A 71084-nucleotide genomic window follows, 5' to 3' on the forward strand; every position below is an offset into this window, starting at 1 on the left:
ATGATCCCAGGTAGAGTCTTTAACAGTGCAGACTTGTGTGCGGTCCTGGATTCACATGCCAGACGAGGCTGCGTCGCTTAACTTGATTTGGGCAAAAATGCCCCATTAATTTTCTCAAAAAGCACCTTCGTGAAACGAGGTTGGGCTGCCACGAATACGAATGAGGCAGAAAACAGGGAAGTGAAATGGTTGGAGATCGCGTTGAACAGGTTGACGTGAGTGGTGCGGTGTTTGCGGAATGTCAGCAATAAAGGTAAATTGAAATATTGGGCCAGCTCTCCTCGGAGAACCGAAGTTTTCCAAGTCAGTAGAGGCCGAGAAACAGGAAATAATGCTGTGACAATGCTCCCATGCCTGAAATGATCTATAGTGATTCGGCAGAGATTTAAAGTCACGAGGACGAGCGAATGCAGTAGACGAGGTAGCAGCAAATGTGCAGGTAAAGAGCTGCTTCACCTGGAAGGATATCCAGGAGGGAGCAGGTAAATTGTGCTTCTGAGTGAAATCACGGTTCGTAAAAACAGAATGTGGCAATTTAGACAGAGTTAATATTTGTTCGTCGCCGATATGTCTGCCGGTGCGCGATGGGAGCATAACCCAGAAGGGAAACCATCTTCCCTATTCACTCAATGTCGAGTTTAGCAGCTTTCCCGTATAACGGCGCACTGTTGTGCACCTCGCCTTCTCATCTGCTTCCCAAAAAACTTCGATGTAAATATTGATACACAGGCCCAGTATGCAGAGTTGAGATGCCACACCCGTGGAGGTCTGCGGGGTCTTCTCCTGTTCTCTGTACCCGATGTTGAGGAGGGCAATACTTGTCACTGGTCACTCCGGTGTCAGAGAAAAGTTTAGACAGAAAACGGGTTAATCTTCTGGCAGTAGAGAGGGCCCGGTTCCTGGGGACGGGCAAACGGCAGCAGAGAGACGGAATGAGAAGCAGCTGTTCATAGAGTCATAGAGATGTACAGCATGGAAACAGACCCTTCGGTCCAACCCGTCCATGCCGACCAGATATCCCAACCCAATCTAGTCCCACCTGCCAGCACCCGGCCCATATACCTCCAAACCCTTCCTATTCATATATCCATCCAAACGCTTCTGAAATGTTGCAATTGTACCAGTCTCCGCCACTTTCTCTGGCAGCTCATTCCATACACGCACCACCCTCTGCGTGAAAAGGTTGCCCCTTAGATATCTTTTATATCTTTCTCCTCTCACCCTAAACCTATGCCCTCTAGTTCTTGACTCCCCGACCCCAGGGAAAAGGCTTTGCCTATTTATCCTATCCATGCCCCTCATAATTTTATAAACCTCCATAAAGTCACCCTTCAACCTCCGACGTTCCAGAGAAAACAGCCCCAGCCTGTTCAATGTCAACTGGACTTTCCTCTGAGCAAGACTCAACTGGTTCAAGAGGTAGGGTGGGGGCAGGGGCACCAGCGCGCTAGCCGTGTGGCTCGTTGGTGTCGGGGTGTGATTTTTGCTTTGGGTATTCATTGACGCAGGCGTTCGAGAGATCCCGGGTTCAAATCCCGGACGAGCCCGCGTTTCATGACTTGTGCGAAAGTGCTGTTTAATTTCCTCAAAAAGCACCTTCGTAAAACGAGGTTGGGCTCCCTGGAGAACCAATGGGACAGAAAGCAGCGAAGTGAAATGATTGGAGATAGCGTTGAAGAGGTTGACGTGAGTGGTGCAGTGTTTGAGGGATGTCAGCGATGAGGGTCGATTGGAAATTTGGGAGAGCTCTCTTCGGAGTACAGAAGTTTGAAATCTGGCCCGATTGAAGCTTTTCAAGTCATGCAAAGTCTAGACAGAGAAAGTAATGTCGTCAAAATGTTCCCACGTCTGAAAGGATCGACAACGATTCGGCAGAGTTTAAAAGTCATGAGGAAAAGAAACAAAAGTGACATTAGGAAGAACGCTTTTGTAAAGGGACTGGTTGGGGTCAGTAAATCCCAAACTGACAAAGAGGCAGATTCATTATACGCAAACGGCAAGACTTGGCCAAATGATACACTGAGTCAACGGACTCCTTTCGTGATTTGAAACGTAAGGAGTCGACGTTATGGAGCCATTTGAGATTCAAACATGCAACTTTCGGATCACGAGTCAGACGCGCTACCGTTGCGCCACAAGCTCACACATGCCCTGACGCTGAAGCTGTGCGCTTTTAATGGGGTCAGGAAAATGTTCCCCAAACGGAAATCTTCTCCACAAAGGGGTTTCTGAATTGAATGAATGTCTCACGTAATGGACTGCGTCTGCTGAGAAGCCGAGACCAAAAGAGAAACTCGGTAGGTTTGACAGTACCTGTCAGAGAAAACAAAATTCTGAAATGTTGTCGCTGATTCTCTTTCCACAGACGTTGCCTGACCTTCTCAGTTTCTCCTGCAATTTCTAGTTTTGTTTTTTACTGAAAGTTCATTTCATCTTTTGGGACGAACCAACTGGAGTCGCCGTATGCAGATATATAACCCTTTCGAATCACTGTGACGTGATTGGAGTCAAACAAACTCTGCGATGATGCACTCTTTCTCAGCTCCACAGGCAGACAGACAAGGAGAAGGAAGCTGTAAGTGTGGTTCTGTATTCGTGGGATGAGTGGATAATGCGATGGACTTGAAATCCATTGCAGCTTCCCAACGCAGGTGTGAACCCTGCCGAGTACAAAATGAGAAGTGTCGTCGAAAAGAAAGGGAGTTTGCTCCCCCGCTTCTTCTTTAAGATTCAAATCAGTGGAGGGGGGAACATATTTCACTCAAATTGGGACTGGTGGGAATCTGCAACCCACTGCCTGTTCGGGTGGAACAAGCAGATACCCTCAGAGCTTCTTTGGAGTCTATGAGCAAAGTGTTTGGAAATGAGACTAGAAGAGTGAGGGGCTTGAAATCGTGATCGAAATGAAGCAGGCACCTGTGGACAAAGGCGTTTCCTTTGCCAGTGAAAGATACTGCTTCACAAAGTTGGGCCTGTGGAAGGGAATCAGTGACGGTGATTATCTTTGGTTGTTCACATTGTGAATGTTCCCATTGCTGCGCATGTCCGTGTTGGCGTCAGAACTCTGCAGCATGTTGGCGTTAGATGCGCACAGGGCCTGGCGCACCAAACTCCACCTACCTGTTTGAAATGCAGCTCACAGCTTCTTCACACACCTCAATTAATCTTTCTCATTGTCCTGAAGCCGGCGTACGGTTTGAATTCCCGACCTGCGGGAATGAGAATCCTTACACTGTCTCGCGTCAGTAAATGTCCCTGAGAACATCTGAGTCAACTCACAGCGCAGTCAGATGAGGGGAAGCTGAAATAGCCCCACACGCTGTTCACGGGCACATTTTATTCTCCCCAACTCAACGCCTCAACCACTGCGGCTCCTGGCAGTGGAAAAGAAACAATCACCAAAACCCCGTCTAAGCTCTGTGAATCTTCAGAAAATCAGCAAACGTTCATCCCTTCGGATTTTCTATCCTAGGCTGACAGCGATGGGTTTTGTCACTCTTTTGTAGGACATTGCAAGTAGATGTTTTGCAGAAAAGCACCACAATGCCATCTAATCAATCAGGACATGGATGTTTTCGGTCTTTGAATGTCAGTGTTGTGCTGCAGAACTTTGTTGTTGCCAGTTTCTAATACTTATCTTCCCAGTTCCCTGTATCACTTGTCGAAAATGTTTAATTTGTGTCTTGTAATCCTTTCACTGTCTGCTAATGAGGATAGTGTTTCCATGTTTTACCTAAATTATCTTGACCTTGCATACCTCAAGCCTCAAGCTAATTTCACGAGAAACCCTCTCCAGTTCAAAAGCCAACTGTTCATGATGGCTCTGTTCCTTGTCACGTGTCCAATTTCAGATCGATGTTGTTAATGTCCCTTCTACTCCTTCAGATCCAGGTTTCGCTCACAGGGCTAGAACAGAACTGTCACCAAATACATTTACCAATCTACGTTCATCCTATCGATTGTATTCGCATCATCAACACTTCTCATCAAAATAACTCGAGATACTTTCATCACAATTTTCTGTGAACAGTTCTACATTAGCTTTGCTGAATGAACCCCAAATTTCTTGAAGTGGCTCCTTATTTTCGGTCCTGATTATTAATCTCTCTACGCATGGGAATGGATCCTTCCCACCCGCTCTATCTTTCATCAAGGTGTGTAGTTCAATTCGATCTCCCATCAGCCTCCTCTGTCCTGATCAAATCCAGGGGAACAGGAAACGTTGGGACTATGGCGCGGACAGGACAAGCCCAATACTCACCTTTCCTGTTAGAACTATTCCATGAGAAAGTTTAGACCTCAACTTTGGGCGTGTAGTTGTGGCCGAACACTTAAGGTGTTGGCGTAGAGATCATTTGGGGCTCCCCGCCCAGGGTGTTAACCTGCTGGCTATGCTTTCTTCGCTGGCGATTTTAAATAACTTCCTGTTGGTTGCATTATCGCTCAATCTTCACAAAACCCGTCTCAATAAAGACCCGTTTTCTCATGTCTGGGAATTGATTGCCATGCAGGAAACTCGGGTTCTGAACAAAAAACGTATCAGACTCACAACGTCAGCTCTGTTTACCTTTCCACAGATGCTGCTCGACCTGTTGGCTTTCTGCAGTATTCTCTGTGTTTATTAGGCACAAGTGCTGCTTTTCATTCAAGAACTTCAATCCCTGTCCTCTGGTAACTGACTCTGGTCAGTGGCAATTGGTTCTTCTGATCATTAATCTGCCCATTCCCAACGCTTCTTCTCCCATCATTACCAACAGCCCCAGGAAATCTCCAGTTATCCTTGTTTGCTCCAAAGCGAACATTCTCAACATTGGGAATGTCTCCCCAAAATGGAAATTCCTCATCCCTGGACATGAGACAAGGCGTACAATTGGGAAGAGATTTTGGCAAAATATTGTCAGTTAGGAAATGGAAAAATGTTCAAATGTTCATGAAGCAAAACAGAAATCCCAGTCTCCAGCTTTGTGAACCTTTAGAAACACTTTGGGAAGCGGATTTGGAGGAGAATGAAAGATGACCTGTCCGACAGTCCAGACACCGTCCCCTTGTTGAAGAGGCCGGGAGGTTGATTCTGATGTTCTTGGCACACGAACTGATCTGAGACATTGAAAGAATTGTCGTTCGTGTACATCAGGAATTCAAACCCCTTCTCGCCTCCGAGCCAATGAGAGAACTCGGGAACAGGCAAAACACTGAAAGGCTCGAAGGGCGACGGCCCCGGAGTAAGAAAGCTAGTTACTCGTGACATGGATGTGTCTGCAGACAGCCCCCGGTATCTCCAGAATGCATCTCCCAGGCTTGATTATGGAACAGTTAAACTGATAGACGACAATTGTAATTCTTGGCTGGGAGGCTGAATTATAAAATCACTAAGTGATGGTGCCGCCCAAGTCGGCGCCTGTCTCTGTGGCGCAATTGGTCAGCGCGTTCGGCTGTTAACCGAAAGGTTGGTGGTTCGAGCCCACCCAGGGGCGGTGTGTTCGCTGCTCTCCTTTGGCTTCGAAGCTGTGCGCTTTTAATGGGGTCAGGAGAATGTTCCCCAAACGGAAATCTTCTCCACACAGGGGGGTTGCGAGTTGACTTCATGTCTTACCTAAGGGACTGCATCTGCTGAGAAGACGAGACCCAAACAGAAAATCAACAGGTTTGACAGTACCTGTCGGAGCAAACAAAATTCTGACATGTTGCCTCTGATTCTCTTTCCACAGATGTTGCCTGCCCTGCTGAGTTCCTCCTGCAATTTCTCACTGAAAGTTCATTTCATCTTTTCGGGAGAAACACCGAAATATCTGCAAACACCATGTGCAGATATTTAACCCTTTCGAATCACTGCGAAGTGATTGGAGTCAAACAAACTCTGCGATGATTCACTCTTTCTCAGCTCCACAGGCAGACAGACCTGGGAAGTCAAACTGTCAGTGTGGTACTGAATCGTGGGCCGAGTGGTTGATGCGATGGACTTGAAATCCATTGCGGTTTCCCCACGCAGGTGTGAACCCTGCCGAGTACAAAATGAGAAGTGTCATCGAAAAGAAAGGGAGTTTGCTCCCCCGCTTCTTCTTTAAGATTCAAATCAGTGGAGGGGGAAAAACATTTCACTCAAATTGGGACTGGTGGGAATCTGCAACCCACTGCCTGTTCGGGTGGAACAAGCAGATACCCTCAGAGCTTCTTTGGAGGCTATGAGCAAAGTGTTTGGAAATGAGACTAGAAGAGTGAGGGGCTTGAAATCGTGATCGAAATGAAGCAGGTACCTGTGGACAAAGGCGTTTCCTTTGCCAGTGAAAGATACTGCTTCACAAAGTTGGGCCTGTGGAAGGGAATCAGTGACGGTGATTATATTTGGTTGTTCACCTTGTGAATGTTCCCATTGCTGCGCATGTCCGTGTTGGCGTCAGAAATCTGCAGCATGGTGGCGTTGGATGCGCACAGGGACTGGCGCACCAAACTCCACCTACCTGTTTGAAATGCAGCTCACAGCTTCTTCACACACCTCAATTAATCTTTCTCATTGTCCTGAAGCCGGCGTACGGTTTGAATTCCCGATCTGCGGGAATGAGAATCCTTACACTGTCTCGCGTCAGTAAATGTCCCTGAGAACATCTGAGTCAACTCACAGCGCAGTCAGATGAGGGGAAGCTGAAATAGCCCCACACGCTGTTCACGGGCACATTTTATTCTCCCCAACTCAACGCCTCAACCACTGCGGCTCCTGGGAGTGGAAAAGAAACAATCACCAAAACCCCGTCTAAGCTCTGTGAATCTTCAGAAAATCAGCAAACGTTCATCCCTTCGGATTTTCTATCCTAGGCTGACAGCGATGGGTTTTGTCACTCTTTTGTAGGACATTGCAAGTAGATGTTTTGCAGAAAAGCACCACAATGCCATCTGATTAATCAGGAACTGGATGTTTTCGGTCTTTGAATGTCAGTGTTGTGCTGCAGAACTTTGTTGTTGCCAGTTTCTAATACTTATCTTCCCAGTTCCCTGTATCACTTGTCGAAAATGTTTAATTTGTGTCTTGTAATCCTTTCACTGTCTGCTAATGAGGATAGTGTTTCCATGTTTTACCTAAATTATCTTGACCTTGCATACCTCAAGCCTCAAGCTAATTTCACGAGAAACCCTCTCCAGTTCAAAAGCCAACTGTTAATGATGGCTCTGTTCCTTGTCACGTGTCCAATTTCAGATCGATGTTGTTAATGTCCCTTCTACTCCTTCAGATCCAGGTTTCGCTCACAGGGCTAGAACAGAACTGTCACCAAATACATTGACCAATCTACGTTCATCCTATCGATTGTATTAGCATCATCAACACTTCTCATCAAAATAACTCGAGAGACTTTCATCACAATTTTCTGTGAACAGTTCTACATTAGCTTTGCTGAATGAACCCCAAATTTCTTGAAGTGGCTCCTTATTTTCGGTCCTGATTATTAATCTCTCTACGCATGGGAATGGATCCTTCCCACCCGCTCTATCTTTCATCAAGGTGTGTAGTTCAATTCGATCTCCCATCAGCCTCCTCTGTCCTGATCAAATCCAGGGGAACAGGAAACGTTGGGACTATGGCGCGGACAGGACAAGCCCAATACTCACCTTTCCTGTTAGAACTATTCCATGAGAAAGTTTAGACCTCAACTTTGGGCGTGTAGTTGTGGCCGAACACTTAAGGTGTTGGCGTAGAGATCATTTGGGGCTCCCCGCCCAGGGTGGTAACCTGCTGGCTATGCTTTCTTCGCTGGCGATTTTAAATAACTTCCTGTTGGTTGCATTATCGCTCAAACTTCACAAAACCCGTCTCAATAAAGACCCGTTTTCTCATGTCTGGGAATTGATTGCCATGCAGGAAACTCGGGTTCTGAACAAACAACGTATCAGACTCACAACGTCAGCTCTGTTTACCTTTCCACAGATGCTGCTCGACCTGTTGGCTTTCTGCAGTATTCTCTGTGTTTATTAGGCACAAGTGCTGCTTTTCATTCAAGAACTTCAATCCCTGTCCTCTGGTAACTGACTCTGGTCAGTGGCAATTGGTTCTTCTGATCATTAATCTGCCCATTCCCAACGCTTCTTCTCCCATCATTACCAACAGCCCCAGGAAATCTCCAGTTATCCTTGTTTGCTCCAAAGCGAACATTCTCAACATTGGGAATGTCTCCCCAAAATGGAAATTCCTCATCCCTGGACATGAGACAAGGCGTACAATTGGGAAGAGATTTCGGCAAAATATTGTCAGTTAGGAAATGGAAAAATGTTCAAATGTTCATGAAGCAAAACAGAAATCCCAGTCTCCAGCTTTGTGAACCTTTAGAAACACTTTGGGAAGCGGATTTGGAGGAGAATGAAAGATGACCTGTCCGACAGTCCAGACACCGTCCCCTTGTTGAAGAGGCCGGGAGGTTGATTCTGATGTTCTCGGCACACGAACTGATCTGAGACATTGAAAGAATTGTCGTTCGTGTACATCAGGAATTCAAACCCCTTCTCGCCTCCGAGCCAATGAGAGAACTCGGGAACAGGCAAAACACTGAAAGGCTCGAAGGGCGACGGCCCCGGAGTAAGAAAGCTAGATCCTCGTGACATGGATGTGTCTGCAGACAGCCCCCGGTATCTCCAGAATGCATCTCCCAGGCTTGATTATGGAAAAGTTAAACTGATCGACGACAATTGTAATTCTTGGCGGGGAGGCTGAATTATAAAATCACTAAGCGATGGTGCCGCCCCCATCTGCACCTGTCTCTGTGGCGCAATTGGTCAGCGCGTTCGGCTGCTTACCGAAAGCTTGGTGGTTCGAGCCCACCCAGGGGCGGTGTGTTCGCTGTTCTCCTTTGGCTTCGAAGCTGTGCGCTTTTAATTGGGTCAGGAGAATGTTCCCCAAACGGAAATCTTCTCCACACAGCGGGGTTGCGAGTTGACTTCATGTCTTCGCTAAGGGACTGCATTTGCTGAGAAGACGAGACCCAAACAGAAAATCAACAGGTTTGACAGTACCTGTCGGAGCAAACAAAATTCTGACATGTTGCCTCTGATTCTCTTTCCACAGATGTTGCCTGCCCTGCTGAGTTCCTCCTGCAATTTCTCACTGAAAGTTCATTTCATCTTTTCGGGAGAAACACCGAAATATCTGCAAACACCATGTGCAGATATTTAACCCTTTCGAATCACTGCGAAGTGATTGGAGTCAAACAAACTCTGCGATGATTCACTCTTTCTCAGCTCCACAGGCAGACAGACCTGGGAAGTCAAACTGTCAGTGTGGTACTGAATCGTGGGCCGAGTGGTTGATGCGATGGACTTGAAATCCATTGCGGCTTCCCCACGCAGGTGTGAACCCTGCCGAGTACAAAATGAGAAGTGTCGTCGAAAAGAAAGGGAGTTTGCTCCCCCGCTTCTTCTTTAAGATTCAAATCAGTGGAGGGGGAAAAACATTTCACTCAAATTGGGACTGGTGGGAATCTGCAACCCACTGCCTGTTCGGGTGGAACAAGCAGATACCCTCAGAGCTTCTTTGGAGGCTATGAGCAAAGTGTTTGGAAATGAGACTAGAAGAGTGAGGGGCTTGAAATCGTGATCGAAATGAAGCAGGTACCTGTGGACAAAGGCGTTTCCTTTGCCAGTGAAAGATACTGCTTCACAAAGTTGGGCCTGTGGAAGGGAATCAGTGACGGTGATTATATTTGGTTGTTCACCTTGTGAATGTTCCCATTGCTGCGCATGTCCGTGTTGGCGTCAGAACTCTGCAGCATGGTGGCGTTGGATGCGCACAGGGACTGGCGCACCAAACTCCACCTACCTGTTTGAAATGCAGCTCACAGCTTCTTCACACACCCCAATTAATCTTTCTCATTGTCCTGAAGCCGGCGTACGGTTTCAATTCCCGATCTGCGGGAATGAGAATCCTTACACTGTCTCGCGTCAGTAAATGTCCCTGAGAACATCTGAGTCAACTCACAGCGCAGTCAGATGAGGGGAAGCTGAAATAGCCCCACACGCTGTTCACGGGCACATTTTATTCTCCCCAACTCAACGCCTCAACCACTGCGGCTCCTGGGAGTGGAAAAGAAACAATCACCAAAACCCCGTCTAAGCTCTGTGAATCTTCAGAAAATCAGCAAACGTTCATCCCTTCGGATTTTCTATCCTAGGCTGACAGCGATGGGTTTTGTCACTCTTTTGTAGGACATTGCAAGTAGATGTTTTGCAGAAAAGCACCACAATGCCATCTGATTAATCAGGAACTGGATGTTTTCGGTCTTTGAATGTCAGTGTTGTGCTGCAGAACTTTGTTGTTGCCAGTTTCTAATACTTATCTTCCCAGTTCCCTGTATCACTTGTCGAAAATGTTTAATTTGTGTCTTGTAATCCTTTCACTGTCTGCTAATGAGGATAGTGTTTCCATGTTTTACCTAAATTATCGTGACCTTGCGTACCTCAAGCCTCAAGCTAATTTCACGAGAAACCCTCTCCAGTTCAAAAGCCAACTGTTCATGATGGCTCTGTTCCTTGTCACGTGTCCAATTTCAGATCGATGTTGTTAATGTCCCTTCTACTCCTTCAGATCCAGGTTTCGCTCACAGGGCTAGAACAGAACTGTCACCAAATACATTTACCAATCTACGTTCATCCTATCGATTGTATTAGCATCATCAACACTTCTCATCAAAATAACTCGAGAGACTTTCATCACAATTTTCTGTGAACAGTTCTACATTAGCTTTGCTGAATGAACCCCAAATTTCTTGAAGTGGCTCCTTATTTTCGGTCCTGATTATTAATCTCTCTACGCATGGGAATGGATCCTTCCCACCCGCTCTATCTTTCATCAAGGTGTGTAGTTCAATTCGATCTCCCATCAGCCTCCTCTGTCCTGATCAAATCCAGGGGAACAGGAAACGTTGGGACTATGGCGCGGACAGGACAAGCCCAATACTCACCTTTCCTGTTAGAACTATTCCATGAGAAAGTTTAGACCTCAACTTTGGGCGTGTAGTTGTGGCCGAACACTTAAGGTGTTGGCGTAGAGATCATTTGGGGCTCCCCGCCCAGGGTGTTAACCTGCTGGCTATGCTTTCTTCGCTGGCGATTTTAAATAACTTCCTGTTGGTTGCATTATCGCTCAATCTTCACAAAACCCGTCTCAATAAAGACCCGTTTTCTCATGTCTGGGAATTGATTGCCATGCAGGAAACTCGGGTTCTGAACAAACAACGTATCAGACTCACAACGTCAGCTCTGTTTACCTTTCCACAGATGCTGCTCGACCTGTTGGCTTTCTGCAGTATTCTCTGTGTTTATTAGGCACAAGTGCTGCTTTTCATTCAAGAACTTCAATCCCTGTCCTCTGGTAACTGACTCTGGTCAGTGGCAATTGGTTCTTCTGATCATTAATCTGCCCATTCCCAACGCTTCTTCTCCCATCATTACCAACAGCCCCAGGAAATCTCCAGTTATCCTTGTTTGCTCCAAAGCGAACATTCTCAACATTGGGAATGTCTCCCCAAAATGGAAATTCCTCATCCCTGGACATGAGACAAGGCGTACAATTGGGAAGAGATTTTGGCAAAATATTGTCAGTTAGGAAATGGAAAAATGTTCAAATGTTCATGAAGCAAAACAGAAATCCCAGTCTCCAGCTTTGTGAACCTTTAGAAACACTTTGGGAAGCGGATTTGGAGGAGAATGAAAGATGACCTGTCCGACAGTCCAGACACCGTCCCCTTGTTGAAGAGGCCGGGAGGTTGATTCTGATGTTCTCGGCACACGAACTGATCTGAGACATTGAAAGAATTGTCGTTCGTGTCCATCAGGAATTCAAACCCCTTCTCGCCTCCGAGCCAATGAGAGAACTCGGGAACAGGCAAAACACTGAAAGGCTCGAAGGGCGACGGCCCCGGAGTAAGAAAGCTAGTTCCTCGTGACATGGATGTGTCTGCAGACAGCCCCCGGTATCTCCAGAATGCATCTCCCAGGCTTGATTATGGAAAAGTTAAACTGATAGACGACAATTGTAATTCTTGGCGGGGAGGCTGAATTATAAAATCACTAAGTGATAGTGCCGCCCCCATCTGCACCTGTCTCTGTGGCGCAATTGGTCAGCGCGTTCGGCTGTTAACCGGAAGGTTGGTGGTTCGAGCCCACCCAGGGGCGGTGTGTTCGCTGCTCTCCTTTGGCTTCGAAGCTGTGCGCTTTTAATGGGGTCAGGAGAATGTTCCCCAAACGGAAATCTTCTCCACACAGCGGGGTTGCGAGTTGACTTCATGTCTTACCTAAGGGACTGCATCTGCTGAGAAGACGAGACCCAAACAGAAAATCAACAGGTTTGACAGTACCTGTCGGAGCAAACAAAATTCTGACATGTTGCCTCTGATTCTCTTTCCACAGATGTTGCCTGCCCTGCTGAGTTCCTCCTGCAATTTCTCACTGAAAGTTCATTTCATCTTTTCGGGAGAAACACCGAAATATCTGCAAACACCATGTGCAGATATTTAACCCTTTCGAATCACTGCGAAGTGATTGGAGTCAAACAAACTCTGCGATGATTCACTCTTTCTCAGCTCCACAGGCAGACAGACCTGGGAAGTCAAACTGTCAGTGTGGTACTGAATCGTGGGCCGAGTGGTTGATGCGATGGACTTGAAATCCATTGCGGCTTCCCCACGCAGGTGTGAACCCTGCCGAGTACAAAATGAGAAGTGTCGTCGAAAAGAAAGGGAGTTTGCTCCCCCGCTTCTTCTTTAAGATTCACATCAGTGGAGGGGGAAAAACATTTCACTCAAATTGGGACTGGTGGGAATCTGCAACCCACTGCCTGTTCGGGTGGAACAAGCAGATACCCTCAGAGCTTCTTTGGAGGCTATGAGCAAAGTGTTTGGAAATGAGACTAGAAGAGTGAGGGGCTTGAAATCGTGATCGAAATGAAGCAGGTACCTGTGGACAAAGGCGTTTCCTTTGCCAGTGGAAGATACTGCTTCACAAAGTTGGGCCTGTGGAAGGGAATCAGTGACGGTGATTATATTTGGTTGTTCACCTTGTGAATGTGCCCATTGCTGCGCATGTCCGTGTTGGCGTCAGAACTCTGCAGCATGGTGGCGTTGGATGCGCACAGGGACTGGCGCACCAAACTCCACCTACCTGTTTGAAATGCAGCTCACAGCTCCTTCACACACCCCAATTAATCTTTCTCATTGTCCTGAAGCCGGCATACGGTTTGAATTCCCGATCTGTCTCGCGTCAGTAAATGTCCCTGAGAACATCTGAGTCAACTCACAGCGCAGTCAGATGAGGGGAAGCTGAAATAGCCCCACACGCTGTTTACGGGCACATCTTATTCTCCCCAACTCAACGCCTCAACCACTGCGGCTCCTGGGAGTGGAAAAGAAACAATCACGAAAACCCCTTCTAAGCTCTGTGAATCTTCAGAAAATCAGCAAACGTTCATCCCTTCGGATTTTCTATCCTAGGCTGACAGCGATGGGTTTTGTCACTCTTTTGTAGGACATTGCAAGTAGATGTTTTGCAGAATAGCACCACAATGCCATCTGATTAATCAGGACCTGGATGTTTTCGGTCTTTGAATGTCAGTGTTGTGCTGCAGAACTTTGTTGTTGCCAGTTTCTAATACTTATCTTCCCAGTCCCCTGTATCACTTGTCGAAAATGTTTAATTTGTGTCTTGTAATCCTTTCACTGTCTGCTAATGAGGATAGTGTTTCCATGTTTTACCTAAATTATCTTGACCTTGCATACCTCAAGCCTCAAGCTAATTTCACGAGAAACCCTCTCCAGTTCAAAAGCCAACTGTTAATGATGGCTCTGTTCCTTGTCACGTGTCCAATTTCAGATCGATGTTGTTAATGTCCCTTCTACTCCTTCAGATCCAGGTTTCGCTCACAGGGCTAGAACAGAACTGTCACCAAATACATTTACCAATCTACGTTCATCCTATCGATTGTATTAGCATCATCAACACTTCTCATCAAAATAACTCGAGAGACTTTCATCACAATTTTCTGTGAACAGTCATACATTAGCTTTGCTGAATGAACCCCAAATTTCTTGAAGTGGCTCCTTATTTTCGGTCCTGATTATTAATCTCTCTACGCATGGGAATGGATCCTTCCCACCCGCTCTATCTTTCATCAAGGTGTGTAGTTCAATTCGATCTCCCATCAGCCTCCTCTGTCCTGATCAAATCCAGGGGAACAGGAAACGTTGGGACTATGGCGCGGACAGGACAAGCCCAATACTCACCTTTCCTGTTAGAACTATTCCATGAGAAAGTTTAGACCTCAACTTTGGGCGTGTAGTTGTGGCCGAACACTTAAGGTGTTGGCGTAGAGATCATTTGGGGCTCCCCGCCCAGGGTGTTAACCTGCTGGCTATACTTTCTTCACTGGCGATTTTAAATAACTTCCTGTTGGTTGCATCATCGCTCAATCTTCACAAAACCCGTCTCAATAAAGACCCGTTTTCTCATGTCTGGGAATTGATTGCCATGCAGGAAACTCGGGTTCTGAACAAACAACGTATCAGACTCACAACGTCAGCTCTGTTTACCTTTCCACAGATGCTGCTCGACCTGTTGGCTTTCTGCAGTATTCTCTGTGTTTATTAGGCACAAGTGCTGCTTTTCATTCAAGAACTTCAATCCCTGTCCTCTGGTAACTGACTCTGGTCAGTAGCAATTGGTTCTTCTGATCATTAATCTGCCCATTCCCAACGCTTCTTCTCCCATCATTACCAACAGCCCCAGGAAATCTCCAGTTATCCTTGTTTGCTCCAAAGCGAACATTCTCAACATTGGGAATGTCTCCCCAAAATGGAAATTCCTCATCCCTGGACATGAGACAAGGCGTACAATTGGGAAGAGATTTCGGCAAAATATTGTCAGTTAGGAAACGGAAAAATGTTCAAATGTTCATGAAGCAAAACAGAAATCCCAGTCTCCAGCTTTGTGAACCTTTAGAAACACTTTGGGAAGCGGACTTGGAGGAGAATGAAAGATGATCTGTCCGACAGTCCAGACACCGTCCCCTTGTTGAAGAGGCCGGGAGGTTGATTCTGATGTTCTCGGCACACGAACTGATCTGAGACATTGAAAGAATTGTCGTTCGTGTACATCAGGAATTCAAACCCCTTCTCGCCTCCGAGCCAATGAGAGAACTCGGGAACAGGCAAAACACTGAAAGGCTCGAAGGGCGACGGCCCCGGAGTAAGAAAGCTAGTTCCTCGTGACATGGATGTGTCTGCAGACAGCCCCCGGTATCTCCAGAATGCATCTCCCAGGCTTGATTATGGAAAAGTTAAACTGATAGACGACAATTGTAATTCTTGGCGGGGAGGCTGAATTATAAAATCACTAAGCGATGGTGCCGCCCCCATCTGCACATGTCTCTGTGGCGCAATTGGTCAGCGCGTTCGGCTGTTAACCGAAAGGTTGGTGGTTCGAGCCCACCCAGGGGCGGTGTGTTCGCTGCTCTCCTTTGGCTTCGAAGCTGTGCGCTTTTAATGGGGTCAGGAGAATGTTCCCCAAACGGAAATCTTCTCCACACAGGGGGGTTGCGAGTTGACTTCATGTCTTACCTAAGGGACTGCATCTGCTGAGAAGACGAGACCCAAACAGAAAATCAACAGGTTTGACAGTACCCGTCGGAGCAAACAAAATTCTGAAATGTTGCCTCTGATTCTCTTTCCACAGATGTTGCCTGCCCTGCTGAGTTCCTCCTGCAATTTCTCACTGAAAGTTCATTTCATCTTTTCGGGAGAAACACCAAAATATCTGCAAACACCATGTGCAGATATTTAACCCTTTCGAATCACTGCGAAGTGATTAGAGTCAAACAAACTCTGCGATGATTCACTCTTTCTCAGCTCCACAGGCAGACAGACCTGGGAAGTCAAACTGTCAGTGTGGTACTGAATCGTGGGCCGAGTGGTTGATGCGATGGACTTGAAATCCATTGCGGCTTCCCCACGCAGGTGTGAACCCTGCCGAGTACAAAATGAGAAGTGTCGTCGAAAAGAAAGGGAGTTTGCTCCCCCGCTTCTTCTTTAAGATTCAAATCAGTGGAGGGGGAAAAACATTTCACTCAAATTGGGACTGGTGGGAATCTGCAACCCACTGCCTGTTCGGGTGGAACAAGCAGATACCCTCAGAGCTTCTTTGGAGGCTATGAGCAAAGTGTTTGGAAATGAGACTAGAAGAGTGAGGGGCTTGAAATCGTGATCGAAATGAAGCAGGTACCTGTGGACAAAGGCGTTTCCTTTGCCAGTGAAAGATACTGCTTCACAAAGTTGGGCCTGTGGAAGGGAATCAGTGACGGTGATTATATTTGGTTGTTCACCTTGTGAATGTTCCCATTGCTGCGCATGTCCGTGTTGGCGTCAGAACTCTGCAGCATGGTGGCGTTGGATGCGCACAGGGACTGGCGCATCAAACTCCACCTACCTGTTTGAAATGCAGCTCACAGCTTCTTCACACACCCCAATTAATCTTTCTCATTGTCCTGAAGCCGGCATACGGTTTGAATTCCCGATCTGCGGGAATGAGAATCCTTACACTGTCTCGCGTCAGTAAATGTCCCTGAGAACATCTGAGTCAACTCACAGCGCAGTCAGATGAGGGGAAGCTGAAATAGCCCCACACGCTGTTCACAGGCACATCTTATTCTCCCCAACTCAACGCCTCAACCACTGCGGCTCCTGGGAGTGGAAAAGAAACAATCACCAAAACCCCTTCTAAGCTCTGTGAATCTTCAGAAAATCAGCAAACGTTCATCCCTTCGGATTTTCTATCCTAGGCTGACAGCGATGGGTTTTGTCACTCTTTTGTAGGACATTGCAGGTAGATGTTTTGCAGAATAGCACCACATTGCCATCTGATTAATCAGGACCTGGATGTTTTCGGTCTTTGAATGTCAGTGTTGTGCTGCAGAACTTTGTTGTTGCCAGTTTCTAATACTTATCTTCCCAGTCCCCTGTATCACTTGTCGAAAATGTTTAATTTGTGTCTTGTAATCCTTTCACTGTCTGCTAATGAGGATAGTGTTTCCATGTTTTACCTAAATTATCTTGACCTTGCATACCTCAAGCCTCAAGCTAATTTCACGAGAAACCCTCTCCAGTTCAAAAGCCAACTGTTAATGATGGCTCTGTTCCTTGTCACGTGTCCAATTTCAGATCGATGTTGTTAATGTCCCTTCTACTCCTTCAGATCCAGGTTTCGCTCACAGGGCTAGAACAGAACTGTCACCAAATACATTTACCAATCTACGTTCATCCTATCGATTGTATTAGGATCATCAACACTTCTCATCAAAATAACTCGAGAGACTTTCATCACAATTTTCTGTGAACAGTCATACATTAGCTTTGCTGAATGAACCTCAAATTTCTTGAAGTGGCTCCTTATTTTCGGTCCTGATTATTAAACTCACTACGCATGGGAATGGATCCTTCCCACCCGCTCTATCTTTCATCAAGGTGTGTAGTTCAATTCGATCTCCCATCAGCCTCCTCTGTCCTGATCAAATCCAGGGGAACAGGAAACGTTGGGACTATGGCGCGGACAGGACAAGCCCAATACTCACCTTTCCTGTTAGAACTATTCCATGAGAAAGTTTAGACCTCAACTTTGGGCGTGTAGTTGTGGCCGAACACTTAAGGTGTTGGCGTAGAGATCATTTGGGGCTCCCCGCCCAGGGTGTTAACCTGCTGGCTATACTTTCTTCACTGGCGATTTTAAATAACTTCCTGTTGGTTGCATCATCGCTCAATCTTCACAAAACCCGTCTCAATAAAGACCCGTTTTCTCATGTCTGGGAATTGATTGCCATGCAGGAAACTCGGGTTCTGAACAAACAACGTATCAGACTCACAACGTCAGCTCTGTTTACCTTTCCACAGATGCTGCTCGACCTGTTGGCTTTCTGCAGTATTCTCTGTGTTTATTAGGCACAAGTGCTGCTTTTCATTCAAGAACTTCAATCTCTGTCCTCTGGTAACTGACTCTGGTCAGTAGCAATTGGTTCTTCTGATCATTAATCTGCCCATTCCCAACGCTTCTTCTCCCATCATTACCAACAGCCCCAGGAAATCTCCAGTTATCCTTGTTTGCTCCAAAGCGAACATTCTCAACATTGGGAATGTCTCCCCAAAATGGAAATTCCTCATCCCTGGACATGAGACAAGGCGTACAATTGGGAAGAGATTTCGGCAAAATATTGTCAGTTAGGAAATGGAAAAATGTTCAAATGTTCATGAAGCAAAACAGAAATCCCAGTCTCCAGCTTTGTGAACCTTTAGAAACACTTTGGGAAGCGGATTTGGAGGAGAATGAAAGATGACCTGTCCGACAGTCCAGACACCGTCCCCTTGTTGAAGAGGCCGGGAGGTTGATTCTGATGTTCTCGGCACACGAACTGATCTGAGACATTGAAAGAATTGTCGTTCGTGTACATCAGGAATTCAAACCCCTTCTCGCCTCCGAGCCAATGAGAGAACTCGGGAACAGGCAAAACACTGAAAGGCTCGAAGGGCGACTGCCCCGGAGTAAGAAAGCTAGTTCCTCGTGACATGGATGTGTCTGCAGACAGCCCCCGGTATCTCCAGAATGCATCTCCCAGGCTTGATTATGGAAAAGTTAAACTGATCGACGACAATTGTAATTCTTGGCGGGGAGGCTGAATTATAAAATCACTAAGCGATGGTGCCGCCCCCATCTGCACCTGTCTCTGTGGCGCAATTGGTCAGCGCGTTCGGCTGTTTACCGAAAGGTTGGTGGTTCGAGCCCACCCAGGGGCGGTGTGTTCGCTGTTCTCCTTTGGCTTCGAAGCTGTGCGCTTTTAATTGGGTCAGGAGAATGTTCCCCAAACGGAAATCTTCTCCACACAGCGGGGTTGCGAGTTGACTTCATGTCTTAGCTAAGGGACCGCATTTGCTGAGAAGACGAGACCCAAACAGAAAATCAACAGGTTTGACAGTACCTGTCGGAGCAAACAAAATTCTGACATGTTGCCTCTGATTCTCTTTCCACAGATGTTGCCTGCCCTGCTGAGTTCCTCCTGCAATTTCTCACTGAAAGTTCATTTCATCTTTTCGGGAGAAACACCGAAATATCTGCAAACACCATGTGCAGATATTTAACCCTTTCGAATCACTGCGAAGTGATTGGAGTCAAACAAACTCTGCGATGATTCACTCTTTCTCAGCTCCACAGGCAGACAGACCTGGGAAGTCAAACTGTCAGTGTGGTACTGAATCGTGGGCCGAGTGGTTGATGCGATGGACTTGAAATCCATTGCGGCTTCCCCACGCAGGTGTGAACCCTGCCGAGTACAAAATGAGAAGTGTCGTCGAAAAGAAAGGGAGTTTGCTCCCCCGCTTCTTCTTTAAGATTCAAATCAGTGGAGGGGGAAAAACATTTCACTCAAATTGGGACTGGTGGGAATCTGCAACCCACTGCCTGTTCGGGTGGAACAAGCAGATACCCTCAGAGCTTCTTTGGAGGCTATGAGCAAAGTGTTTGGAAATGAGACTAGAAGAGTGAGGGGCTTGAAATCGTGATCGAAATGAAGCAGGTACCTGTGGACAAAGGCGTTTCCTTTGCCAGTGAAAGATACTGCTTCACAAAGTTGGGCCTGTGGAAGGGAATCAGTGACGGTGATTATATTTGGTTGTTCACCTTGTGAATGTACCCATTGCTGCGCATGTCCGTGTTGGCGTCAGAACTCTGCAGCATGGTGGCGTTGGATGCGCACAGGGACTGGCGCACCAAACTCCACCTACCTGTTTGAAATGCAGCTCACAGCTTCTTCACACACCCCAATTAATCTTTCTCATTGTCCTGAAGCCGGCGTACGGTTTCAATTCCCGATCTGCGGGAATGAGAATCCTTACACTGTCTCGCGTCAGTAAATGTCCCTGAGAACATCTGAGTCAACTCACAGCGCAGTCAGATGAGGGGAAGCTGAAATAGCCCCACACGCTGTTCACGGGCACATTTTATTCTCCCCAACTCAACGCCTCAACCACTGCGGCTCCTGGGAGTGGAAAAGAAACAATCACCAAAACCCCGTCTAAGCTCTGTGAATCTTCAGAAAATCAGCAAACGTTCATCCCTTCGGATTTTCTATCCTAGGCTGACAGCGATGGGTTTTGTCACTCTTTTGTAGGACATTGCAAGTAGATGTTTTGCAGAAAAGCACCACAATGCCATCTGATTAATCAGGAACTGGATGTTTTCGGTCTTTGAATGTCAGTGTTGTGCTGCAGAACTTTGTTGTTGCCAGTTTCTAATACTTATCTTCCCAGTTCCCTGTATCACTTGTCGAAAATGTTTAATTTGTGTCTTGTAATCCTTTCACTGTCTGCTAATGAGGATAGTGTTTCCATGTTTTACCTAAATTATCGTGACCTTGCGTACCTCAAGCCTCAAGCTAATTTCAGGAGAAACCCTCTCCAGTTCAAAAGCCAACTGTTCATGATGGCTCTGTTCCTTGTCACGTGTCCAATTTCAGATCGATGTTGTTAATGTCCCTTCTACTCCTTCAGATCCAGGTTTCGCTCACAGGGCTAGAACAGAACTGTCACCAAATACATTTACCAATCTACGTTCATCCTATCGATTGTATTAGCATCATCAACACTTCTCATCAAAATAACTCGAGAGACTTTCATCACAATTTTCTGTGAACAGTTCTACATTAGCTTTGCTGAATGAACCAGAAATTTCTTGAAGTGGCTCCTTATTTTCGGTCCTGATTATTAATCTCTCTACGCATGGGAATGGATCCTTCCCACCCGCTCTCTCTTTCATCAAGGTGTGTAGTTCAATTCGATCTCCCATCAGCCTCCTCTGTCCTGATCAAATCCAGGGGAACAGGAAACGTTGGGACTATGGCGCGGACAGGACAAGCCCAATACTCACCTTTCCTGTTAGAACTATTCCATGAGAAAGTTTAGACCTCAACTTTGGGCGTGTAGTTGTGGCCGAACACTTAAGGTGTTGGCGTAGAGATCATTTGGGGCTCCCCGCCCAGGGTGTTAACCTGCTGGCTATGCTTTCTTCGCTGGCGATTTTAAATAACTTCCTGTTGGTTGCATTATCGCTCAATCTTCACAAAACCCGTCTCAATAAAGACCCGTTTTCTCATGTCTGGGAATTGATTGCCATGCAGGAAACTCGGGTTCTGAACAAACAACGTATCAGACTCACAACGTCAGCTCTGTTTACCTTTCCACAGATGCTGCTCGACCTGTTGGCTTTCTGCAGTATTCTCTGTGTTTATTAGGCACAAGTGCTGCTTTTCATTCAAGAACTTCAATCCCTGTCCTCTGGTAACTGACTCTGGTCAGTGGCAATTGGTTCTTCTGATCATTAATCTGCCCATTCCCAACGCTTCTTCTCCCATCATTACCAACAGCCCCAGGAAATCTCCAGTTATCCTTGTTTGCTCCAAAGCGAACATTCTCAACATTGGGAATGTCTCCCCAAAATGGAAATTCCTCATCCCTGGACATGAGACAAGGCGTACAATTGGGAAGAGATTTTGGCAAAATATTGTCAGTTAGGAAATGGAAAAATGTTCAAATGTTCATGAAGCAAAACAGAAATCCCAGTCTCCAGCTTTGTGAACCTTTAGAAACACTTTGGGAAGCGGATTTGGAGGAGAATGAAAGATGACCTGTCCGACAGTCCAGACACCGTCCCCTTGTTGAAGAGGCCGGGAGGTTGATTCTGATGTTCTCGGCACACGAACTGATCTGAGACATTGAAAGAATTCTCGTTCGTGTCCATCAGGAATTCAAACCCCTTCTCGCCTCCGAGCCAATGAGAGAACTCGGGAACAGGCAAAACACTGAAAGGCTCGAAGGGCGACGGCCCCGGAGTAAGAAAGCTAGTTCCTCGTGACATGGATGTGTCTGCAGACAGCCCCCGGTATCTCCAGAATGCATCTCCCAGGCTTGATTATGGAAAAGTTAAACTGATAGACGACAATTGTAATTCTTGGCGGGGAGGCTGAATTATAAAATCACTAAGCGATGGTGCCGCCCCCATCTGCACCTGTCTCTGTGGCGCAATTGGTCAGCGCGTTCGGCTGTTAACCGAAAGGTTGGTGGTTCGAGCCCACCCAGGGGCGGTGTGTTCGCTGCTCTCCTTTGGCTTCGAAGCTGTGCGCTTTTAATGGGGTCAGGAGAATGTTCCCCAAACGGAAATCTTCTCCACACAGCGGGGTTGCGAGTTGACTTCATGTCTTACCTAAGGGACTGCATCTGCTGAGAAGACGAGACCCAAACAGAAAATCAACAGGTTTGACAGTACCTGTCGGAGCAAACAAAATTCTGACATGTTGCCTCTGATTCTCTTTCCACAGATGTTGCCTGCCCTGCTGAGTTCCTCCTGCAATTTCTCACTGAAAGTTCATTTCATCTTTTCGGGAGAAACACCGAAATATCTGCAAACACCATGTGCAGATATTTAACCCTTTCGAATCACTGCGAAGTGATTGGAGTCAAACAAACTCTGCGATGATTCACTCTTTCTCAGCTCCACAGGCAGACAGACCTGGGAAGTCAAACTGTCAGTGTGGTACTGAATCGTGGGCCGAGTGGTTGATGCGATGGACTTGAAATCCATTGCGACTTCCCCACGCAGGTGTGAACCCTGCCGAGTACAAAATGAGAAGTGTCGTCGAAAAGAAAGGGAGTTTGCTCCCCCGCTTCTTCTTTAAGATTCACATCAGTGGAGGGGGAAAAACATTTCACTCAAATTGGGACTGGTGGGAATCTGCAACCCACTGCCTGTTCGGGTGGAACAAGCAGATACCCTCAGAGCTTCTTTGGAGGCTATGAGCAAAGTGTTTGGAAATGAGACTAGAAGAGTGAGGGGCTTGAAATCGTGATCGAAATGAAGCAGGTACCTGTGGACAAAGGCGTTTCCTTTGCCAGTGGAAGATACTGCTTCACAAAGTTGGGCCTGTGGAAGGGAATCAGTGACGGTGATTATATTTGGTTGTTCACCTTGTGAATGTGCCCATTGCTGCGCATGTCCGTGTTGGCGTCAGAACTCTGCAGCATGGTGGCGTTGGATGCGCACAGGGACTGGCGCACCAAACTCCACCTACCTGTTTGAAATGCAGCTCACAGCTCCTTCACACACCCCAATTAATCTTTCTCATTGTCCTGAAGCCGGCATACGGTTTGAATTCCCGATCTGTCTCGCGTCAGTAAATGTCCCTGAGAACATCTGAGTCAACTCACAGCGCAGTCAGATGAGGGGAAGCTGTAATAGCCCCACACGCTGTTTACGGGCACATCTTATTCTCCCCAACTCAACGCCTCAACCACTGCGGCTCCTGGGAGTGGAAAAGAAACAATCACGAAAACCCCTTCTAAGCTCTGTGAATCTTCAGAAAATCAGCAAACGTTCATCCCTTCGGATTTTCTATCCTAGGCTGACAGCGATGGGTTTTGTCACTCTTTTGTAGGACATTGCAAGTAGATGTTTTGCAGAATAGCACCACAATGCCATCTGATTAATCAGGACCTGGATGTTTTCGGTCTTTGAATGTCAGTGTTGTGCTGCAGAACTTTGTTGTTGCCAGTTTCTAATACTTATCTTCCCAGTCCCCTGTATCACTTGTCGAAAATGTTTAATTTGTGTCTTGTAATCCTTTCACTGTCTGCTAATGAGGATAGTGTTTCCATGTTTTACCTAAATTATCTTGACCTTGCATACCTCAAGCCTCAAGCTAATTTCACGAGAAACCCTCTCCAGTTCAAAAGCCAACTGTTAATGATGGCTCTGTTCCTTGTCACGTGTCCAATTTCAGATCGATGTTGTTAATGTCCCTTCTACTCCTTCAGATCCAGGTTTCGCTCACAGGGCTAGAACAGAACTGTCACCAAATACATTTACCAATCTACGTTCATCCTATCGATTGTATTAGCATCATCAACACTTCTCATCAAAATAACTCGAGAGACTTTCATCACAATTTTCTGTGAACAGTCATACATTAGCTTTGCTGAATGAACCCCAAATTTCTTGAAGTGGCTCCTTATTTTCGGTCCTGATTATTAATCTCTCTACGCATGGGAATGGATCCTTCCCACCCGCTCTATCTTTCATCAAGGTGTGTAGTTCAATTCGATCTCCCATCAGCCTCCTCTGTCCTGATCAAATCCAGGGGAACAGGAAACGTTGGGACTATGGCGCGGACAGGACAAGCCCAATACTCACCTTTCCTGTTAGAACTATTCCATGAGAAAGTTTAGACCTCAACTTTGGGCGTGTAGTTGTGGCCGAACACTTAAGGTGTTGGCGTAGAGATCATTTGGGGCTCCCCGCCCAGGGTGTTAACCTGCTGGCTATACTTTCTTCACTGGCGATTTTAAATAACTTCCTGTTGGTTGCATCATCGCTCAATCTTCACAAAACCCGTCTCAATAAAGACCCGTTTTCTCATGTCTGGGAATTGATTGCCATGCAGGAAACTCGGGTTCTGAACAAACAACGTATCAGACTCACAACGTCAGCTCTGTTTACCTTTCCACAGATGCTGCTCGACCTGTTGGCTTTCTGCAGTATTCTCTGTGTTTATTAGGCACAAGTGCTGCTTTTCATTCAAGAACTTCAATCTCTGTCCTCTGGTAACTGACTCTGGTCAGTAGCAATTGGTTCTTCTGATCATTAATCTGCCCATTCCCAACGCTTCTTCTCCCATCATTACCAACAGCCCCAGGAAATCTCCAGTTATCCTTGTTTGCTCCAAAGCGAACATTCTCAACATTGGGAATGTCTCCCCAAAATGGAAATTCCTCATCCCTGGACATGAGACAAGGCGTACAATTGGGAAGAGATTTCGGCAAAATATTGTCAGTTAGGAAATGGAAAAATGTTCAAATGTTCATGAAGCAAAACAGAAATCCCAGTCTCCAGCTTTGTGAACCTTTAGAAACACTTTGGGAAGCGGATTTGGAGGAGAATGAAAGATGACCTGTCCGACAGTCCAGACACCGTCCCCTTGTTGAAGAGGCCGGGAGGTTGATTCTGATGTTCTCGGCACACGAACTGATCTGAGACATTGAAAGAATTGTCGTTCGTGTACATCAGGAATTCAAACCCCTTCTCGCCTCCGAGCCAATGAGAGAACTCGGGAACAGGCAAAACACTGAAAGGCTCGAAGGGCGACGGACCCGGAGTAAGAAAGCTAGTTCCTCGTGACATGGATGTGTCTGCAGACAGCCCCCGGTATCTCCAGAATGCATCTCCCAGGCTTGATTATGGAAAAGTTAAACTGATCGACGACAATTGTAATTCTTGGCGGGGAGGCTGAATTATAAAATCACTAAGCGATGGTGCCACCCCCATCTGCACCTGTCTCTGTGGCGCAATTGGTCAGCGCGTTCGGCTGTTAACCGAAAGGTTGGTGGTTCGAGCCCACCCAGGGGCGGTGTGTTCGCTGCTCTCCTTTGGCTTCGAAGCTGTGCGCTTTTAATGGGGTCAGGAGAATGTTCCCCAAACGGAAATCTTCTCCACACAGGGGGGTTGCGAGTTGACTTCATGTCTTACCTGAGGGACTGCATCTGCTGAGAAGATGAGACCCAAACAGAAAATCAACAGGTTTGACAGTACCCGTCGGAGCAAACAAAATTCTGAAATGTTGCCTCTGATTCTCTTTCCACAGATGTTGCCTGCCCTGCTGAGTTCCTCCTGCAATTTCTCACTGAAAGTTCATTTCAGCTTTTCGGGAGAAACACCAAAATATCTGCAAACACCATGTGCAGATATTTAACCCTTTCGAATCACTGCGAAGTGATTGGAGTCAAACAAACTCTGCGATGATTCACTCTTTCTCAGCTCCACAGGCAGACAGACCTGGGAAGTCAAGCTGTCAGTGTGGTACTGAATCGTGGGCCGAGTGGTTGATGCGATGGACTTGAAATCCATTGCGGCTTCCCCACGCAGGTGTGAACCCTGCCGAGTACAAAATGAGAAATGTCGTCGAAAAGAAAGGGAGTTTGCTCCCCCGCTTCTTCTTTAAGATTCAAATCAGTGGAGGGGGAAAAACATTTCACTCAAATTGGGACTGGTGGGAATCTGCAACCCACTGCCTGTTCGGGTGGAACAAGCAGATACCCTCAGAGCTTCTTTGGAGGCTATGAGCAAAGTGTTTGGAAATGAGACTAGAAGAGTGACGGGCTTGAAATCGTGATCGAAATGAAGCAGGTACCTGTGGACAAAGGCGTTTCCTTTGCCAGTGAAAGATACTGCTTCACAAAGTTGGGCCTGTGGAAGGGAATCAGTGACGGTGATTATATTTGGTTGTTCACCTTGTGAATGTGCCCATTGCTGCGCATGTCCGTGTTGGCGTCAGAACTCTGCAGCATGGTGGCGTTGGATGCGCACAGGGACTGGCGCACCAAACTCCACCTACCTGTTTGAAATGCAGCTCACAGCTTCTTCACACACCCCAATTAATCTTTCTCATTGTCCTGAAGCCGGCATACGGTTTGAATTCCCGATCTGCGGGAATGAGAATCCTTACACTGTCTCGCGTCAGTAAATGTCCCTGAGAACATCTGAGTCAACTCACAGCGCAGTCAGATGAGGGGAAGCTGAAATAGCCCCACACGCTGTTTACGGGCACATCTTATTCTCCCCAACTCAACGCCTCAACCACTGCGGCTCCTGGGAGTGGAAAAGAAACAATCACCAAAACCCCGTCTAAGCTCTGTGAATCTTCAGAAAATCAGCAAACGTTCATCCCTTCGGATTTTGTATCCTAGGCTGACAGCGATGGGTTTTGTCACTCTTTTGTAGGACATTGCAAGTAGATGTTTTGCAGAATAGCACCACATTGCCATCTGATTAATCAGGACCTGGATGTTTTCGGTCTTTGAATGTCAGTGTTGTGCTGCAGAACTTTGTTGTTGCCAGTTTCTAATACTTATCTTCCCAGTCCCCTGTATCACTTGTCGAAAATGTTTAATTTGTGTCTTGTAATCCTTTCACTGTCTGCTAATGAGGATAGTGTTTCCATGTTTTACCTAAATTATCTTGACCTTGCATACCTCAAGCCTCAAGCTAATTTCACGAGAAAACCTCTCCAGTTCAAAAGCCAACTGTTAATGATGGCTCTGTTCCTTGTCACGTGTCCAATTTCAGATCGATGTTGTTAATGTCCCTTCTACTCCTTCAGATCCAGGTTTCGCTCACAGGGCTAGAACAGAACTGTCACCAAATACATTTACCAATCTACGTTCATCCTATCGATTGTATTAGGATCATCAACACTTCTCATCAAAATAACTCGAGAGACTTTCATCACAATTTTCTGTGAACAGTCATACATTAGCTTTGCTGAATGAACCTCAAATTTCTTGAAGTGGCTCCTTATTTTCGGTCCTGATTATTAATCTCTCTACGCATGGGAATGGATCCTTCCCACCCGCTCTATCTTTCATCAAGGTGTGTAGTTCAATTCGATCTCCCATCAGCCTCCTCTGTCCTGATCAAATCCAGGGGAACAGGAAACGTTGGGACTATGGCGCGGACAGGACAAGCCCAATACTCACCTTTCCTGTTAGAACTATTCCATGAGAAAGTTTAGACCTCAACTTTGGGCGTGTAGTTGTGGCCGAACACTTAAGGTGTTGGCGTAGAGATCATTTGGGGCTCCCCGCCCAGGGTGTTAACCTGCTGGCTATACTTTCTTCACTGGCGATTTTAAATAACTTCCTGTTGGTTGCATCATCGCTCAATCTTCACAAAACCCGTCTCAATAAAGACCCGTTTTCTCATGTCTGGGAATTGATTGCCATGCAGGAAACTCGGGTTCTGAACAAACAACGTATCAGACTCACAACGTCAGCTCTGTTTACCTTTCCACAGATGCTGCTCGACCTGTTGGCTTTCTGCAGTATTCTCTGTGTTTATTAGGCACAAGTGCTGCTTTTCATTCAAGAACTTCAATCTCTGTCCTCTGGTAACTGACTCTGGTCAGTAGCAATTGGTTCTTCTGATCATTAATCTGCCCATTCCCAACGCTTCTTCTCCCATCATTACCAACAGCCCCAGGAAATCTCCAGTTATCCTTGTTTGCTCCAAAGCGAACATTCTCAACATTGGGAATGTCTCCCCAAAATGGAAATTCCTCATCCCTGGACATGAGACAAGGCGTACAATTGGGAAGAGATTTCGGCAAAATATTGTCAGTTAGGAAATGGAAAAATGTTCAAATGTTCATGAAGCAAAACAGAAATCCCAGTCTCCAGCTTTGTGAACCTTTAGAAACACTTTGGGAAGCGGATTTGGAGGAGAATGAAAGATGACCTGTCCGACAGTCCAGACACCGTCCCCTTGTTGAAGAGGCCGGGAGGTTGATTCTGATGTTCTCGGCACACGAACTGATCTGAGACATTGAAAGAATTGTCGTTCGTGTACATCAGGAATTCAAACCCCTTCTCGCCTCCGAGCCAATGAGAGAACTCGGGAACAGGCAAAACACTGAAAGGCTCGAAGGGCGACGGACCCGGAGTAAGAAAGCTAGTTCCTCGTGACATGGATGTGTCTGCAGACAGCCCCCGGTATCTCCAGAATGCATCTCCCAGGCTTGATTATGGAAAAGTTAAACTGATCGACGACAATTGTAATTCTTGGCGGGGAGGCTGAATTATAAAATCACTAAGCGATGGTGCCACCCCCATCTGCACCTGTCTCTGTGGCGCAATTGGTCAGCGCGTTCGGCTGTTAACCGAAAGGTTGGTGGTTCGAGCCCACCCAGGGGCGGTGTGTTCGCTGCTCTCCTTTGGCTTCGAAGCTGTGCGCTTTTAATGGGGTCAGGAGAATGTTCCCCAAACGGAAATCTTCTCCACACAGGGGGGTTGCGAGTTGACTTCATGTCTTACCTGAGGGACTGCATCTGCTGAGAAGATGAGACCCAAACAGAAAATCAACAGGTTTGACAGTACCCGTCGGAGCAAACAAAATTCTGAAATGTTGCCTCTGATTCTCTTTCCACAGATGTTGCCTGCCCTGCTGAGTTCCTCCTGCAATTTCTCACTGAAAGTTCATTTCAGCTTTTCGGGAGAAACACCAAAATATCTGCAAACACCATGTGCAGATATTTAACCCTTTCGAATCACTGCGAAGTGATTGGAGTCAAACAAACTCTGCGATGATTCACTCTTTCTCAGCTCCACAGGCAGACAGACCTGGGAAGTCAAACTGTCAGTGTGGTACTGAATCGTGGGCCGAGTGGTTGATGCGATGGACTTGAAATCCATTGCGGCTTCCCCACGCAGGTGTGAACCCTGCCGAGTACAAAATGAGAAATGTCGTCGAAAAGAAAGGGAGTTTGCTCCCCCGCTTCTTCTTTAAGATTCAAATCAGTGGAGGGGGAAAAACATTTCACTCAAATTGGGACTGGTGGGAATCTGCAACCCACTGCCTGTTCGGGTGGAACAAGCAGATACCCTCAGAGCTTCTTTGGAGGCTATGAGCAAAGTGTTTGGAAATGAGACTAGAAGAGTGAGGGGCTTGAAATCGTGATCGAAATGAAGCAGGTACCTGTGGACAAAGGCGTTTCCTTTGCCAGTGAAAGATACTGCTTCACAAAGTTGGGCCTGTGGAAGGGAATCAGTGACGGTGATTATATTTGGTTGTTCACCTTGTGAATGTGCCCATTGCTGCGCATGTCCGTGTTGGCGTCAGAACACTGCAGCATGGTGGCGTTGGATGCGCACAGGGACTGGCGCACCAAACTCCACCTACCTGTTTGAAATGCAGCTCACAGCTTCTTCACACACCCCAATTAATCTTTCTCATTGTCCTGAAGCCGGCATACGGTTTGAATTCCCGATCTGTCTCGCGTCAGTAAATGTCCCTGAGAACATCTGAGTCAACTCACAGCGCAGTCAGATGAGGGGAAGCTGAAATAGCCCCACACGCTGTTTACGGGCACATCTTATTCTCCCCAACTCAACGCCTCAACCACTGCGGCTCCTGGGAGTGGAAAAGAAACAATCACCAAAACCCCTTCTAAGCTCTGTGAATCTTCAGAAAATCAGCAAACGTTCATCCCTTCGGATTTTCTATCCTAGGCTGACAGCGATGGGTTTTGTCACTCTTTTGTAGGACATTGCAAGTAGATGTTTTGCAGAATAGCACCACAATGCCATCTAATTAATCAGGACCTGGATGTTTTCGGTCTTTGAATGTCAGTGTTGTGCTGCAGAACTTTGTTGTTGCCAGTTTCTAATACTTATCTTCCCAGTCCCCTGTATCACTTGTCGAAAATGTTTAATTTGTGTCTTGTAATCCTTTCACTGTCTGCTAATGAGGATAGTGTTTCCATGTTTTACCTAAATTATCTTGACCTTGCATACCTCAAGCCTCAAGCTAATTTCACGAGAAACCCTCTCCAGTTCAAAAGCCAACTGTTAATGATGGCTCTGTTCCTTGTCACGTGTCCAATTTCAGATCGATGTTGTTAATGTCCCTTCTACTCCTTCAGATCCAGGTTTTGCTCACAGGGCTAGAACAGAATTGTCACCAAATACATTTACCAATCTACGTTCATCCTATCGATTGTATTAGCATCATCAACACTTCTCATCAAAATAACTCGAGAGACTTTCATCACAATTTTCTGTGAACAGTCATACATTAGCTTTGCTGAATGAACCCCAAATTTCTTGAAGTGGCTCCTTATTTTCGGTCCTGATTATTAATCTCTCTACGCATGGGAATGGATCCTTCCCACCCGCTCTATCTTTCATCAAGGTGTGTAGTTCAATTCGATCTCCCATCAGCCTCCTCTGTCCTGATCAAATCCAGGGGAACAGGAAACGTTGGGACTATGGCGCGGACAGGACAAGCCCAATACTCACCTTTCCTGTTAGAACTATTCCATGAGAAAGTTTAGACCTCAACTTTGGGCGTGTAGTTGTGGCCGAACACTTAAGGTGTTGGCGTAGAGATCATTTGGGGCTCCCCGCCCAGGGTGTTAACCTGCTGGCTATACTTTCTTCACTGGCGATTTTAAATAACTTCCTGTTGGTTGCATCATCGCTCAATCTTCACAAAACCCGTCTCAATAAAGACCCGTTTTCTCATGTCTGGGAATTGATTGCCATGCAGGAAACTCGGGTTCTGAACAAACAACGTATCAGACTCACAACGTCAGCTCTGTTTACCTTTCCACAGATGCTGCTCGACCTGTTGGCTTTCTGCAGTATTCTCTGTGTTTATTAGGCACAAGTGCTGCTTTTCATTCAAGAACTTCAATCTCTGTCCTCTGGTAACTGACTCTGGTCAGTAGCAATTGGTTCTTCTGATCATTAATCTGCCCATTCCCAACGCTTCTTCTCCCATCATTACCAACAGCCCCAGGAAATCTCCAGTTATCCTTGTTTGCTCCAAAGCGAACATTCTCAACATTGGGAATGTCTCCCCAAAATGAAAATTCCTCATCCCTGGACATGAGACAAGGCGTACAATTGGGAAGAGATTTCGGCAAAATATTGTCAGTTAGGAAATGGAAAAATGTTCAAATGTTCATGAAGCAAAACAGAAATCCCAGTCTCCAGCTTTGTGAACCTTTAGAAACACTTTGGGAAGCGGATTTGGAGGAGAATGAAAGATGATCTGTCCGACAGTCCAGACACCGTCCCCTTGTTGAAGAGGCCGGGAGGTTGATTCTGATGTTCTCGGCACACGAACTGATCTGAGACATTGAAAGAATTGTCGTTCGTGTACATCAGGAATTCAAACCCCTTCTCGCCTCCGAGCCAATGAGAGAACTCGGGAACAGGCAAAACACTGAAAGGCTCGAAGGGCGACGGCCCCAGAGTAAGAAAGCTAGTTCCTCGTGACATGGATGTGTCTGCAGACAGCCCCCGGTATCTCCAGAATGCATCTCCCAGGCTTGATTATGGAAAAGTTAAACTGATAGACGACAATTGTAATTCTTGGCGGGGAGGCTGAATTATAAAATCACTAAGCGATGGTGCCGCCCCCATCTGCACCTGTCTCTGTGGCGCAATTGGTCAGCGCGTTCGGCTGTTAACCGAAAGGTTGGCGGTTCGAGCCCACCCAGGGGCGGTGTGTTCGCTGCTCTCCTTTGGCTTCGAAGCTGTGCGCTTTTAATGGGGTCAGGAGAATGTTCCCCAAACGGAAATCTTCTCCACACAGGGGGGTTGCGAGTTGACTTCATGTCTTACCTAAGGGACTGCATCTGCTGAGAAGACGAGACCCAAACAGAAAATCAACAGGTTTGACAGTACCCGTCGGAGCAAACAAAATTCTGAAATGTTGCCTCTGATTCTCTTTCCACAGATGTTGCCTGCCCTGCTGAGTTCCTCCTGCAATTTCTCACTGAAAGTTCATTTCATCTTTTCGGGAGAAACACCAAAATATCTGCAAACACCATGTGCAGATATTTAACCCTTTCGAATCACTGCGAAGTGATTAGAGTCAAACAAACTCTGCGATGATTCACTCTTTCTCAGCTCCACAGGCAGACAGACCTGGGAAGTCAAACTGTCAGTGTGGTACTGAATCGTGGGCCGAGTGGTTGATGCGATGGACTTGAAATCCATTGCGGCTTCCCCACGCAGGTGTGAACCCTGCCGAGTACAAAATGAGAAGTGTCGTCGAAAAGAAAGGGAGTTTGCTCCCCCGCTTCTTCTTTAAGATTCAAATCAGTGGAGGGGGAAAAACATTTCACTCAAATTGGGACTGGTGGGAATCTGCAACCCACTGCCTGTTCGGGTGGAACAAGCAGATACCCTCAGAGCTTCTTTGGAGGCTATGAGCAAAGTGTTTGGAAATGAGACTAGAAGAGTGAGGGGCTTGAAATCGTGATCGAAATGAAGCAGGTACCTGTGGACAAAGGCGTTTCCTTTGCCAGTGAAAGATACTGCTTCACAAAGTTGGGCCTGTGGAAGGGAATCAGTGACGGTGATTATATTTGGTTGTTCACCTTGTGAATGTTCCCATTGCTGCGCATGTCCGTGTTGGCGTCAGAACTCTGCAGCATGGTGGCGTTGGATGCGCACAGGGACTGGCGCACCAAACTCCACCTACCTGTTTGAAATGCAGCTCACAGCTTCTTCACACACCCGAATTAATCTTTCTCATTGTCCTGAAGCCGGCATACGGTTTGAATTCCCGATCTGCGGGAATGAGAATCCTTACACTGTCTCGCGTCAGTAAATGTCCCTGAGAACATCTGAGTCAACTCACAGCGCAGTCAGATGAGGGGAAGCTGAAATAGCCCCACACGCTGTTTACGGGCACATCTTATTCTCCCCAACTCAACGCCTCAACCACTGCGGCTCCTGGGAGTGGAAAAGAAACAATCACCAAAACCCCTTCTAAGCTCTGTGAATCTTCAGAAAATCAGCAAACGTTCATCCCTTCGGATTTTCTATCCTAGGCTGACAGCGATGGGTTTTGTCACTCTTTTGTAGGACATTGCAAGTAGATGTTTTGCAGAATAGCACCACAATGCCATCTGATTAATCAGGACCTGGATGTTTTCGGTCTTTGAATGTCAGTGTTGTGCTGCAGAACTTTGTTGTTGCCAGTTTCTAATACTTATCTTCCCAGTCCCCTGTATCACTTGTCGAAAATGTTTAATTTGTGTCTTGTAATCCTTTCACTGTCTGCTAATGAGGATAGTGTTTCCATGTTTTACCTAAATTATCTTGACCTTGCATACCTCAAGCCTCAAGCTAATTTCACGAGAAACCCTCTCCAGTTCAAAAGCCAACTGTTAATGATGGCTCTGTTCCTTGTCACGTGTCCAATTTCAGATCGATGTTGTTAATGTCCCTTCTACTCCTTCAGATCCAGGTTTCGCTCACAGGGCTAGAACAGAACTGTCACCAAATACATTTACCAATCTACGTTCATCCTATCGATTGTATTAGCATCATCAACACTTCTCATCAAAATAACTCGAGAGACTTTCATCACAATTTTCTGTGAACAGTCATACATTAGCTTTGCTGAATGAACCCCAAATTTCTTGAAGTGGCTCCTTATTTTCGGTCCTGATTATTAATCTCTCTACGCATGGGAATGGATCCTTCCCACCCGCTCTATCTTTCATCAAGGTGTGTAGTTCAATTCGATCTCCCATCAGCCTCCTCTGTCCTGATCAAATCCAGGGGAACAGGAAACGTTGGGACTATGGCGCGGACAGGACAAGCCCAATACTCACCTTTCCTGTTAGAACTATTCCATGAGAAAGTTTAGACCTCAACTTTGGGCGTGTAGTTGTGGCCGAACACTTAAGGTGTTGGCGTAGAGATCATTTGGGGCTCCCCGCCCAGGGTGTTAACCTGCTGGCTATGCTTTCTTGACTGGCGATTTTAAATAACTTCCTGTTGGTTGCATCATCGCTCAATCTTCACAAAACCCGTCTCAATAAAGACCCGTTTTCTCATGTCTGGGAATTGATTGCCATGCAGGAAACTCGGGTTCTGAACAAACAACGTATCAGACTCACAACGTCAGCTTTGTTTACCTTTCCACAGATGCTGCTCGACCTGTTGGCTTTCTGCAGTATTCTCTGTGTTTATTAGGCACAAGTGCTGCTTTTCATTCAAGAACTTCAATCCCTGTCCTCTGGTAACTGACTCTGGTCAGTAGCAATTGGTTCTTCTGATCATTAATCTGCCCATTCCCAACGCTTCTTCTCCCATCATTACCAACAGCCCCAGGAAATCTCCAGTTATCCTTGTTTGCTCCAAAGCGAACATTCTCAACATTGGGAATGTCTCCCCAAAATGGAAATTCCTCATCCCTGGACATGAGACAAGGCGTACAATTGGGAAGAGATTTTGGCAAAATATTGTCAGTTAGGAAATGGAAAAATGTTCAAATGTTCATGAAGCAAAACAGAAATCCCAGTCTCCAGCTTTGTGAACCTTTAGAAACACTTTGGGAAGCGGATTTGGAGGAGAATGAAAGATGACCTGTCCGACAGTCCAGACACCGTCCCCTTGTTGAAGAGGCCGGGAGGTTGATTCTGATGTTCTCGGCACACGAACTGATCTGAGACATTGAAAGAATTGTCGTTCGTGTACATCAGGAATTCAAACCCCTTCTCGCCTCCGAGCCAATGAGAGAACTCGGGAACAGGCAAAACACTGAAAGGCTCGAAGGGCGACGGCCCCAGAGTAAGAAAGGTAGTTCCTCGTGACATGGATGTGTCTGCAGACAGCCCCCGGTATCTCCAGAATGCATCTCCCAGGCTTGATTATGGAAAAGTTAAACTGATAGACGACAATTGTAATTCTTGGCGGGGAGGCTGAATTATAAAATCACTAAGCGATGGTGCCGCCCCCATCTGCACCTGTCTCTGTGGCGCAATTGGTCAGCGCGTTCGGCTGTTAACCGAAAGGTTGGTGGTTCGAGCCCACCCAGGGGCGGTGTGTTCGCTGCTCTCCTTTGGCTTCGAAGCTGTGCGCTTTTAATGGGGTCAGGAGAATGTTCCCCAAACGGAAATCTTCTCCACACAGGGGGGTTGCGAGTTGACTTCATGTCTTACCTAAGGGACTGCATCTGCTGAGAAGACGAGACCCGAACAGAAAATCAACAGGTTTGACAGTACCCGTCGGAGCAAACAAAATTCTGAAATGTTGCCTCTGATTCTCTTTCCACAGATGTTGCCTGCCCTGCTGAGTTCCTCCTGCAATTTCTCACTGAAAGTTCATTTCATCTTTTCGGGAGAAACACCAAAATATCTGCAAACACCATGTGCAGATATTTAACCCTTTCGAATCACTGCGAAGTGATTAGAGTCAAACAAACTCTGCGATGATTCACTCTTTCTCAGCTCCACAGGCAGACAGACCTGGGAAGTCAAACTGTCAGTGTGGTACTGAATCGTGGGCCGAGTGGTTGATGCGATGGACTTGAAATCCATTGCGGCTTCCCCACGCAGGTGTGAACCCTGCCGAGTACAAAATGAGAAGTGTCGTCGAAAAGAAAGGGAGTTTGCTCCCCCGCTTCTTCTTTAAGATTCAAATCAGTGGAGGGGGAAAAACATTTCACTCAAATTGGGACTGGTGGGAATCTGCAACCCACTGCCTGTTCGGGTGGAACAAGCAGATACCCTCAGAGCTTCTTTGGAGGCTATGAGCAAAGTGTTTGGAAATGAGACTAGAAGAGTGAGGGGCTTGAAATCGTGATCGAAATGAAGCAGGTACCTGTGGACAAAGGCGTTTCCTTTGCCAGTGAAAGATACTGCTTCACAAAGTTGGGCCTGTGGAAGGGAATCAGTGACGGTGATTATATTTGGTTGTTCACCTTGTGAATGTTCCCATTGCTGCGCATGTCCGTGTTGGCGTCAGAACTCTGCAGCATGGTGGCGTTGGATGCGCACAGGGACTGGCGCACCAAACTCCACCTACCTGTTTGAAATGCAGCTCACAGCTTCTTCACACACCCCAATTAATCTTTCTCATTGTCCTGAAGCCGGCATACGGTTTGAATTCCCGATCTGCGGGAATGAGAATCCTTACACTGTCTCGCGTCAGTAAATGTCCCTGAGAACATCTGAGTCAACTCACAGCGCAGTCAGATGAGGGGAAGCTGAAATAGCCCCACACGCTGTTTACGGGCACATCTTATTCTCCCCAACTCAACGCCTCAACCACTGCGGCTCCTGGGAGTGGAAAAGAAACAATCACCAAAACCCCTTCTAAGCTCTGTGAATCTTCAGAAAATCAGCAAACGTTCATCCCTTCGGATTTTCTATCCTAGGCTGACAGCGATGGGTTTTGTCACTCTTTTGTAGGACATTGCAAGTAGATGTTTTGCAGAATAGCACCACAATGCCATCTGATTAATCAGGACCTGGATGTTTTCGGTCTTTGAATGTCAGTGTTGTGCTGCAGAACTTTGTTGTTGCCAGTTTCTAATACTTATCTTCCCAGTCCCCTGTATCACTTGTCGAAAATGTTTAATTTGTGTCTTGTAATCCTTTCACTGTCTGCTAATGAGGATAGTGTTTCCATGTTTTACCTAAATTATCTTGACCTTGCATACCTCAAGCCTCAAGCTAATTTCACGAGAAACCCTCTCCAGTTCAAAAGCCAACTGTTAATGATGGCTCTGTTCCTTGTCACGTGTCCAATTTCAGATCGATGTTGTTAATGTCCCTTCTACTCCTTCAGATCCAGGTTTCGCTCACAGGGCTAGAACAGAACTGTCACCAAATACATTTACCAATCTACGTTCATCCTATCGATTGTATTAGCATCATCAACACTTCTCATCAAAATAACTCGAGAGACTTTCATCACAATTTTCTGTGAACAGTCATACATTAGCTTTGCTGAATGAACCCCAAATTTCTTGAAGTGGCTCCTTATTTTCGGTCCTGATTATTAATCTCTCTACGCATGGGAATGGATCCTTCCCACCCGCTCTATCTTTCATCAAGGTGTGTAGTTCAATTCGATCTCCCATCAGCCTCCTCTGTCCTGATCAAATCCAGGGGAACAGGAAACGTTGGGACTATGGCGCGGACAGGACAAGCCCAATACTCACCTTTCCTGTTAGAACTATTCCATGAGAAAGTTTAGACCTCAACTTTGGGCGTGTAGTTGTGGCCGAACACTTAAGGTGTTGGCGTAGAGATCATTTGGGGCTCCCCGCCCAGGGTGTTAACCTGCTGGCTATGCTTTCTTGACTGGCGATTTTAAATAACTTCCTGTTGGTTGCATCATCGCTCAATCTTCACAAAACCCGTCTCAATAAAGACCCGTTTTCTCATGTCTGGGAATTGATTGCCATGCAGGAAACTCGGGTTCTGAACAAACAACGTATCAGACTCACAACGTCAGCTTTGTTTACCTTTCCACAGATGCTGCTCGACCTGTTGGCTTTCTGCAGTATTCTCTGTGTTTATTAGGCACAAGTGCTGCTTTTCATTCAAGAACTTCAATCCCTGTCCTCTGGTAACTGACTCTGGTCAGTGGCAATTGGTTCTTCTGATCATTAATCTGCCCATTCCCAACGCTTCTTCTCCCATCATGACCAACAGCCCCAGGAAATCTCCAGTTATCCTTGTTTGCTCCAAAGCGAACATTCTCAACATTGGGAATGTCTCCCCAAAATGGAAATTCCTCATCCCTGGACATGAGACAAGGCGTACAATTGGGAAGAGATTTTGGCAAAATATTGTCAGTTAGGAAATGGAAAAATGTTCAAATGTTCATGAAGCAAAACAGAAATCCCAGTCTCCAGCTTTGTGAACCTTTAGAAACACTTTGGGAAGCGGATTTGGAGGAGAATGAAAGATGACCTGCCCGACAGTCCAGACACCGTCCCCTTGTTGAAGAGGCCGGGAGGTTGATTCTGATGTTCTCGGCACACGAACTGATCTGAGACATTGAAAGAATTGTCGTTCGTGTACATCAGGAATTCAAACCCCTTCTCGCCTCCGAGCCAATGAGAGAACTCGGGAACAGGCAAAACACTGAAAGGCTCGAAGGGCGACGGCCCCGGATGTAAGAAAGCTAGTTCCTCGTGACATGGATGTGTCTGCAGACAGCCCCCGGTATCTCCAGAATGCATCTCCCAGGATTGATTATGGAAAAGTTAAACTGATAGACGACAATTGTAATTCTTGGCGGGGAGGCTGAATTATAAAATCACTAAGCGATGGTGCAGCCCCCATCTGAACCTGTCTCTGTGGCGCAATTTGTCGGCGCGTTCGGCTGTTAACCGGCAGGTTGGTAGTTCGAGCCCACCCAGGGGCGGTGTGTTCGCTGCTCTCCTTTGGTTTCGAAGCTGTGTGCTTTTAATGGGGTCAGGAGAATGTTCCCCAAACGGAAATCTTCTCCACACAGGGGGGTTGCTAGTTGACTTCATGTCTTACCTAAGGGACTGCATCTGCTGAGAAGACGAGACCCAAACAGAAAATCAACAGTTTCGACAGTACCTGTCGGAGCAAACAAAATTCTGACATGTTGCCTCTGATTCTCTTTCCACAGATGTTGCCTGCCCTGCTGAGTTCCTCCTGCAATTTCTCACTGAAAGTTCATTTCATCTTTTCGGGAGAAACACCGAAATATCTGCAAACACCATGTGCAGATATTTAACCCTTTCGAATCACTGCGAAGTGATTGGAGTCAAACAAACTCTGCGATGATTCACTCTTTCTCAGCTCCACAGGCAGACAGACCTGGGAAGTCAAGCTGTCAGTGTGGTACTGAATCGTGGGCCGAGTGGTTGATGCGATGGACTTGAAATCCATTGCGGCTTCCCCACGCAGGTGTGAACCCTGCCGAGTACAAAATGAGAAGTGTCGTCGAAAAGAAAGGGAGTTTGCTCCCCCGCTTCTTCTTTAAGATTCAAATCAGTGGAGGGGGAGAAACATTTCACTCAAATTGGGACTGGTGGGAATCTGCAACCCACTGCCTGTTCGGGTGGAACAAGCAGATACCCTCAGAGCTTCTTTGGAGGCTATGAGCAAAGTGTTTGGAAATGAGACTAGAAGAGTGAGGGGCTTGAAATCGTGATCGAAATGAAGCAGGTACCTGTGGACAAAGGCGTTTCCTTTGCCAGTGAAAGATACTGCTTCACAAAGTTGGGCCTGTGGAAGGGAATCAGTGACGGTGATTATCTTTGGTTGTTCACCTTGTGAATGTTCCCATTGCTGCGCATGTCCGTGTTGGCGTCAGAACTCTGCAGCATGGTGGCGTTGGATGCGCACAGGGACTGGCGCACCAAACTCCACCTACCTGTTTGAAATGCAGCTCACAGCTTCTTCACACACCCCAATTAATCTTTCTCATTGTCCTGAAGCCGGCATACGGTTTGAATTCCCGATCTGTCTCGCGTCAGTAAATGTCCCTGAGAACATCTGAGTCAACTCACAGCGCAGTCAGATGAGGGGAAGCTGAAATAGCCCCACACGCTGTTTACGGGCACATCTTATTCTCCCCAACTCAACGCCTCAACCACTGCGGCTCCTGGGAGTGGAAAAGAAACAATCACCAAAACCCCTTCTAAGCTCTGTGAATCTTCAGAAAATCAGCAAACGTTCATCCCTTCGGATTTTCTATCCTAGGCTGACAGCGATGGGTTTTGTCACTCTTTTGTAGGACATTGCAAGTAGATGTTTTGCAGAATAGCACCACAATGCCATCTGATTAATCAGGACCTGGATGTTTTCGGTCTTTGAATGTCAGTGTTGTGCTGCAGAACTTTGTTGTTGCCAGTTTCTAATACTTATCTTCCCAGTCCCCTGTATCACTTGTCGAAAATGTTTAATTTGTGTCTTGTAATCCTTTCACTGTCTGCTAATGAGGATAGTGTTTCCATGTTTTACCTAAATTATCTTGACCTTGCATACCTCAAGCCTCAAGCTAATTTCACGAGAAACCCTCTCCAGTTCAAAAGCCAACTGTTAATGATGGCTCTGTTCCTTGTCACGTGTCCAATTTCAGATCGATGTTGTTAATGTCCCTTCTACTCCTTCAGATCCAGGTTTCGCTCACAGGGCTAGAACAGAATTGTCACCAAATACATTTACCAATCTACGTTCATCCTATCGATTGTATTAGCATCATCAACACTTCTCATCAAAATAACTCGAGAGACTTTCATCACAATTTTCTGTGAACAGTTCTACATTAGCTTTGCTGAATGAACCCCAAATTTCTTGAAGTGGCTCCTTATTTTCGGTCCTGATTATTAATCTCTCTACGCATGGGAATGGATCCTTCCCACCCGCTCTATCTTTCATCAAGGTGTGTAGTTCAATTCGATCTCCCATCAGCCTCCTCTGTCCTGATCAAATCCAGGGGAACAGGAAACGTTGGGACTATGGCGCGGACAGGACAAGCCCAATACTCACCTTTCCTGTTAGAACTATTCCATGAGAAAGTTTAGACCTCAACTTTGGGCGTGTAGTTGTGGCCGAACACTTAAGGTGTTGGCGTAGAGATCATTTGGGGCTCCCCGCCCAGGGTGTTAACCTGCTGGCTATACTTTCTTCACTGGCGATTTTAAATAACTTCCTGTTGGTTGCATCATCGCTCAATCTTCACAAAACCCGTCTCAATAAAGACCCGTTTTCTCATGTCTGGGAATTGATTGCCATGCAGGAAACTCGGGTTCTGAACAAACAACGTATCAGACTCACAACGTCAGCTCTGTTTACCTTTCCACAGATGCTGCTCGACCTGTTGGCTTTCTGCAGTATTCTCTGTGTTTATTAGGCACAAGTGCTGCTTTTCATTCAAGAACTTCAATCCCTGTCCTCTGGTAACTGACTCTGGTCAGTAGCAATTGGTTCTTCTGATCATTAATCTGCCCATTCCCAACGCTTCTTCTCCCATCATTACCAACAGCCCCAGGAAATCTCCAGTTATCCTTGTTTGCTCCAAAGCGAACATTCTCAACATTGGGAATGTCTCCCCAAAATGGAAATTCCTCATCCCTGGACATGAGACAAGGCGTACAATTGGGAAGAGATTTTGGCAAAATATTGTCAGTTAGGAAATGGAAAAATGTTCAAATGTTCATGAAGCAAAACAGAAATCCCAGTCTCCAGCTTTGTGAACCTTTAGAAACACTTTGGGAAGCGGATTTGGAGGAGAATGAAAGATGATCTGTCCGACAGTCCAGACACCGTCCCCTTGTTGAAGAGGCCGGGAGGTTGATTCTGATGTTCTCGGCACACGAACTGATCTGAGACATTGAAAGAATTGTCGTTCGTGTACATCAGGAATTCAAACCCCTTCTCGCCTCCGAGCCAATGAGAGAACTCGGGAACAGGCAAAACACTGAAAGGCTCGAAGGGCGACGGCCCCAGAGTAAGAAAGGTAGTTCCTCGTGACATGGATGTGTCTGCAGACAGCCCCCGGTATCTCCAGAATGCATCTCCCAGGCTTGATTATGGAAAAGTTAAACTGATAGACGACAATTGTAATTCTTGGCGGGGAGGCTGAATTATAAAATCACTAAGCGATGGTGCCGCCCCCATCTGCACCTGTCTCTGTGGCGCAATTGGTCAGCGCGTTCGGCTGTTAACCGAAAGGTTGGTGGTTCGAGCCCACCCAGGGGCGGTGTGTTCGCTGCTCTCCTTTGGCTTCGAAGCTGTGCGCTTTTAATGGGGTCAGGAGAATGTTCCCCAAACGGAAATCTTCTCCACACAGGGGGGTTGCGAGTTGACTTCATGTCTTACCTAAGGGACTGCATCTGCTGAGAAGACGAGACCCAAACAGAAAATCAACAGGTTTGACAGTACCCGTCGGAGCAAACAAAATTCTGAAATGTTGCCTCTGATTCTCTTTCCACAGATGTTGCCTGCCCTGCTGAGTTCCTCCTGCAATTTCTCACTGAAAGTTCATTTCATCTTTTCGGGAGAAACACCAAAATATCTGCAAACACCATGTGCAGATATTTAACCCTTTCGAATCACTGCGAAGTGATTAGAGTCAAACAAACTCTGCGATGATTCACTCTTTCTCAGCTCCACAGGCAGACAGACCTGGGAAGTCAAACTGTCAGTGTGGTACTGAATCGTGGGCCGAGTGGTTGATGCGATGGACTTGAAATCCATTGCGGCTTCCCCACGCAGGTGTGAACCCTGCCGAGTACAAAATGAGAAGTGTCGTCGAAAAGAAAGGGAGTTTGCTCCCCCGCTTCTTCTTTAAGATTCAAATCAGTGGAGGGGGAAAAACATTTCACTCAAATTGGGACTGGTGGGAATCTGCAACCCACTGCCTGTTCGGGTGGAACAAGCAGATACCCTCAGAGCTTCTTTGGAGGCTATGAGCAAAGTGTTTGGAAATGAGACTAGAAGAGTGAGGGGCTTGAAATCGTGATCGAAATGAAGCAGGTACCTGTGGACAAAGGCGTTTCCTTTGCCAGTGAAAGATACTGCTTCACAAAGTTGGGCCTGTGGAAGGGAATCAGTGACGGTGATTATATTTGGTTGTTCACCTTGTGAATGTTCCCATTGCTGCGCATGTCCGTGTTGGCGTCAGAAATCTGCAGCATGGTGGCGTTGGATGCGCACAGGGACTGGCGCACCAAACTCCACCTACCTGTTTGAAATGCAGCTCACAGCTTCTTCACACACCCCAATTAATCTTTCTCATTGTCCTGAAGCCGGCATACGGTTTGAATTCCCGATCTGCGGGAATGAGAATCCTTACACTGTCTCGCGTCAGTAAATGTCCCTGAGAACATCTGAGTCAACTCACAGCGCAGTCAGATGAGGGGAAGCTGAAATAGCCCCACACGCTGTTTACGGGCACATCTTATTCTCCCCAACTCAACGCCTCAACCACTGCGGCTCCTGGGAGTGGAAAAGAAACAATCACCAAAACCCCTTCTAAGCTCTGTGAATCTTCAGAAAATCAGCAAACGTTCATCCCTTCAGATTTTCTATCCTAGGCTGACAGCGATGGGTTTTGTCACTCTTTTGTAGGACATTGCAAGTAGATGTTTTGCAGAATAGCACCACAATGCCATCGGATTAATCAGGACCTGGATGTTTTCGGTCTTTGAATGTCAGTGTTGTGCTGCAGAACTTTGTTGTTGCCAGTTTCTAATACTTATCTTCCCAGTCCCCTGTATCACTTGTCGAAAATGTTTAATTTGTGTCTTGTAATCCTTTCACTGTCTGCTAATGAGGATAGTGTTTCCATGTTTTACCTAAATTATCTTGACCTTGCATACCTCAAGCCTCAAGCTAATTTCACGAGAAACCCTCTCCAGTTCAAAAGCCAACTGTTAATGATGGCTCTGTTCCTTGTCACGTGTCCAATTTCAGATCGATGTTGTTAATGTCCCTTCTACTCCTTCAGATCCAGGTTTCGCTCACAGGGCTAGAACAGAACTGTCACCAAATACATTTACCAATCTACGTTCATCCTATCGATTGTATTAGCATCATCAACACTTCTCATCAAAATAACTCGAGAGACTTTCATCACAATTTTCTGTGAACAGTCATACATTAGCTTTGCTGAATGAACCCCAAATTTCTTGAAGTGGCTCCTTATTTTCGGTCCTGATTATTAATCTCTCTACGCATGGGAATGGATCCTTCCCACCCGCTCTATCTTTCATCAAGGTGTGTAGTTCAATTCGATCTCCCATCAGCCTCCTCTGTCCTGATCAAATCCAGGGGAACAGGAAACGTTGGGACTATGGCGCGGACAGGACAAGCCCAATACTCACCTTTCCTGTTAGAACTATTCCATGAGAAAGTTTAGACCTCAACTTTGGGCGTGTAGTTGTGGCCGAACACTTAAGGTGTTGGCGTAGAGATCATTTGGGGCTCCCCGCCCAGGGTGTTAACCTGCTGGCTATGCTTTCTTGACTGGCGATTTTAAATAACTTCCTGTTGGTTGCATCATCGCTCAATCTTCACAAAACCCGTCTCAATAAAGACCCGTTTTCTCATGTCTGGGAATTGATTACCATGCAGGAAACTCGGGTTCTGAACAAACAACGTATCAGACTCACAACGTCAGCTTTGTTTACCTTTCCACAGATGCTGCTCGACCTGTTGGCTTTCTGCAGTATTCTCTGTGTTTATTAGGCACAAGTGCTGCTTTTCATTCAAGAACTTCAATCCCTGTCCTCTGGTAACTGACTCTGGTCAGTGGCAATTGGTTCTTCTGATCATTAATCTGCCCATTCCCAACGCTTCTTCTCCCATCATGACCAACAGCCCCAGGAAATCTCCAGTTATCCTTATTTGCTCCAAAGCGAACATTCTCAACATTGGGAATGTCTCCCCAAAATGGAAATTCCTCATCCCTGGACATGAGACAAGGCGTACAATTGGGAAGAGATTTTGGCAAAATATTGTCAGTTAGGAAATGGAAAAATGTTCAAATGTTCATGAAGCAAAACAGAAATCCCAGTCTCCAGCTTTGTGAACCTTTAGAAACACTTTGGGAAGCGGATTTGGAGGAGAATGAAAGATGACCTGTCCGACAGTCCAGTCACCGTCCCCTTGTTGAAGAGGCCGGGAGGTTGATTCTGATGTTCTCGGCGCACGAACTGATCTGAGACATTGAAAGAATTGTCGTTCGTGTACATCAGGAATTCAAACCCCTTCTCGCCTCTGAGCCAATGAGAGAACTCGGGAACAGGCAAAACACTGAAAGGCTCGAAGGGCGACGGCCCCGGAGTAAGGAAGCTAGTTCCTCGTGACATGGATGTGTCTGCAGACAGCCCCCGGTATCTCCAGAATGCATCTCCCAGGCTTGATTATGGAAAAGTTAAACTGATAGACGACAATTGTAATACTTGGCGGGGAGGCTGAATTATAAAATCACTAAGCGATGATGCCGCCCGCGTCAGCGCCTGTCTCTGTGGTGCAGTTGGTCAGCGCGTTTGGCTGTTAAGCGAAAGGTTGGTGGTTCGAACCCACCCAGGGGCGGTGTGTTCGCTGCTCTCCTTTGGCTTCGAAGCTGTGCGCTTTTAATGGGGTCAGGAGAATGTTCCCCAAACGGAAATCTTCTCCACACAGGGGTTGCGAATTGACTTAATGTCTTCCCTAAGGGACTGCATCTGCTGAGAAGACGAGACCCAAACAGAAAATCAACAGGTTTGACAGTACCTGTCGGAGCAAACAAAATTCTGAAATGTTGCCTCTCATTCTCTTTCCACAGATGTTGCCAGCCCTGCTGAGTTCCTCCTGCAATTTCTCACTGAAAGTTCATTTCATCTTTTCGGGAGAAACTCCGAAATATCTGCAAACACATTGTGCAGATATTTAACCCTTTCGAATCACTGCGAAGTGATTGGAGTCAAACAAACTCTGCGATGATTCACTCTTTCTCAGCTCCACAGGCAGACAGACCTGGGAAGTCAAACTGTCAGTGTGGTACTGAATCGTGGGCCGAGTGGTTGATGCGATGGACTTGAAATCCATTGCGGCTTCCCCACGCAGGTGTGAACCCTGCCGAGTACAAAATGAGAAGTGTCGTCGAAAATAAAGGGAATTTGCTCCCCCGCTTCTTCTTTAAGATTCAAATCAGTGGAGGGGGAACAACATTTCACTCAAATTGGGACTGGTGGGAATCTGCAACCCACTGCCTGTTCGGGTGGAACAAGCAGATACCCTCAGAGCTTCTTTGGAGGCTATGAGCAAAGTGTTTGGAAATGAGACTAGAAGAGTGAGGGGCTTGAAATCGTGATCGAAATGAAGCAGGTACCTGTGGACAAAGGCGTTTCCTTTGCCAGTGAAAGATACTGCTTCACAAAGTTGGGCCTGTGGAAGGGAATCAGTGACGGTGATTATCTCTGGTTGTTCACCTTGTGAATGTTCCCATTGCTGCGCATGTCCGTGTTGGCGTCAGAACTCTGCAGCATGGTGGCGTTGGTTGCGCACAGGGCCTGGCGCAACAAACTCCACCTACCTGTTTGAAATGCAGCTCACAGCTTGTTCACACACCCCAATTAATCTTTCTCATTGTCCTGAAGCCGGCGTACGGTTTGAATTCCCGACCTGCGGGAATGAGAATCCTTCCACTGTCTCGCGTCAGTAAATGTCCCTGAGAACATCTGAGTCAACTCACAGCGCAGTCAGATGAGGGGAAGCTGAAATAGCCCCACACGCTGTTTACGGGCACATTTTATTCTCCCCAACTCAACGCCTCAACCACTGCGGCTCCTGGGAGTGGAAAAGAAACAATCACCAAAACCCAGTCTAAGCTCTGTGAATCTTCAGAAAATCAGCAAACGTTCATCCCTTCGGATTTTCTATCCTAGGCTGACAGCGATGGGTTTTGTCACTCTTTTGTAGGACATTGCAAGTAGATGTTTTGCAGAAAAGCACCATAATGCCATCTGATTAATCAGGACCTGGATGTTTTCGGTCTTTGAATGTCAGTGTTGTGCTGCAGAACTTTGTTGTTGCCAGTTTCTAATACTTATCTTCCCAGTTCCCTGTATCACTTGTCGAAAATGTTTAATTTGTGTCTTGCAATCCTTTCAGTGTCTGCTAATGAGGATAGTGTTTCCATGTTTTACCTAAATTATCTTGACCTTGCATACCTCAAGCCTCAAGCTAATTTCACGAGAAACCCTCTCCAGTTCAAAAGCCAACTGGTAATGATGGCTCTGTTCCTTGTCACGTGTCCAATTTCAGATCGATGTTGTTAATGTCCCTTATACTCCTTCAGATCCAGGTTTCGCTCACAGGGCTAGAACAGAACTGTCACCAAATACATTGACCAATCTACCTTCATCCTATCGATTGTATTAGCATCATCAACACTTCTCATCAAAATAACTCGAGAGACTTTCATCACAATTTTCTGTGAACAGTTCTACATTAGCTTTGCTGAATGAACCCCAAATTTCTTGAAGTGGCTCCTTATTTTCGGTCCTGATTATTAATCTCTCTACGCATGGGAATGGATCCTTCCCACCCGCTCTATCTCTCATCAATGTGTGTAGTTCAATTCGATCTCCCATCAGCCTCCTCTGTCCTGATCAAATCCAGGGGAACAGGAAACGTTGGGACTATGGCGCGGACAGGACAAGCCCAATACTCACCTTTCCTGTTAGAACTATTCCATGAGAAAGTTTAGACCACAACTTTGGGCGTGTAGTTGTGGCCGAACACTTAAGGTGTTGGCGTAGAGATCATTTGGGGCTCCCCGCCCAGGGTGGTAACCTGCTGGCTATGCTTTCTTCGCTGGCGATTTTAAATAACTTCCTGTTGGTTGCATTATCGCTCAAACTTCACAAAACCCGTCTCAATAAAGACCCGTTTTCTCATGTCTGGGAATTGATTGCCATGCAGGAAACTCGGGTTCTGAACAAACAACGTATCAGACTCACAACGTCAGCTCTGTTTACCTTTCCACAGATACTGCTCGACCCGTTGGCTTTCTGCAGTATTCTCTGTGTTTATTAGGCACAAGTGCTGCTTTTCATTCAAGAACTTCAATCCCTGTCCTCTGGTAACTGACTCTGGTCAGTGGCAATTGGTTCTTCTGATCATTAATCTGCCCATTCCCACCGCTTCTTCTACCATCATTACCAACAGCCCCAGGAAATCTCCAGTTATCCTTGTTTGCTCCAAAGTGAACATTCTCAACCTTGGGAATGTCTCCCCAGAATGGAAATTCCTCATCCCCGGACATGAGGCAAGTCGTACAATTGGGAAGAGATTTTGGCAAAATATTGTCAGTTAGGAAATGGAAAAATGTTCAAATGTTCATGAAGCAAAACAGAAATCCCAGTCTCCAGCTTTGTGATCCTTTAAATACACTTTGGGAAGCGGATTTAGAGGAGAATGAAAGATGACCTGTCCGACAGTCCAGACATGGTCCCCTTGTTGAAGAGGCCGGGTGGTTGATTCTGATATTCCCGGCACACGAACTGATCTGAGACATTGAAAGAATTGTCGTTCCTGCACATCAGGAATTCAAACCCCTCCTCGCCTCCGAGCCAATGAGAGAACTCGGGAACAGGCAAACCACTGAAAGGCTGGAAGGGCGACGGCCCCGGAGTAAGAAAGCTAGTTCCTCGTGATATGGATGTGTCTGCAGAATACATGTGTCTGCCCCCGGTATCTCCAGAATACATCTCCCAGGCTTGATTATGGAATGGTTAAACTGATAGACGACAATTGTAATTCTAGGCGGGGAGGCTGAATTATAAAATCACTAAGCGATGGTGCCACCCCCGTCTGCGCCTGCCTCTGTGGCGCAATTGGTCAGCGCGTTCGGCTGTTGACCAAAAGGTTGGTGGTTTGAGCCCACCCAGGGGCGGGGTGTTCGCTGTTTTCCTTTGGCTTCGATTCCGTGCGCTTTTAATGGGGTCAGGAAAATGTTCCCCAAACGGAAATCTTCTGCAAAAGGGGTTTCGAATTGACTTCATGTCTAACCTAAGGGACTGCGTATGCTGAGAAGACGAGACCCAAACAGAAAATCAACAGGTTTGACAGTACCTGTCGGAGAAAACCAAATTTTGAAATGTTGCCTCTGATTCTCTTTCCACAGATGTTGCCTGCCCTGCTGAGTTCCTCCTGCAATTTCTCACTGAAAGTTCATTTCATCTTTTCGGGAGAAACACCTAAATATCTGCAAACACCATGTGCCGATATTTAACCCTTTCGAATCACTGTCAAGTGATTGGAATCAAACAAACTCTGCGATGATTCACTCTTTCTCAGCTCCACAGGCAGACAGACCTGGGAAGTCAAGCTGTCAGTGTGGTTCTGAATCGTGGGCCGAGTGGTTAATGCGATGGACTTGAAATCCATTGCGGTTTCCCCACGCAGGTGTGAACCCTGCCGAGAACAAAATGAGAAATGTCGTCGAAAAGAAAGGGAGTTTGCTCCCCCGCTTCTTCTTTAAGATTCAAATCAGTGGAGGGGGAAAAATATTTCACTCAAATTGGGACTGGTGGGAATCTGCAACCCACTGCCTGTTCGGGTGGAACAAGCAGATACCCTCAGAGCTTCTTTGGAGACTATGAGCAAAGTGTTTGGAAATGAGACTGGAAGAGTGAGGGGCTTGAAATAGAGTTCGAAATAAAGCAGGCACCTGAAGACATGGGTGTTTCCTTTGCCAGTGAAAGGTACTGCTTCACAAAGTTGGGCCTGTGGAAGGGAATCAGTGACGGTGATTATCTTTGGTTGTTCACTTTCTGAATGAACCCATTGCTGCGCATGTCCGTGTTAACGTCAGAGCATGGTGGCGTTAGGTACTCTCATGACCATGGGGCAATGGATGACGTATCTGACTCCACCTACTTGTTTCAAATGCAGCTCACAGCTTCTTCACACATCCCAATTAATCTTTCAAATTCTCCTGAAACCGGCGTATGGGTACAATTCCTAATCTGCAGGAATGAGAATCTTTTCACTGTCTCGTATCAGTAAATGTCCCTGAGAACATCAGAGTCAAGTCACAGCGCTGTCAGAGGAGGGGAAGCTGAAAGACCCTACACACTGCTCACGGGCACATTTCACTTTCCCAACACAGAGCGTTGATTTTAAATGGCTGTGCAGTCAGTACCGATTCGTTTTGGCTGAAAAAAATCTTCCTTATCTCATCCCAGCATTTCTTTCCACAGAGACCTGTGTGGCAGAGTTCATGTACATATTTCCTTGTAAGGTATTTTATAAATAACAAACTTTTCTGGTTGTTTGTATCGCGTATTTCAGGTTCATTAGCCGCTGTTTAAATGTGTTGGTAAATTTGTGGGCGACCATGCTGCTGAGAGGTTTGAGTTGTCTGGACATCATTTCCCAGATGTCTTCAATGTAAAGAAATGCGGCTAGGGTTTCTGCAGACGTTGTGTCTACTTGTGTCAGTTTGTTGATGTGAAATTGGCACACTGGGTTTATTGGGTAGGCAAAAGTGAGGACTGCAGATGCTGGAAACCAGAGTTTAGATCAGAGTGGTGCTGGAAAAGCACAACAGGTCAGACAGCTTCCGAGGAGCAGGAAAATCGACGTTTCGGGCAAAAGCCCTTCATCAGGAATAGAGGCAGGACCCCCTCCTCCTCCCCCAGGGTGGAGCGATAAATTGGGGGTGGGGTGTGCTGGGCCGAAGGTAGCAAAACGTACAATAGGTGAATGGGGGTGGGGATGGAGGTGACAGATCAGAGAGCAGGGTGGAGCGGATAGGTGGGGAGGGAGATTGGCAGGTAGGACAGGTCATGAGAACAGCGCTGAGCTGGAAGGTTGGAACTGAGGCAAGGCGGAGGGAGGGGAAATGAGGAAACTGATGAAGTCCACATTGATGGCCTGGGGTTGAATTGACCCCAAGCGGAAGATGAGACGTTCATCCTCCAGGCATCGGGTGGGGAGGGAGCGGCGATGGAGGAGGCCCAGGACCTGCATGTCCTCGGCAGAGTGGGAGGGGGTGTTGAAATGTTGGGCCATAGGGCGATGGGGTTGATTGGTGCGGGTGTCCTGGAGATTTTCCCTCAAGCGCTGTGACATGACTCTGCGAGGAGTCTCCAGTCTCCCCAATGTAGAGGAGACCGCATCGGGAGCAATGGTTACAAGAAATGACATTGTTGGATACACAGGGTGAAAGCCTTCGACCTCACAAGGCCCGGAATCGATTTCCGGGCAGGGAAGAAATTTTCAGTAGATCTATCAAGGCAGGGCTGCATCTAGTGGTTAGGATTCGGTGCTCTCACCGCTGCGGTCTGGGTTTGATTCCCAGTCTGGGAAGCTATTTTCAGGGGGTCTATAGGCTACCCGTTTTTCTTAAATGCTCACTACAGTTTTTTTTTGTTCTTCGTAGTTTCTGGGTGCTGCAGTGTGTAGTGGCTCGTTGAAATAGTGTCCTGATTCAGATTTGTTTGTATGTGTAGGGATGATTGCTTCTGCAGTTAAGTTCTTGGTTCGTGTGCATTGTTTTCCGGTGGACGCTGTTTTGAATTTACCATTGACTGTTCGCTCTCCTGTGACATCTCGAAATGGCACTTTGTTGTTGTTCTCCTCTTTTGTGAATTTTATGCCAGTAAGGATATTGTTGATGGTGTTGTAGGTTTCCTCTAATTCGTTTCATTTTTTGATGACAAATGTGTCATCGCTGTAGCGGACTCAAAGTTTGGGGTGGATCGTTGGAAGGGCTATTTGTTCGAGTCTCTGCATTATTGCTTCTGCTCGGAATCCTGATGCTGCTGGTGGTATCATGAGTATTTCGTTGATTTGTTTGTAGGGCTTGTTATTGAATATGAAGTTGGTGGTAAAACACAGCTCCACGAGCTTGACAGTGTTATCTTTGCTGATGAAGTTGGTGCTGTGTTTGTGTCTTTGGTTCTTCGAGTAGTGTCTTCAGTTTTCTTTGGCCACGTTGATGTTAATGGATGTGAACAGGGCTGTTCTGTCAAAGGGCAACATTATTCCATCCTCTTCTATCTTCGTGTCTTTGGCGTTCAGGAATTCTTGGTAGGAGTAAATGGAGTGGAGTGAATCTTCGACTTGCTGTTTTAGTCCTCAGTGGAGGCCTTTGACAAGTCTGTATATTGGTGTTCCAAGTCGTGAGACTATGGTCTGAGGGGTTGGGGGGGGGGGGAGGGTGGTGGTGGTGCTCCTGGTTTGAAGGGGAGGAGAACAACAAGGTGCCATTCCTAGATGTCACAGTAGAGCGAACAGTCAATGGGGAACTTCAAACTAGCATCTATAGGAGAACAACACACACAAACCAAATACTAAACCACAGAGGCAATCATCCCAACACCCACAAACGAAGCTGCATCAGGACATTATTTCAACTAGCCACTACACACTGCAGCACAGAGAAACTACGAAGAGCACAAGAGAAATACGGATATAGTGTATTTAAGGAGAACGGGTCCCCAATAAACCCCCTCCGCCGATTTCTCATTGATGCTTTCAAGCTGACTCTCAAAAATTCGGTTTATACCTCCATTCTTTCCTGTTTGTTTTGTTTGGGTTTTGAAAGCTTTCGCAATCCTCTGACTGAGTATTGGAGTTGGGAAGTTATGTTGTGGCTGTACAGGACAATTTTTAGACCACTTTTGGAATATTGTGTGCAATTCTGGTCTCCCTGCTAGCAGAAGGATATTGTGAAATTTGAGAGGGTTCTGAACCACGAATGGGTCCATAGAGATGAAGAGGCCCTTCTGCTGCCCTGAGTGTGGGAAGGCCTTCAGTGATTCCTCTGCCCTGCGGACGCACCAGTTGGTCCACACCAGGGAAGGCTGTTCTCCGGCCCCAAGTGCGAGATGGCCGTCAGCAGTTCTTCCCACCTGCTGAGACACCAGTGGGTCCATATTGAGGAGAAGCCGTTCTTCTGCCCCGATTGCAGGAAGGGCTTTGCTCTTTCTTCCGACCTGCTGGCCCATTGGTGGGTCCACATGGGGGAGAGGTCGTTCAGTTGCCTAAGTGCAGGAAGGCCTTCATCAATTCCTCAGCTCTGCTGATGCACCAGTCCGTCCACACCGGGGAGAAGCCGTTCTCCTGCTCCTCCACACTGCTGAATCACCAGCTGGTCCACATGGGGGGATGGAAGGGGCGGAGGGGGGAGGCCTTTCGGCTGCCCTGAGTGCGGGAAGTCCTTCAGCAATTCCTCCGCCCTGCTGAAGCACCAGTGTATCCACACCGGAAGAGGCGCTTCAGCTGGCCCGAGTGTGGGAAGAGGTTCATGTTTTCTTGCAACTTGCGGAAGCACCAGCGGGGGCACCAGCGCTCCCAGCAATCAGATCCCACCGGTGACGCTGCCTTTAGTCACCCCCAAGGACTGAACCTCCTGCCAGTTCTGACAGTGGGTGCAGTGGGAGAGTAGGTGGGCTGTTTTTGTTTTCTGCTGGACTGCAATTGCCTCCCCCACCCCCCGAAACCACAACCTCATGGTGGCTCAGGGTTAGCACTGCTGCCTCATGGCACCAGGACCCCAGGAATACTTCTACCCTTGGAGGTCTGTGTGCAATTTATGTAGGTAAGGAAAATGGATCTGAGTAGGTTGCCATTCGGAGAATCAGTGCAGATGTGTTGGGCTGAAGGACCTGTTTCCACTCTGGAGGAGTTCAACCATCATATGAGCTTTGTTTTCATTGGAAGCTGCTGCTCATTGAGCCAGGGACTGCACATTGCCAAATGAAATGATCCAGAGAAACCTAAGACCGCAAGACCATCGGAGCAGAAGTTCGGCCATTCGGCCCGTCGAGTCGACTCTGCCATTCGTTAGTGACAAAGTAGTGCAGATGAGACTAGCTACAGTGTGGAACCAGGCCATTTGTCCCAACAAGTCCACATCGACCCTCCGAAGAGTAACCCATCCAGACCCATTTCCCTCTGACTAATATACCTAACCCTATGGGCAATTAAGCATGACCAATCGACATGACCTGAACATCTTTGGACTATGGAAGAAAACAGGATCGCCCAGTGAAAACCCACGCAGACACTGCGACAATGTGCAAACTCCTCACAGACAGTCAGCCAAGGCTGGAATCAATCCTGGGTCCTTGGCGCTGTGACGCTGCAGTGGTAAACACTGAGCCACTACATATTGCAACCCGAAGTAGGCAAGCAGGAGGCTGGGAGAATACAGCAAGCCCGGCAGCACCAGGATGTGGAGAAGTCAGCGTTTTGGGTATTAACCCTTCTTCAGAACTGAAACGTTGACTTCTCCATGAGAAACGATTTACAGGAATGTAACTGGGGGTTGGAGGGTTTGAGCTACAGGGAGAGGCTGCATAGGCTGGGACTGTTTTCACTGGAGCATCGGAGGCAGAGGAGTGACTTAATAGAGGTTACAAAATCATGAGGGGCATGGACAGGGTAATAGACAAGGTCTTTTCCCTGGGCTGGGGGAGTCCAGAACTAGAGGGCATAGGTTTAGGGTGAGAGGCGAAATATATGAAAAGGGACGACATCTTCATTCAGAGGGTGGTACATATATGAAATGAGCTGCCTGAGTATATGGGTCAGGTGCTGTCAAATGGGACTAGATTAATATAGGATATCAGGTCAGCATGGACATGTTGGACCGTAAGGTCTGTTTCCATGCTGTACGTGTCTCTGACTACTGGTCCTGATGTAAGTTTAAAATAGAGTCCAAGTAACTTTGAATAGTTCAATCTTGTTGAGCTCACCTCCTGAAAAGTTTCAGATGAATCCCTCTGAGAGATACTGTTTAAACATGCTGAGTTGGACAAAGTATCCCATTAAGTTCAACACAAACCCAGAGTTGAAGAAGTCAGAAGTCAGAACACCAAGGGGACCAAAACTGATCACAATATTCCAGGTGCAGCCTCATCAACGTCCTGTATACCTGCAACATAACTTGCCAACTTCTCGACTCAATTCCCGAACTGATGAAAGCCAGTGTGCTGAAACCTTTCATTACTGCCTTTTGTACCGATGTAATCAGAGATATAGAACCTACTTTAAACTGATCCACAATCCTGCTTCTGGGAGCACAGTGACTAATAGGGAAGGCAGAAGGGAGATTGGCCTTTAAATGGAGTATAAAAGTAGGGAGGTTATAGTGGAGGTTTTGATTGAAAGTGCAGTGAAGATTCCACCAGCTGACAGTGGATCTGAATCACACTTAGATCAGACCAGGTTCGGACAGCAGGAAACCAGATAAGTTTTTACAACAAACCACAATGATTTCATCATTAGACTCTTAATTCCAGATTTATATTGAATTCAGATTCCACCGTCTGCCGTGGCAGGTTGTGAATCCAAGTCCCCGGAACATTACCTGGGTGAATAGTCTGCTGACAATAAAGTCGGCCATCGTCTCCCCTGAACACATTGGCTTATTGTGTTTGGAGGTAATAAAGGAGCAAGTGGTTTTAGCAGCTGCTAAGTTGTTGATATTACACAAGGGAACATCAGCACTCTCAGTAATGGCACACACTGAAGTCAGTGTCCTGTATCAGAGTTAAGGGCTCGGGAACCATAAGAAATAGGAACACGAATATGCTATTCAGCCCCTTGAGCCTGCTTCTCCATTCAGTAGGATTCTGGGTGATCTGGCATTCCCCACATTCACTTTCCTGCCCTTTTCCTGTAACTGTTCATCCCCCGACTCTTCACGAATCTATCGATCCTAGTTTTCAAGTGATATGAAGGCTGTCAACAGAGTTACTGGGGTGGGGGTGGGGGGTTGGGGGAACGGGGGCTCAGGTCGAACTTGGGGACTAAAACAATGCTTCACACTTCACAATATTTAACTAAGGGAATGTTTATGGTTATCCAATGCTGGAAATTGGGCAGGCATTCAGATGAAATTATTGGTAAATTATGAATGATAGAGGAGTCGGGAGAGAAGTGGTGTTCAGGCACAGTTGGATATCATCAGTATAGATGCCAACACCAGCAGCTACGGTAAAACAAATCAGAATGGAAGACGATAAAACCAGACCCTCCCAGAGGATAGAGTGATGCTGGAGAGGGTCAGTACTGTCATTAACTCTGATCAAGGCTGTCCGCAGGTCGACGAGGGCATGTTTATCCCTATCACCGTTTCAAAGGATGTCAAATATGACCTTGATAAGAACTGTTTCAGGGGTGGAAACCAGACTCGAGGGCTTTAAACACAGAATTCTGGAAAAGATGGGAATGGCTAATTCAACAATGTTACATCCAAACATACACTTCCATTGGTGCGATAATAATAGAAGTGTTTTGGTTTTTATTTCGAAGATTCTCAGCAACACTGAGTAAGAAGCAACAAAATTAACACAAGAAATACTGCAATTGCTGCAATGTGCCTGCTCCCAATAGGGGGCCATCTGGTGTTCAATTAAATGTCGACAAGAGGCAATATTGGAAAGGAATTACCCAGTTCATAGCTACAAGAGGGGAGACACAGAATGCTTGATACAAACATATAATGGGCGGGAGTCGGCCAATCGGCACTTTGAGCTTGCTGCAACATTCAATAAGATCATGGCTGATCTGAATTCAACCTCAACTCTACATTCCAACACATCCCCGACAATCTTTCATCCACTTGGTTATCAAGAACCTATTTACCTCTGCCTTAACGATCTTGAATCCACTGCCTTTTGAAGAAGACACACAACCCTCAGAAAGAAAAGAAATCATCCTCATTTTTGTCTTCTACATTTAAAGTATGACCCTGTACTTTCAGATATTAAGATAGGGACACAAGCAGCAATCAAATAATACCTGTGGTACAGTTAACTATGTCAAAGTGCTTCACATGAACATAATGAGAATTCCTTTAAAAATCACAAGACCGGAGCACAGATTAGGACAGGTGACCAAAGACTTGGTCAAAGGGGCAAGTTTAGGGCAATCTTTTAAACAGGTTCAATTTCCCAAACATCAGAGGACAAGGACGTGCACAGCAAACACAAAATAGCAAAGAATGGGAAACAACAGTGTAGTCATAATGTCACAGGATGAGTAATCCAGGGAACATGAGTTCAAATCCCACCACAGCAAGAGGTGAGATGTGAATAAGTCAAATCATAAATGGGGAACACAAAGTTAGTCTCAGTATGGTATCGATGGCACTGACGACAATTGTCATAAATCCCATGTTCACCAATGTCCTTTCAGGAGGGAAACTGCCATCCTTGCATGGTCAGTCTTACATGTGACTCCAGACCCACAGGAATGTGGTTGACTCTTACACTGCCCTCTGAATTGGTACAAGCAAGATACCTTGCACTTCGGGATGGATAACAAACATCAACCTTATGAAAGTGTCATAACAGAAATTGCTGGAGAAACTCAGCCAGTCTGGCAACACCAGTGGAGAGAGAGAGAAAGAAACAAAGACAATATCCTGTCCTGAGTCCAGAACAGTTGTGAAGAAGGGTCACAGCACTTGAAATGCTAACTCTGCTTCTCCATCCACATGTGCTGCCAGTCCTATTGAGTTTCTCCAGCATTTGATGCACTTTTGTGTTTCAGATCTCCAGCATCTGCAGTTCATCATTACATTGACTTAGGGAAGCTCAAATCCCATAAAAGGGAAGAGCAGAAGGGTTGGAATTACTCAGCAAGTCTGGCACCAGCTATGGAGATAAAAACAGTTCGTAATTCGGGTCATTGAATGATCTTACATCAGGGACAAACTTTTGGGGAAGCTGCAAGAGTAAAACGCACTGGTGTAACTTTAACATCTGGGAGAACTCTCTCAGCCTTCAGGGTCAGGCTGACTCAGCATTCTGGCCCTGCTCATGACCTGTTAACTTCTCCATTTGTTGTTCTTGTTATATTTCTACATGATTGACACAATCCTATGTTTTAAAATGAAATTCCAGCAAACAGGAATTTTCCATGTAAGTAATCATACATTAGAGGGTTTGGAACGTGAATGTAACTTTTAAACATAAAGTATTTATTCATGCATGGGGTGTGGGCATCGCTGGCAATGCTAACATTTATACCCATCCTTAACCACCCTGTGGTTGGTTGGAAAAGTGAATGAAGGTGTCTGAGATTGTCTTGATCAGTACAGCAATCTCAAAGATGGGTGTGCTCAGGTAGAAGTACCCTCCACTCCCACAGCCAAGTCTGCATTCACTTCAATTATAGATGCCATCTAAACCTCCCAGGACAAGGACAGCATGGGATGACAATCAGAATAAAGCTTCCTCTACTCTTAAATTTCAAGTGAAGCTACCTCAACACTGTCCCCAACAAACACTGCCAAGACAGAGACTGCATTGGGTTAGATACAGAGTAAAACTTTCTCTACACTTCCCCATTCATACAGTCCCAGGAGAAGGACAGCAAAGGGTTAAATAAACAGTAGACCTTCTTCCATTCTGACTGACACTTAGTACGTCCTACACAATCCTCAAGGAAAATTCAGAACTGAGACTATTATCTGGTACTGAATTCACACATCCTAATGGGAATAACACCAACAGAAAATCATGTGGTGAAACACAGATAAAACACACAAAATGTACAACAAAACTAGACTGTTATTGGGATCAAAGACATTTAAATGACAGGAGACATTGTCCCTGCAGTGATCCGAATGTGAGCTGAACAAAATTCACACTTGAACAATATTCTCTGGGAATGCAATGTCCACCTCACTGATGTGTATTCAGTTCCTCTGCTCTCGTTCAGGGCTGAGTTGCGGCTGACCACATTGTGGCGTGGGGGTCAAGAGGTTAGACAGTTAAAATCAACTTGGATTGAGGGCATCCTTTGTCATGCCAGTGAGGTCGAGGGTCGCTCATTTACTCAACTTATAAGCGGGGACAAGGGGATGTCAGGCTGGGCTTGTATCAGTTTGAGTTTAGAAGAAACAGATGATCCGATGGAGCTGTATAACATCTGGAGAGGACTGAATGTAAATGTAATGTCAACTCAATTCTAGCCAGAGACTAGTCTCTCATTTAAGATAGGAGAGTTTTGTTTTTCTCACAAGTGTTCTCGAGTCTTTGAAATTCACTTCTTTAAAGACCAGCATGTGGTGGTGGCACGGTGGTTAGCACTGCTGCCTCACGGCATCAGTGACCTGGGTTTGATCCCACCTTCGGGCCGACTGTCTGTGTGGAGTTTGCATATTCTCCCCTTGTGTCTGCGTTGGCTTCCTGTGGTGCTCTGGCCTCCTCCCACAGTCCAAAGGATGTGCAGGTGAGGGTGGATTGACCATGGGAGATGCAGGGTTACAGGGATAGTGGAACAAACTTTGTCTGGGTGGGACGGTCAGTCAATGTTGACTCGATGGCCTGAATGACCTACTTGCACGCAATTGGCCTCTATCAATCAATAGTATGCACTTGCTTTATGGTTACCGACATCAAATTACATTCGTGGTTTTGGTTATTTCATCTCTTACGTTATCGTATTCAACCAACTACAGCATCTAGAAACTTGCTTAATTACTATATCCAATATCTGCAGATTACGTTTTCTTTTTGTCACGACCATTATCTTGAACTCTGACGTGTGACCTCTTCATTGCTGTCAAAGTTCCTTATTTATCCCGACATTGTCATGGTTTTACTTTGTCGAATGTCTTCCTGGCTTTTACAGTAAACACCCTATATTCTGCCCTTGTCAACATTCCCCCGTACAATTCTCTACTAAAGATTTCATGAAAAACCTCAGAGTGTGGTGAGACTGTGGAACTCACTACCATCGTGAATAGTTGGGGTGGAAGACACGACAACTAAGGGTAAGCAACCCAATACAAATGAATGTCACTGTCTCTAGATTCACAACAGAGTGAAATTAAAACGTGCAATGTCCCTCAATTTCTCAACTGTTCCAAACCAGACTTGATGATGAACAGATCTTGCACATCAACATTATAATTTAAACAAAAACCAACAATTATTGTCCCCCACCATCTCAGAGACAGAAACTTAAGCGGCAAAATAAAAAAGAATTTTTGTTTTAAAATTACCAATTCAAGCAAACAGTTTCTAACAATGGATTACCAAGCCTTTGTGCAATCCTTGGACGATGACTGTTTCACAGACACGTAACTGTAAATCTAATTTAAAAGTCACTGCTGAATGTGAATAGACCCCCCAAAGTATTCAGCCATTTCTTACAGGCTGGGACTCATTCCCAGAAAGAGCCAACAATTCTATAACTGGACAGTAGAATCTAGAGAGAAGCAGCAACGCCCAATGGAAGCAAAGTTGGCAACGGGGCTGGGCGGGGCAAGAGCATAAAACAAAAAAGCCCACTGACTCTCCCACTGCACACACACTGTCAGAATACACAGGGGGTCAGTACTGGCAGTGACCCACAGCAGTTTCATCAAGAGACCCACACTTGCACACCGGAATTATAATTTAGACAAAAACAAACAATTATGAATACCGCAAATTTACTCGTGCAAAGTTAAACAAGATGATCCAGTTAATAGCAATGATTTATTCCCTTTGATCAAGTCCTCCACCATCTCCGAGACAGAAACTTAAGGGGTAAATTAAGGAAGAGAATTTTTAAAATTATCAATTCAAGCCAACCGTTTCCAGCAATCGAGTGCCAAGCTGTTGGGCAATCCTTCAATGATGAGTTGTTCACAGGCACATAACCGTAAATTTAATTTCTAAGTCACTGCTGAATGCGAATGGACACCCTGAAGTGTTCAGCTATTTCTTACAGACTGGAGCTCGTTCCCAGACAAAGTCAATAATTATTTAACTGGACAAGAAAAAACTAAAGAGAACAGCTGCTGGTATCAACGAGCAGCAGCGCCCACTGGAAGCAAAGTTGCAGGGGTGGGGGAGCACGATGGCATAAAACAAAAAAATCCGACCGGCTCTCCCATTATAAGCACTGTCAGAATGTGCAGGGGTTCAGACCGCGCAGTGGCCCACAGCAGCTTCACCAGCAGAATCAGATTGTTGGGAGCACTGGTGCGCCCGCTGGCGCTTCTGCAACGTGCAGAATGATGAGAACCTCCGCTTCCACTCGGGGCAGGTGAACGGCCTCTCCCCGGTATGGCCCCACCTGTGCCTCAGCAGGTGGGAGGAATTGCTGAAGGCCATCCCGCACTCTGGGCAGGGGAAGGGCCTCTCCCCCGGATGGACCCGAATGGGGGATGCCGGGGTAAAGCCCTTCCCACACTTGAGGCAGGAGAACGGGCTCTCCCCGGTGTGGACCCGCTGGTGCCTCAGCAAGGCAGAGGTATCATTGAAGGCCTACCCGTACTTCGAGCAGCTGAAGGGCTTCTCCAATATGTGGACCCGGCGGTGAGTCAGTAGGATGGAGGAAATAGCTGAAGCCCTTCCCGCATTCGGGACAGGAGAATGGCTCTCGCCTGTGTGGACCCACTGGTGCCTCTGCAGGACAGAGTAATTGCTGAAGGTCTTCCCGCACTCAGAGCAGGGGAACGATCTCACCCCGGTGTGACTGCGCCCATGAGTCTCCAGGTCACATGGGAAACGGAAGCCTTTCCCACAGTCGCTACATTTTCATGGTTTCTCCATGGGACGGGATTCCTTGGGTTTCTCCATAACCGAAGCTTCAGCTGCACACAAACGCGTGTACAGCACCTCCCTGCCGTGAATTCCTCCTCCCAGGCTGTATAACTTTTACTGGCTCCACAATCAGAGTGCTGCAACAGTAGGGTCTCTCTTGCAGTCTCACTGATGCTGAAAACGTACTGAAAGAGGAACCAAAAAGCTTGGTTCCTTCTCACAGAATCATAGTCGAAAATTGTTATAGTCCCGATGGATTCAGTGACTGCCAGACATTGACGTGAAATTGAGGACTGCAAATGCTGGAGAGTCAGAGTCAAAGCACAGCGGATCAGGCAGCATCTGAGGAGCAGCAGAGTCAATGTTTCAGGCAAAGCTCTTCATCTATTGATATTGAAACGTCCGTCTTCAGATCTTCAAATAATCTGTAAAAAGAGATTACAAAAGTCAATTACTGTCAGTCCAGGTTAGAAATTCCAAACAAGCAATTCTACCTTCTGCAGAACATTCTTTTCTTTTTCTACAAAATTGAAAGCACCATCCCACCCCCTCTCACCCCTCTATTCTCACTCCGCTCAAACTAATCCTCCCGACGGTACTGATACAGGATCTTACAGAGACCGAAAAGTGAAAACATCAAGATAGACACCTCTGAATTTTGGATGCCTCCACCTGAAAGTTAGTATATTTCACGATGTGTAGGAGTGAGTAAGTCTGATTTTGGGAAGCAAAAAAAAGTGTCAATTCAGGATGAACCTTCAATGCAGCTTCTTGAGAAACAACCAGACACAAAATGGTTAACATCTGGGGAGGTGGAAGTGGGGAGATGGAGGAAATGAGATATCAAGGCATTGTCACCGACACCAGACAGAAACTGAACACATTGCGGGCAAGCCAGAGTCACAGAGATACACAGCACAGAGACAGGTCCTTCAGTCCAACTCATCCGTGCTAACCAGATCGCCTAAATTAATCTCGTCTCACTTACCAGCATTTGGCCATATCCCTCTGAACTCTTCCTATTCATATACCTATCCAGATGTATTTTAAATGTTATAATTGGACCTACATCCACCACTTCCTCCGGCAGATCATTCCTTACACTTGCCTCCCTCACCTCAAGCATATTATCCTCCTGTTCTGGAGTTCTCCCATCCCAGGGAAATGACCTTGTCTATTTATCCTATCCATGCCTCGCATGATTCTATAAACGTCTGTAAGATCACCCCTCAACCTTTGGTATACCGGGGAAAACAGCTCAAGCAATGCGTTTACTTTTAGCTTCACACTCACTGAACCTTACTCCCGTGTAAAACATTGTTTCCCTTCCCCACACTGTCCATGGGAAAAGCCAAGAGTGCTGAGACTCTGGAGTTGGGGGAATGCCACGTTGAATTCCTGCAATGTGGAAACACGCCCTTCAGCCCAAGTCCACACCGACCATCCAAAGCGGAACCCATGTGGACACATTCCCCGATCCCATTCCACTACACTTACTGCACACTATGGGCCTATTTAGTATGGCCACTTCTCCCGAAACTGAACACCTTTAGATGTTGGGAGGAAACCAGAGCACCCGGAGGAAACCCAGCAGACACGGCAGGGAGAATGGGCAAACTCCACACAGACAGTCGCCCCAAGGCTGGAATCGAAAGCGGATCCCTGGCACTGTAAGGCAGCAGTGCGAACCACTGATCTATTGTGCTGCCCATGTGTGCAGAAAGAGGTGGGGGCTGGGAACTTTGTTAATTGTACCACACAGTAGTTGTTGAGTAAGGTTAAATCTCACGGGATCCAGGGAGAGCTAACCAACTGGGTACAAAATTTAGAAGCGCGTTGTTGGAGATGCTGGAATCCTTCCTGAAAACAACAAATGCTGGAGATCACAGTGGGTCAGGCAGCGCTGTGCTCCTCTATGGCTGGACAGTGTGGACGTGGAGATGATGTTTCCACTACGAGAAGGGTTGAGGATGCCAAGTCATTGAGGGCATTTCAGACAGAGATAGGTTCTTGATTAGTAAGGGGTTATGAGGAGAGGGCAGCAGAATGGGATGGATAAATATATCATCCATGATCGACTGGTGGAGCAGACTCGATGGGCCAAATGGCCTCATCCTGCTCCTGTGTATTATGGCCTTAAAGCTGGGCAGATGACTTAAGGGGTTCTCACAAACTATTTCAGAATCCCGAAGAGGAGTTGTTGGACTCGAAACTCTAACTCTGCTTTCTCTCCAAAGATGCTTCCAGTCCTGCTGAGATTTTCCCGTGTTCTCAGATTTTGTTTCAGATTTCCAGCATCCACAGTTCTTTGTCTTATTTATCAAATTCATTTCTTGCCCTTCCCAAGTGTCTGGAATTTCATCTCCCTGATCTCCAAACTGTTCACTTACCCTAGAAATGACCACTACATCCTTATCAAAGTAGACCCCTTTATTGCAAAGTGATTGTTCAATTCTGTGACCAAAATTATTGCATTCGTAATTACTTCCACCAGGGACTCTCAATATCTCAGGCCAGAACACAGCTAGATTGTTTCAGACAGTACATTTATGTGATTTGATGCAATTCCCTATTCCCGACTTTACCAGCGTGTTGCAGGGAATGGAGGGTTTGAATTGAGCAGAAATTGGGACATTTTTACAATTGAGCCGAGGAAGTTGACAGATAACTTTAGAGATTTTTAAAATCAGGAGGGGTATAGATAATGTGTCATTTCCAGGAGGCTCAGAATATTTCATTGCTTCAGAATGTGTTAAAGGCGATCAAAGCTTCAGCAGAAATCGAGCAGAGCTGAGAACAGACAACATTTAACTCTGGGGGAAGAGGGAGATCAGAGGATAGAGAAATCAGGACCTGAAATCCGAGCTGACACCAGACTACCATGCTATCAGTGCTTTGATTAGCAGTGCCCACCCTCGACCGTAACTGAGCTCCTCACTCGACTTGAATGCCTCGTATCCCTTCGATATTCCGGATCCAATCCTTGTCATTCTGAAGCCACATCTCTGTAAGGAGTCTCAGATCATAATTATTCTCTTCAATGTGTGCTGTCAATTAATTCACTTTTGTTACAATGCAGTAACATTCACATACTGAGCTTTTAGTTTTATTTTTTGTGATGGTTGGAATCCAGTTTTGATTGCTCATACATTTCTTCTTCTTGTCCCTTTCTATCATTCTCTGGTATTTGGTTTCCAAATCACTACATTGCTCACTGGCCTTGATTTGGATTGGCTGTGCTAAATTGCCCAGTGTCCAGGGATGTGCAGGTTAGGTGGGTTAGCCATGGGAAACGCAGGGTTATAGTTTCAAAGTAATAGAGGGAGTAGGCCATTTGGACCATCGACCCTGCTCCGCCATTCATTAAAATCATGGCGGATCGATCAATCGTCTCAGCTCCTCCTAATTGCATTTTCCCAACGTCCCTTAATTCCCCTACCACGCAGAAAACCCATCCAACAGTGTCTTAATGAAGCTCCCTCTACTGCTTCCTTGAGCACAGAATTCCATTAATTGACCATTAACCACACAGGTCCTGCCCTGAGTTGCCTCATCAAAATGCAACAGCTCATATTTGTCTAAATTAAGCTCCATCCACGACTCCTTGGCCCATAAGCTCATCTGATCAATTATAATTTATATTAAACTTTCTTTCCTACCTTATTCCCTAACACCTGAAAATCTCCATCCCACACTCTCACCCTCCATTCTCACTTTGTTGAATCTAATCACGGATGTCCTCATCCTGAAGGGTTTGGTTCATGCTGATTAACAGGCCCACATTCAAGGGAGATCTAACTGAAACGGACAGAACATTGAACGGTCTGGACAGGGTGGACATTGGGAAGATGTTTTCATTGGGAGGAGAGACTAATACCCATGGGCATAGCCTTAGCATAAAGGGAGAATGGAGATTAGGAGAAATTTCTGTAGCGAGAGAGTGGTGAATCTATGGAATTCATTGTCACAGAAAACTGTGGAGGCCAGGTCACTGAGTATGTTTAACATTGAGATAGAGATGTACAGCACAGAAACAGACTGTTTGGTCCAACTTGTCCATGCCGACCAACTACCCCAACCTAATCTTGTCCCACCTGACAGCACACGGCCCCATCTCCCTCCAAACCCTTCCTATTCATACACCTACCCAAATGCCTTTTAAATGCTGCAATCGGACTAGCCTTCACCACTTCCTCTGGCAGATCATTCAATAAACGTACCATCCTCTGCGTGAAAAAGTTGCCCCTTAGATCTCTTTTGTATCTTTCCCCTCTAACGCGAAACCCATGCCCTCTCGTTCTGGACTCCCCCACCCCAGGGAAAAGTCTTTGTCTATTTATCCTATCCATGCCCCTCATGATTTTATACACGTACAGTTACAACGTTTAAAAGACATTTGGATAAGTACATGAATACGAAAGTTTCGAAGGTTATGAGCCAAACACTGGTCGGTGCGACGAGTTTAGTTTGAGAACATACTCAGCACGGACTAGTTGGATGAAGGGTCTGTTCAGTGCTGTCTGACTCTGTGACTGACCTGTACTGGTCTTAAAACCATTTTCTTACCTCCCTCCATAACCATCCACTTCTTTGTTGTTCAAAACTCAGATGGACTTCGCCTTGAATATGTTCAATGACCCCACGTCTGAACTCAATTCCTCTTCGTAATATATCACTTGCCTCGCTCATTGCCTGCTGCATCTGCCCGACAGCTGGCATTGACTGGTGTGGAGGGACTCTGAGACCCCTTAGTACATCCATACATCATTCCTGATGAAGGGCTCGTGCCCGAAACGTTCCCTGTCCCTTTCCTCAGATGCTCCCTGACCTGTTGTGCTTTTCCAGTGCCACATTTTTCGACTTTCACCTCCAGTCCTCACTTTCTCCACGTTCCAATGTATCACCATTTAAACAATGCATTGCTTTTTTTTAAACAGCAAAGGCTATAACTTCACATTGCGGCACTGCACTTGCCATGTGTTCGTCAATTAAGACACAGACCTGGACCAACTTCGGGAAGAGGCAAAAGACTGAGTTCTGAACAAAAACCGTAGCACACTCAAAACGTCAGCTCTGTTTACCTTTCCACAGATGCTGCTCGACCCGTTGGCTTTCTGCAGTATTCGCTGTGTTTGTTCGACACAAATGCTGCTTTCCATTAAAGAATTTAAATCCCTGTCCTCTGGAAACTGACCCTAGTCAGTGGCAAGAGGTTCTTCTGATCATTAACCTGCCCATTCACACCACGTCTTCTCCCATCATTGCCAACAGTCCCAGCAAATCTCCAGTTAACCTTCTTTGCTCCAAAGAGAACATTCCCAAACTTGGGAATGTCTCCACAAAATGGAAATTGCTCATGCCTGGACATAATGCATGTGTTACAATGGGGAAGAGGTTTTGGCAAAGTATTGTCAGTTAGCAGGTGGAAAAATGTTCAGGAAGTTAAACAGAAATCCCAGTCTCCAGCTTTGTGAATCTTTAGAAACTCTTTGGGAAGTGGAATTAGAGGAGAATGAAGGATGAACTGACGGACTGAGCAGAGACAGTCCACACACTGTCCCCTTGTTTAAGAGGCCGGGAGATTGACTCTGATATTCTCGGGACATGAACTGACCCGAGACATTGAAAGAATTCTCTGCACATCAGGAATTCAAACCCCTTCTCGGCTGGGGGCCAATGAGAAAATTCGGGAAGAGGCAAAACACTGAAAGGCTCGGAGGGCGATGGTCCCGGTGTAGGAGAGCTCGTTCCTCGTGACATGGATGTGCCTGCAGATGGTGGGATCAGGCTGTTCCCATGTCTCCATAATGAATGTCCGAGGCTTTATTATGGAAAAGTAAAACTGATCGAGGACAATGGTAATTTTGGGCGGGGCGGGTTGAATTATGAATTGAATAGTAAGTTCCTCAAAGACACTGTGCAAGCAGTGGTGGGACCCGTCTCTGTGGCGCAATCGGTCAGCGCGTTCGGCTGTTAACCGAAAAGTTGGTGGTTCGAGACCACCCAGGGATGGGGTGTATCTGGTTCTCACTCCTAACGCTTTATTGGCTGCTAATGTGCACGTTTTTCATGGTTTCAGGAAATTGTTTCCCAATGATTTTGTCTGGCAGCTCAACTTTTGTATATCTATTCCCCAGGGTGGAGGAAGTCCAAAACTAGAGGTGTTTAGGCTGAGAGGGAAAAGGTTTAAAAGGGACCGAACGGGGTAACTTTTTCACGCAGAGCGTGGCATGCGTTTGGAATAAGCTGCCAGAGGCAGTGGTCGAGGCTGGTAGAATTACAACATTTAAAAGGCATCTGGATGGAGGTCTGAATAGGAAGGGCTGAGAGAGATATGGCCCAAATGCTGACAAATGGATCACTCGGTTAATTTAGGAAATGTTGTCGGAGTGGACCGAAAGGTTTGTTTCTGTTCTCTGCAACTCTATGGCTGTATTTCTACATATTCTGAACCAATTTCACAAGACTAGGAATCGGCCATTCCAGGTTTAGTGGCTGTCCTCAACTGTGGCCAAACTGTGCAGATTTCAATGCAAGTTTCAGAAATATGTCTGCAGCTTTTTTTAAACATTTGAATGTGCTTTCAGACATTACTGATGTTTCTGAATACATCATTTTAGCTATTCTCAATGTTAAAGGTCAGCCATTTCTCACGCTTCCCTTCCCCACCCCCACCCCAGGTCGCCATCACCATCCATTGTCTCTCTATCATTAGAAGGGTTTGATACAGCGATCAAAGAGGGCTCGAGGCACGAGAAAGGACGGGGGGAGGGTACTCAGAGTGAGATTTGACCGGGGGCGCAGAGACTGGGGGAAGAGAAAGAGAGAAAATGGGTAGGAGAGCAGAGCATCAGGGGTAGAGAATGTATGGGGGTACACAGGGTGGGAGCAGAGAGAGAGAATGTGGTGAAGAGGATTGGGGAGGAGAGAGAGAATGGGGAGTTGCAAAGTGTGAAGTGAAAGAAATTGGTTGCAGAGTGTGGGGAGAGAGAATGGAAGGAGCAGTGGGTGGGGAGAGAATGGACTGGGGCAATGGGTGGGGAGAGAATTCATGGGGCAGTGGATGGGGAGAGATTGGACGGGGAGCAGTGTTCAGGACAAAATGGACACGGGGCAGTGGGTGGGGAGAGAATGGACAGGAGTCAATGGGTGGGGAGAAAATGGATGGGGATAGTGGGTGGGGAGAGAATGGACGGGGGAAGTGGGTAGGGAGAGAATGGACGGGGCAGTGGTTGGGGAGAGAATGGACGGGGCAAAGGTTGGGGTGAGAATGGACAGGGTAGAGGGTGGAGAAAGAGAGCAACAATGAATGGCAGGAGAAGGTGGGGGAGAGAAGGAATGGATGGGGGCAGCGTGTGGGAGGTGAGAGAAAATGAGTGTAAGGGAAGGGACTGGATTGGGGAAGGCAGAGGGTGGAGCGATAAAGGGAATGGATGGGGACAGAGGGTGGATGAGGGACTGGACAGAGGCAGAGGGTGCAGAGATAGAATGTACGGGGTGGGGAGAGTGGCATGTGTGGGAGAGAGAGAGAAGGGGCTGGTAGGTTAGGGTAGAGAGAGAGAGAATGGGCAGGGATGCTATGGGTGGCGGTGAGGGAATTGACATGGGACGCTATGGGGATGATTGGATGGGGAGGTGAAAATGCATCCCACCCACTCCCAGCATCCCCTTCTCTGCACATGTGCAGTGCAGACGTTTCTGAATGACACGAGAGACGAGTCTGGAACACTGTGTGAGTGCAGTCAACCTCACATCCTGGCATCAGCAAACCACTGCCTTTCTGTTTTAAAAACTAAATAAAGATGTGGGCTCTATACTAATGATGGCGAGATGTGGCTGAGAAACTGAACAGAGGGTCAGCACTTTCAGGAGAGGGGAGCTGGGCAAAGGCAGGAGGATGGAAGGATGAATTTGGGTTGGAATCCATTGAAAGGTGGAAGAATTGAGAGACAGAGATTTCGGGGAGAAGATAGAGAAGGTTGCTCTGTGCAAACCAAAATTCTCTCATCCTATTTTCTGCCCTGCACTGACAGCAGTGATCTGTTTTCTCACGTTATTAGCAGAGGAGGATTTGCTTTTCAAGCATGGACAAGAAATTTAGTCAGGGCCTGAATATCTGCAGTGTTTGAATCCAGGAGGGGAAATGTTTGTCTGCAGGAAATGATTTCAAATATCAACATGCATTGAGAATCCCCGTGAATACACACAGCCTGCGTGGGAGTGCTCAAGGGTTCTAATTCCGGAGAGGACTTTAATTTTTCAAGGAAATGTGGACTAGTGTTCTCGCTATAGAAGAGGCCTTCATTGGATCATTGAATCTGCCGAGTAACAACGACCCCTGCCCCGTGGAAACTCTATGGGAGCAAATTGAATTCCTCAAACTGATTGTAGTGTCACCATGATTGGGGAGAAGCCAATCGATTGCCGAGAGCTGGAGAGGGGATTACTCGCAGCGCCAGGGACCTGGGTTCAATCCCACCCTCACAGTGACTGTGTGGATTTTGCACTTTCCTATCCCTCCCCCACCCCCTGTCCGCGTCGGTTTCCTCTGGGTGCTCGGGTTTTCTCCCATTTTCCAAAGATGTGCAGGCTAGAGTGGATTGGGCGTTCTAAATTCAGTGATTAGCTGTGGGGTTATCGGGTGGGTCAGGGGGTGGGGTATGTTCTTCGGAGGGTCAGTGTGGACTTGGTGGGCCAAACGGCCTGTTTCCACAGTGAATCCCCCAACGTGTCTGCAGCCTGGCTTCCAGCTCCATCTCTCTGTGCCGAAGCTCCTCCAGTATGTGTATTCCTTCGTTTCCAGCACCTAGAACGTCTCACCTTCTGCAAATCGAAAGACAAGTCCCACCCTGCCCTCTCCAATGTGTGTTGTGTAACTGCTTAATCATTTTAGTGGCTAAGCAAAGGCTGATAGCCAAGTTCGGAATCCAGGAGGATGGCCTCAATCACGACCTTGGGTCATTTCACATGACAGGTAACCCCACTTCACTGTTACGCTCGCTCTCTCTCTCTCACACTCCCTCACACACTCTTACATACTCACACGCTCGAACAGAGCCTTTCCGATAGACATGCTCTCTCTCAGACACACACTAACACACCACCCCACTCACACCCACGCATACATCTTCGCACATGATTATACTCCATCACACACACACTTTACCCAGCATGCACACGCACATACACACTCTCTCTCTCTCATGCATGCACTCACACATTTGGGGTGAATTTGCATTTGCAGGATTATACAGTTGGAAATAGAACCAGTCTGACTCAAGATTGGGATACACACAGATCTCGCCTCATAGCTTTCATGCGTTGTTTGATGTGAGGTGTTACCTCCTTTTATAAAACATCAAGTTTCCTGGAGAACGTGACTTAAAAGAAGTTCTGGAATGTACGTATTAATGAACCGAAATCTGCAGCCCATTTTAAAAGATGAAAGATTTAACAGCAATCTAGGTTTCTTCAATACATCACTTATGTTGAATGACACTATAATGTTTTTGCGATATATTCTGTGTCTTGTGATTCTACACCACAGCAACCTGAAGAAGGAGCAACACTTCGAAACCTAGTGCTTCCAAATAAACTTGTTAGAATAAACCCTGGTGTTTGTGAGATTTTAAAACTTTGTTTCTAGTGAATACAGCACACCTCCCACCGTTGCTAGTAAACTTTGCAAT

At 46.5% G+C, this 71084-nt stretch overlaps 13 non-coding genes across 13 annotated transcripts; all 13 read left to right on the forward strand.

The window, feature by feature from the left end:
• Positions 1 to 5400: 5400 nt before the first annotated feature.
• trnan-guu (transfer RNA asparagine (anticodon GUU)) lies at positions 5401 to 5474 on the forward strand. Its single transcript has one exon. It is a non-coding gene; the product is annotated as a tRNA-Asn (tRNA).
• A 3264-nt stretch (positions 5475 to 8738) lies between these two features.
• Positions 8739 to 8812, forward strand: trnas-gcu (transfer RNA serine (anticodon GCU)). Its single transcript has one exon. It is a non-coding gene; the product is annotated as a tRNA-Ser (tRNA).
• Positions 8813 to 12076: 3264 nt separating this feature from the next.
• On the forward strand, positions 12077 to 12150 carry trnan-guu (transfer RNA asparagine (anticodon GUU)). Its single transcript has one exon. It is a non-coding gene; the product is annotated as a tRNA-Asn (tRNA).
• Positions 12151 to 15391: 3241 nt separating this feature from the next.
• trnan-guu (transfer RNA asparagine (anticodon GUU)) lies at positions 15392 to 15465 on the forward strand. Its single transcript has one exon. It is a non-coding gene; the product is annotated as a tRNA-Asn (tRNA).
• A 3264-nt stretch (positions 15466 to 18729) lies between these two features.
• Positions 18730 to 18803, forward strand: trnan-guu (transfer RNA asparagine (anticodon GUU)). Its single transcript has one exon. It is a non-coding gene; the product is annotated as a tRNA-Asn (tRNA).
• A 3264-nt stretch (positions 18804 to 22067) lies between these two features.
• Positions 22068 to 22141, forward strand: trnan-guu (transfer RNA asparagine (anticodon GUU)). Its single transcript has one exon. It is a non-coding gene; the product is annotated as a tRNA-Asn (tRNA).
• A 3241-nt stretch (positions 22142 to 25382) lies between these two features.
• trnan-guu (transfer RNA asparagine (anticodon GUU)) lies at positions 25383 to 25456 on the forward strand. Its single transcript has one exon. It is a non-coding gene; the product is annotated as a tRNA-Asn (tRNA).
• Positions 25457 to 28720: 3264 nt separating this feature from the next.
• On the forward strand, positions 28721 to 28794 carry trnan-guu (transfer RNA asparagine (anticodon GUU)). The gene has a single exon. It is a non-coding gene; the product is annotated as a tRNA-Asn (tRNA).
• Positions 28795 to 32035: 3241 nt separating this feature from the next.
• Positions 32036 to 32109, forward strand: trnan-guu (transfer RNA asparagine (anticodon GUU)). The gene has a single exon. It is a non-coding gene; the product is annotated as a tRNA-Asn (tRNA).
• A 3264-nt stretch (positions 32110 to 35373) lies between these two features.
• On the forward strand, positions 35374 to 35447 carry trnan-guu (transfer RNA asparagine (anticodon GUU)). The gene has a single exon. It is a non-coding gene; the product is annotated as a tRNA-Asn (tRNA).
• Positions 35448 to 42027: 6580 nt separating this feature from the next.
• On the forward strand, positions 42028 to 42101 carry trnan-guu (transfer RNA asparagine (anticodon GUU)). The gene has a single exon. It is a non-coding gene; the product is annotated as a tRNA-Asn (tRNA).
• A 6610-nt stretch (positions 42102 to 48711) lies between these two features.
• Positions 48712 to 48785, forward strand: trnan-guu (transfer RNA asparagine (anticodon GUU)). Its single transcript has one exon. It is a non-coding gene; the product is annotated as a tRNA-Asn (tRNA).
• An 18548-nt stretch (positions 48786 to 67333) lies between these two features.
• Positions 67334 to 67407, forward strand: trnan-guu (transfer RNA asparagine (anticodon GUU)). The gene has a single exon. It is a non-coding gene; the product is annotated as a tRNA-Asn (tRNA).
• Positions 67408 to 71084: the final 3677 nt, after the last annotated feature.

Source organism: Chiloscyllium punctatum, chromosome 36 (assembly GCF_047496795.1).
Source record: "Chiloscyllium punctatum isolate Juve2018m chromosome 36, sChiPun1.3, whole genome shotgun sequence".
NCBI lineage: Eukaryota > Metazoa > Chordata > Chondrichthyes > Orectolobiformes > Hemiscylliidae > Chiloscyllium > Chiloscyllium punctatum.